The sequence below is a fragment of the Petromyzon marinus genome, chromosome 3, assembly GCF_048934315.1.
Source record: "Petromyzon marinus isolate PM22_M1 ecotype Great Lakes invasive population chromosome 3, UKy_Petmar_22M1.pri1.0, whole genome shotgun sequence".
NCBI lineage: Eukaryota > Metazoa > Chordata > Hyperoartia > Petromyzontiformes > Petromyzontidae > Petromyzon > Petromyzon marinus.
Window position 1 is genome coordinate 2,044,342 of NC_133669.1, and position 53,971 is coordinate 2,098,312.

The 53,971-nt window shown below is 47.3% G+C and overlaps 1 protein-coding gene and 1 non-coding gene across 2 annotated transcripts; both read right to left on the reverse strand.

The window, feature by feature from the left end:
- Nucleotides 1-4,748: 4,748 nt before the first annotated feature.
- On the reverse strand, nt 4,749-47,666 carry IFT172 (intraflagellar transport 172). The gene is made up of 48 exons (XM_032969794.2): nt 47,351-47,666; nt 44,938-45,081; nt 44,238-44,350; nt 43,755-43,794; nt 43,360-43,425; nt 42,594-42,673; nt 42,356-42,443; nt 42,046-42,260; nt 41,583-41,706; nt 40,996-41,091; nt 40,438-40,599; nt 40,115-40,168; nt 39,789-39,892; nt 38,980-39,065; nt 37,527-37,639; nt 36,572-36,739; nt 35,813-35,949; nt 35,233-35,340; nt 34,258-34,342; nt 33,237-33,329; nt 32,874-32,951; nt 32,394-32,642; nt 31,817-31,895; nt 31,400-31,520; nt 30,740-30,884; nt 30,026-30,115; nt 28,834-28,931; nt 27,550-27,685; nt 27,060-27,176; nt 25,797-25,939; nt 25,326-25,419; nt 25,088-25,152; nt 24,495-24,675; nt 23,877-23,986; nt 22,078-22,207; nt 21,108-21,206; nt 20,092-20,201; nt 19,014-19,077; nt 18,481-18,567; nt 17,652-17,768; nt 12,469-12,579; nt 12,046-12,165; nt 11,607-11,702; nt 11,444-11,503; nt 11,002-11,100; nt 9,947-10,100; nt 9,293-9,384; nt 4,749-8,715 (listed from the first exon to the last, which is right to left on the reverse strand). Exons 1-48 carry the CDS (start codon nt 47,387-47,389, stop codon nt 8,626-8,628), a joined length of 5,250 nt encoding a protein of 1,749 aa, XP_032825685.2. The 5' UTR covers nt 47,390-47,666; the 3' UTR covers nt 4,749-8,625.
- A 1,385-nt stretch (nt 47,667-49,051) lies between these two features.
- On the reverse strand, nt 49,052-49,123 carry TRNAA-UGC (transfer RNA alanine (anticodon UGC)). Its single transcript has one exon. It is a non-coding gene; the product is annotated as a tRNA-Ala (tRNA).
- Nucleotides 49,124-53,971: the final 4,848 nt, after the last annotated feature.

Consider the following 53,971-nt stretch of genomic DNA (forward strand, 5'->3'; position numbering starts at 1 on the left):
TGAACGATTTGGGGAAAATATCTAATTTCGATTTTTCTGACAGATACTGCGATTTGCGATGAAATTTTTTTTGTCAAGCTTCAGTTCAATATTCACTGTGTAATCGATTTAAAACACGTGATGGAGCATTACCACGTGATACCATCAAAATATGAACTGCCCTATATATTCTAATGCAAGGATGATAACTTGAAAGATAGGAATTGCTTCCAACATGTATTTATTAAAATGTTTTAATTGAAATAGAACAATCAGATATAGAACAATTGATAAACCATTTCGGGTCTTAATTGATTGATCACGCTTAAGGTGGCTTTCAGACCGCATCCATTATTTTTCGTCTCCCCCCTCCTTTTGATGAGGGAATTCTTCTGGGCTGGATGGTGGTGGGAGTCTGGCTTTAGATAGGCATCCGTGTGGGTGGCTTTCCTGTAGACCGAATGTCCCAACGAGCCATCAGGTCTCTTCTCGATCAAAACATCCAGGAATGGTAGCTTCCCATCCTTTTCCACTTCCATGGTGAATTTGATAGACGGGTGTATGGAATTGATGTGTATTCTTGGCTCTTTCGGTAAAGTCACGTAGAAGGGAAACAATAAAATAATACAAATATAAAACAATACAAATTCTCACGACGTTTCGACTGCAACACGAGCAATCATCATCATCAGGTGTGAAAACCATAGCAAGAAAGTTTGAAAAAAGTGGCTTTTTTAACGTTAGCACCACGGAGAGCGATTTGACAGTTTGTTCAGATGGACGAGTCCATCTATGTTCGGAAAAGAGGAGGGGGGAGACAAAATAATGGATGCAGTCTGAAAGCCACCTTAAGCATGATCAATCAATTAAGACCCGAAATGGTTTATCAAATCCTTCCAATGATTGCTAAGCCAGAATCCATCTTCTCGGTTTAAATTGCCTCTGTGTTTGTATATGTGGATAGCCTCATGAACGAATCTCTCATGGTAGCCAGATGGCTTGCAAAGAACGTCTGTCTTGGAGAAGTCAATGTCATGTGAGCCTACTGAATTATAACAGTCTTCTGCCACGGCCGAGGTGTTGGTCCTACCGTGTTTAGGTCTGCTTTGTATTCCGACTACACAATCCGTAAAGCTATCACTCCAACTATTAAAAAGGACCCTCTTGAGCAGCCTTTCAAAACCATCACTTTACCCTACATTGCGGGGATCACAAAAAAGATCTCCAAAATCTTGAATAAACACAAGATCCAGGTCCGATTCAACAAATTACATAAAATCCGTGATCTGGTTCCGTCTGTAAAATGTGATTCTGGACATACAGTACCCTGGCGTCTACAAACTAAGTTGCCTCTGTGGTAGTAGTTACATTGGAGAAACCAAACGACATGTCTCGGACCGCATTCGTGAACACAAAGCAGACCTGAAACACGGTAGGACCAACACCTCAGCCGTGGCAGATCACTGTTATAATTCAGTAGGCTCACATGACATTGACTTCTCCAAGACAGAGGTTCTTTGCAAGCCATCTGGCTACCATGAGAGATTCGTTCATGAGACTATCCACATATACAAACACAGAGACAATTTCAACCGAGAAGATGGATTCTGGCTTAGCAATCATTGGAAGGATTTGATCAACCATCTCGGGTCTTAATTGATTGATCACGCTTAAGGTGGCTTTCAGACCGCATCCTTTATTTTTCGTCTCCCCCCTCCTCTTTTCCAAACATAGATGGACTCGTCCATCTGAACAAACTGTCAAATCGCTCTCCGTGGTGCTAACGTTAAAAAACCGCCACTTTTTTCAAATTTTCTTGGTGTGGTTTTCACACCTGATGATGATTACTTGTGTTGCAGTCGAAGCGTCGTGATAATTTTTGTTTCATATATTTTTTTATTATTTTATCGTTTCCCTTCTACGTGACTTTACCAAAAGAACCAAGAATATGAATCCCTGCAGTCACGAAAGCTTTAAATCAAAATGGAATTGATGTGGTTGAGAAATTGGTTCAGTGCTGGCAGGCCATGTGGCAAAATGACGAACGTGTCAAATGTAATGCTCCGTGTCAAGCTGACATGATCCCACATGCACACGGCCCAGAGATGACGCCCGAAGCAGTGATTAATCAGATTCTGAAGGAAAAAACACACTTGGGCTATTAGTTATTTTCTGTGAATGCCCTCGTTGTAGCGGTGGCAGTACCTGTTCAGAACGCTGTACAGGTACATAGTGTGCCGACATTGGCTGCGGTTGACTTCAGGGTGAGCAAAATTCTGCTTCAAGTGAACGTGTACACACGAACTTGTTTAGTTTCATAAGTTCATCTGCTGGAGACCAGCAACACATCAATGTGTTGTGGGATTTGTGTTGTTGCTTTCTCAGCCGAGACCATCGACTTGCTAGGCACGGGGACCCAGCTTAATCGCGAGCAGCCCAAACTTTCATTCAAACCCAGAATCTCAGCAGTTGGCTCAGCAATCTGATCCCTTTTCCACCTGGCCACATACACGTCTATGGATTTATTTATGTCATGCCACTCACTGTTCATGGCCTGAACCATATCCATCAAGAAGACAAGACAGACATCTAATTGTATTGTAGTACAATGGAAGAGCAAAATTGGCTTTCGATTTTTTTGCAGATATTTTCAGAAAAGGACATGTATTCATGAGCCACGGATTAGAAATAACATCTTGACTCTCAAGCGCCCTGGCAAGGTTGGCAAAACAAAATGTCCCAGTGTAATCGGGTTATCTGTCTCGTAACAGAGTTGTGGGGCTGGGTTTGGCAAATCTGCCTTCAAGATGAGACCGATGCTGAGCAATGGATGTGAGAAATGTGTGCACATTGTCTTTACACATAAACAACGATTATGAAGTTTAACACGTAGGCTTTCGCGACCAATATCGATAAGAGTGTTCTTTTGGGGTTAAATATATAAATGTCGTACTCAGATTGTAAATGTTGTGGCTTGGCTCTCCAACACAGCGGTGTGGCTGTACTAGTGACGAATTGGCATGTTCTGTTTACGTGACAACCCTTACTAGTTGGCTGTGTCGGGTGGTGGCGGGTTTTAACGACACATTTATATATTTATACGCGATCTAAACCAAAAAAAACTCTATGAACGATTATTGAGTTAAAAATTACGTGAAGGTTTACACTTTAATAAAGTATTAAAGCTTTCGTGACTGCATAAAATTACTCATTGTTTTTTTCGGTAAAGTCACGTATGTATAAATACAATAAAATTATATTAAAACAAAAAAACAATCACGACGTTTCGATCACAACGCAAGCGATCTTCATCAGGTGTCAAGAACAAATCACGGAGGTAAATACAACAAAAAAGATGAGAGACGAGAATTCAACAAACCTGAAAAAACATTATGTGAAGCACATCCAGTCAGGCCAACAACACAGACACTTCCTGGCAGACCACGAATTTCAGAAGAGTGTTAAATTTCGTGTTCAACCTTTGGATTGCACATACCAGCATAGATAGAATGAAAAATACGAGGTACACGTTCAGTAGAAATACATATACAAGTCCACCAAGAGGTAAGGAGGGAGGAAAGAGTAATTTTATGCAGTCACGAAAGCTTTAATACTTTATTATCACACTTCTACGGGGAAGTTACCGTTGTAATTACGTGTAAGATGTGCCCCTTTTTTGAGCTGCCGTTTTGTATTTACAAGAGGTGGTCATTTTTTGAGCTGCCGTTTTGTATGTGTAAGATGTGCGTGTTTGAGCTGCCGCTCTCGCTCTGGCCCCTCCCCCCCCTCCCCCCCCTCCAACCGTATTTCCTATTTAAGCTTCTGTTCATCCCTCCGGCCTCCCCCCCTCTCTCTCTCTCTGCCTCCCTGTCCGTCTTTCCTCCCTCCTTACCTCTTGGTGGACTTGTATATGTATTTCTACTGACCGTGTACCTCGCATTTTTCATTCTATCTATGCTGGTATGTGCAATCCAAAGGTTGAACACGAAATTTAACACTCTTCTGAAATTCGTGGTCCGCCAGGAAGTGTCTGTGTTGTTGGCCTGACTGGATGTGCTTCACATGTTTTTTCAGGTTTGTTGAATTCTCGTCTCTCATCTTTTTGTTGTATTTACCTCCGTGATTTGTTCTTGACACCTGATGAAGATCGCTTGCGTTGTGATCGAAACGTCGTGATTGTTTTTTTGTTTTAATATAATTTGATTGTATTTCTACATAGGTTTACACTTTGTGGAAAACATAATTGTGAGCACATTGATTTTGTCAAGTGTCCAAGAGCCATGCTACAAGATCCTGCAATGAGGTGGCTTGGCAAGTGATATTGTTGCCAGAAAAAAGGGGAAAAACCTATTATCATATTTTGGTACTGGCAAAGGGGGTCTCATGATGTAGCTGCTCATCCCGAGCTCTCATTACTCTGATAGTGCATTGTCTTTGTGCTGTGTTCGCTTTTTGGCGTCCTCTGGTCTAACACCGTTTGAGACGAGGCTCAAAAGAAAGCTGTCTCTGGTGTGGACCAATCAATTTCAAAGACAATGCATGTGTTTTTTTGTTTGCATTCTGACCACAAGTATTGTGGTTAATGCAGACATGATTCCTTGTAAAAGGCTTCAGTTTGGTGTTTTAACTTAACACCTGTTTTGTTGCCAGAAAAAAGGGGAAAAACCTATTATCACGAGATTGTTAATATATTTTTTGGAGGCAGTAGGAGGCTGCGGGGCAGAGGCAAAGGTGGTTGCTGCTTTATTCATGAAATCTCAGCATATCTGTTCCATTGTTGCGGATGGTTTTATTTTAATTATTTTTATGCAGAAACAATGTTTTGCGACAGCTTGGATTACCACATCATTTCCAATTAGTCAAATGCTTTAGAATTCTAAAAAAGCTGGGCATATTGCCATTCGGTAATAATTTATATTTTCCAGAATCGGACCGACAGTATTTGGTCAATAGCAGAGCAGCCTTTCTTAAATTGTAAAGTTAGGGCACAAGGACCCATTGGGGCCCGTGTCCTATTCATGTCAATGAGGGGGGGGGGGGCTCAACATCACGGCTTGACCCATTTCCCAATCATGGAGAGAGCTGAACCGTCGAGGGCCACCAGGATCGGAGTTGAGAAGCACTGCACCAGCGCAATGGGACCATCTCGTGCGGGATTGCGTCACGTGCACCTTATACACCCCACAGTCTCACCGTGCCCCCCCCCCCCGCCCCCCCAATGAGTAGCTTCCAGTGACGCCGGGCATGTTGAGAAAAGTCGCCAGCACTGTTTCAAATTGTTTAATCTCAAACAGTTATAAATATAAAACAAAGTTCTAGATTTGAAGCTTTCGTGACTGCAAGGATCCATACTCTTTGGTTCTATTCGGTAAAGTCACGTAGGTAAAAAATAAAAAAAAATCATGACGTTCCAGCCACAACACAAGCGGCCTTCATCAGGTGAAGGGACCAGACTGTCTCGAGGACAGCGCTGGAGTGAATCACAGCCAAGCTCAGACCGCGACCTTTAAGCTGTGTGAGAGTAATTAAGGTGCCTTGACAAAGGAATTAGCATAAAAATTTGCATTTAATAGGCGGACTTAGCATGTGGACGCTACTTTGCCCCCTCGCCAGCCTGCACAGGTCGACCCCCTCCCTACCTTTCATCATGCTAAGTCCGCCTATTAAATGCAAATTTTTATGCTAATTCATTTGTCAAGGCACCTTAATTACTCTCACACAGCTTAAAGGTCGCGGTCTGAGCTTGGCTGTTTCACTCCAGCGCTGTCCTCGAGACAGTCTGGTCCCTTCACCTGATGAAGGCCGCTTGTGTTGTGGCCGAAACGTCGTGATTTTTGTTTCATTTTTTACCTACGTGACTTTACCGAATAGAACCAGAGTATAAAACAAAGTATGTGTATTCTTGGTTCTTTCGGTAAAGTCACGTAGAAGGGAAACAATAAAATAATAAAAATATAAAACAATAAAATTATCACGACGTTTCGACTGCAACACAAGCAATCATCATCAAGTGTGAAAACCACAGCAAGAAAATTTGAAAAAAGTGGCGTTTTTTTAACATTAGCACCACGGAGAAAGATTTAACAGTTTGTTCAGATGGACGAGTCCATCTATGTTCGGAAAAGAGGGGGGAGACGAAAATAATGGATGCGGTCTGAAAGCCACCTTAAGCGTGAACAATCAATTAAGACCCGAAATGGTTTATCAAATCCTTCCAATGATTGCTAGGCCAGAATCCATCTTCTCGGTTGAAATTGTCTGTGTTTGTATATGTGGATAGCCTCATGAACGAATCTCTCATGGTAGCCAGATGGGTTGCAAAGAACCTCTGTCTTGGAGAAGTCAATGTCATGTGAGCCTACTGAATTATAAGGTGTTGGTCCTACCGTGTTTAGGTCTGCTTTGTGTTCACGAATGCGGTCCGAGACATGTCGTTTGGTTTCTCCAATGTAACTACTACCACAGAGGCAACTTAGTTTGTAGACGCCAGGGTACTGTATGTCCGGAATCACATCTTTTACAGACGGAACCAGATCACGGATTTTATGTCATGTGTTGAATCGGACCTGGATCTTGTGTTTATTCAAGATTTTGGAGATCTTTTTTGTGATCCCCGCAATGTAGGGTAAAGTGATGGTTTTGAAAAGCTCAAGAGGGTCCTTCTTCATGGTTGGAGTGATACCTTTGTGGATTGTGTAGTCGAAGTAACCATTATCCTTAAGAGCTTGGTGTACGTGCTTGAGTTCACTTCCTATGTGTTCCTGGTCGGATATGCATTGGGCTCTATGGTGCAGAGTCTTGATGAGAGAATTCTTCTGTGATGGATGGTGGTGGGAATCCGGTTTCAGATAAGCATCCGTATGTGTAGCTTTCCTGTAGACAGAGTGGCTCATTGAACCATCAGGTCTCTTTTTTTATTAGGACATCCAAAAAAGGTAGCTTGCCATCTTTTTCGACTTCCATGGTAAATCTGATGGCTGGGTGTATGGAATTGATGTGGTCGAAGAATTGGTCTAGAGCAGGCCAGCCATGTGGCCAGATGACAAAAGTGTCATCCACGTACCTCTTCCATAAGGTTGGGCGCAGAGTGGCAGTCTGGATGGCGTCAGTCTCAAATTTCTCCATGAAAATGTTGGCTACAACCGGATATAGGGGGGAGCCCATTGGGGTGCCCTCAGTTTGTTTGTACAAAGTTCTATTCCAAGTGAAGTATGGATTGGTTAAGCAGTGTCTCACCAGGGGGGGTACCTCAGTGTTTAGTCCTTGATGAACCAAGTCTTCAATAATTGCGATGGTGTCAGGTACAGGAACTTTGGTGAATAAAGAAACTCCATCAAAACTGACAAGCAGGTCGTCTGGGGACAGGGAAATACCCGTAATTGCCGATACCAGGTGAGTAGAAGTTTGTACTGCAGAGGTGGTGTTTCCCTTCTACGTGGTGACTTTACCGAAAGAACCAAGAATATGAATCCCTGCAGTCACGAAAGCTTTAAATCGAAAAGTACGTGTACTTCGTAGGATTAAATACTTGACAGCTCGAGACTTGAAACCTGATCAGCAGGTTTCAAGTTTCGAGCTGTAACTCCGTGACTGGAATCTCAGAGCGTCGCCGGCCCCCGTGCCGCGATTCACGCTACGGGGCAGATCGAGTGCAAAATTGGTGGAATGACATCACACGCTCACTTTAATCTACATTTCACATCACCGCACATTTTCCTGCAGCAGACGAACATTCTCATATTCAGTGGTTTAGCTGTGAATGGAATATTTTTTGTAAGAACAGACAGCATGCTTTGGTGAGTTCCCCACATAAATTGCCGTGAGGAAACAACAGGGCTTGAGCCTGTTCACTGTGCAACCCAGGCTCAGTGGCCAAGTTAGCCGAAGACACAGACGGGACGCCGAGCCCATTGCACGGTGTAAGACGGTCGCGGGTTGCTCACATGTCATCTGAAACAGAGCGTCAACCCACACTCTCGTTTGTATCTGGGTGACGATCACATTCTGCTTCCCTTTGTCATTGCTACAGCCACGCGCTACCAGGCAGCTCACAGTGTCTGTGTTGCCATTTCTACACTTTGTACTTATATAATTTATCTATTTATTTATTTATTTTTCGTGACTCGCTTACCTTTTCTCTATTTTGCCCTGTCGTTTTCTTTTTGTACTGTTTGTTGTTTGTAACTTGCTGACTCGCCCCTTGATGAACATCTTGTGAAACAGAGATTCATAGATTTACAGCTTTCGTGACTGCAAGGATTCATCTTCTTTGGTTCTTTCGGTAAGGTCACGTAGAATGAAATAACACAATAAAATTCTCAACTCTTCACCTGAAGACGGCCGCTTGCGTTGTGGCCGAAACGTCGTGAGAATTTTATCGTGTTATTTTATTATTTTATTCTCATTCTACGTGACCTTACCGAAAGAACCAAAGAAGAGATTCATAGCTCATCGGATTCCTCCAGTCTAAATGAAGATTCTGATTCTGACCCAGAGGTCAGGAATTCATTGTACAGATCGCTCGCCGCGGCACCCACACTCGCCCACTGGCACCAGCACATTGGTGTACCAGCGGGCGGGATGGACTACGTGAAGCTGCTGCGGCTGCTGCGGCTGCAGCGTCGAGGTTGACAGGGAGAGGTGGCATCACTGGAAGGAGAAGGACGCACTTGGGGCTCCTCCGCACCACTGGCCCAAGAACTTGATCACGTCCTGGCACTCGGGGCTGTGGCTCGTCTGTGTGGCATGCACAACATGCACATTCATACACATACCCACACGCAGACACGCATATTCATTATCATCACGTTTGTTTACACAGGAAAGCCTCACCGAGTCTCGTGACTCTGTTTAGGAGGGTTCTGCAAAGTTTAGCATTCGGGCGCGATGATTGCGATGTATAATCACAATTTAGTGATTTCAGTGATAAAAACGAAGAAAAAGATCCCCCATATAGCCTGTCACCGAAAGAACCAAGAATATACTGTCACAGACTGTTGGGGCAAGTGCTGTTAGCGAGTAGCACCTATGAAGGCTGGCACGCCACACGAGGGGTAGGTGGCCAGCACCATGCCTGGCCGCCTTTGTCTCCTGAGTGGCAATTATTACACACCATACCAGGTACTCGTTTGAGGCTGAGTCGACCTAGGGGAGGCCCAGGACTGGTTCAAATAATCGTCACTGGTGTTGGCCGTGAGCGGGAATCGAACTGGGGTCGCTGGGTTCGTAGTGCAACGCGCAAACTGCTACACTACCGCGCCCCACAGTAATACACACACGTACGCAGACACACAGCATGAACACAAGGACACACCTTGACCGCCATCAGAAAGCGGTTCCAGTCATCCTTGTTGGCAGTTTTCCCTGGCTGCTTGAAATCCACCTTGTTCCTTAGCACCGGGTATCCTGCAGAGCACAGTACCAACACAGATTGCCCGTATAGCATTTTACCACATCAGTCCATCTCTTCTCCAGACCGTGCCATGCCCATTTAGCCCCCTTCTATCCAGCCAAACAGAAGACGCTTGGTCATGCAGTGGCTGGACATGCGGGCTATATGACCCAGTCAATGCAGCCTCGCCTGCTGGAGGAGCTTACTGATGATGGGACTGTCCACATGTTTCAAGGATCTGTGAGATCATCACCCTGTAAACCAGTCAGGTAAATCCAAGATAGATCATAGGCAGAATAGCCTGAGCATTTCAAACCAGTGCAGATGTTCCTTTCAAGGGCTCCACATATTGCATAGAGAAGGGAGGGCATAACTATGACAAGACACATACAAACACACACACACACGTGCGGGGCCAAAGTAGAGTTAACGGAATTACTCGTGTGAACAGACAAGAACACAAGGGCCCCTTTGGCAGGCACCCCACACGACGGTGGATACACAGGGAGGGGAGTGAACGATGCCAGCAGCGTCACATGAAGGGGACCGAGCAGGTGAGCGTGGCACAGCGGTTACCGGTGATGAGGCAGGGCAGCGCCCGCACGCCGGTTCCGGAGGCCACCAGCGAGGCCTCATAGGTGTGGCGCTCGTCAAAGGGCAACACCTGCTCCACACGCTGGTCCATGGACACGGTGAGCACCCAGTCACGCACCTCCTCGCGCTTCTCTTCCTGCATTAGCAGCACGTGCAGCACAAAGCAGCTTGAGCCACATGAGCAGTGTGGGCAATACATATGGCCATCAAAAAACAAAGACCGTCACTGCATCGCAGGCTTTCAGATGCGCTTCTGCGGCCGTCTAGAATGCTCTTTCTTCCGATATTAGGAAGCCACTGGAGCTACACACTTTTAAAGCATCGTCTAGATTGAAAGCTCATTTATTTAGAACTGCTTTTTGTGTTTAGTTTGCTGTTCTTCCCCCGCACCTCCGATTTGCATGGTTGGCTATGTACGGTGCGAGAAAAGTTAAACATACATGAGTGTGCCATTGATAATAATATTATTTGTTAACACAGGAAAGCCTGAGACTCTAGACTCTTTGTCAGAAGTGTCCTGCTACATTTGGATGTTTCAGAAAATCCCTTTTTAAATAAGAAGCATTTTGCTTTGTGTAATAGGAAACTGGAGTAACTAGGGAAAAAACCCAACCAGGCATACAAGGGAATATAACACTCTCACAACCCCAAGTCATTCATGTAAGAAATGTGCACGCGTGTGAATATGAATTTGGGTATGGGGACCAGTCGTGCAGCGGTTAGCATGCTGCGCTATGAACTCGGCGACCCGAGTTCGATTCTCCCTCATAGTCATCACAAGTGACGATTATTTGAACCAGACATTGGCCTCCCCTAAGTCGACTCAGCCTCAAACGAGTATCTGGTGCAATGTGTAAAGATTGCCACTGGGGAGACGAAGGTGGCCGGGCATGGTGAAAGCCACCCACCCCCTCGTGTGCAATGCAGGCCTTGATCGGTGCTCACTAATAGCCCTTGCCCCAATAGTCTGTTAAGGCTAAATGAGGATCTTTTTCATTATATGTGACACTTCTGCTTGCGTGTAATGCTGGACTCACAGACACGTGTTGTGTTGCTGGTAGAGGCACCTCCAGGGGAATGTCAGTATCTGTGAAATCCGTGTTGTCCAGCATGTCCGAGCTGCCCTCCTCTATCGCCTGTACACGCCACACCGCACACCGTTGGGCTACACCACCCCAAGCCATGCCACAGCACAGCACTTCATGCATACCCCAACACAAAACACACCGGGCCACACCACCAAACAAAAACATCGTACCACGCGGTGCACCACACCATGTACCTATGATTAGCGTGGTGTGACTTCACACTGCACCGTGCATGCAATGTGGTTCGGCATCCTTGGTTAACGCGAAAAAAAAAAAACACCGCTGAAGGGCAAGGTGTTGGCAGATGTCTTTCGTTGACGAAAATGATGGTCACGATTATCATCACCATCATCATGACGACAAGGGCACAGTGGCCGTGGGCCGTACGTACGTCCGAAAGATCCAGGAAGTGGTTCAGGAAGATGAAGGCCATATTCTCCCAGTCATTTTCCTGCAGGAGGAAGAGGGGAGAAGAAGAGGTGTGAGGTGAGAAGGAAAAGGTGGTGAGCGTGGAGAAGACATGAGACTCGGCCATGCTACTGCTGCCTGCTCACCTTTGCAGCCATGCCAGCTTCGTAGAAGGCCTTGTCAGCGGGGATTGCGTCCGTGTGTCGCAGTAGAGAGATGGACAGCTTTGCCGCGATGGCGTTCTGACCGTGGTGATGGCACGGGAGTGCGGCACATGCAGTCATCGGCGGTGTGAGCACACACGCGCGCGCACACACAAATACTCAACTCGGGGACGAATTGAAGGCGATCGCGCCTCGCTCATTAATTAATACATTAATTAATACAGACATCGGTTGTTGAATCGCAGTGATCACTGTCGTACAGCTGTTGTTCGTCGTTGCCACGTATAAATGTATCGATTCAACAATTCAAATCGATCCTTATGCTCACGATACACACATAGGACAGTGTGTGTGAGAACATATTATTTACAATTAATACAAAGCGCGTGCAAATTAAACGCTTGATGACGTGGGAGGTCACCAGTTGCGGTACGGTGAGCGAGGCGGAGCGCGTGGCGTAGTAGTGCGCGATGAGCAGCAGCCTCTCAAAGTCCTCGTGCGCCGGGGAATTCGCCTCGGCTGACCTGGACAGATTCTCACACTAAAGAGACACACGCGTGGCCACCAACACAGCCTCATTGCACACGACCAACGTCGCATCACATAACGGACACAACAAACACGGCCACCAATACATGACACGTGCCGCATACGAATTTGACGCAGCTGACCCGGCGTGCACAACCACGACACACACAGCGACATGACACAACTGGGCCACACGCGCGCGCCGGTCAAACAGCAGCGCGTCGTCGCATCCCACAAGCAGTGCCGTGCAGTACAGCTCAGTAGCAGGTGCGGCATGTCTCATCAAGGTGCCCACCAGCACGTACGCTCTACTTACCAGCGCATGTAGCATGTCCCGCATGGCAGCCCATGTACGGTACGCGTCACCAGTGGCCATGCCAGGATGGCTCAGCAGGTCCGATATGATGCGCTTGTAAATGTTGAAGTTCTGCCGTGGCACATGCACGTGTCGTGATTGGTACGTGGCCGCAATGCCATTTGTATTGCGCCGTCAGAGCAAGACACAGCCGTTTTGAACTGGTACTGGTAAATACACACGCGGCATTTAATAGAACTGCCGCTTTCAGGTTATTCATATGCTCACAATAACTTCAATGGATTGTGAGTGCGTAACATTTGATGATTTACAATTCCTATACGTTGTATGAAATTGGATCATCGAAACCTTGCATCCAGCAAAGGTGCTACACGGTATAAAGAGAAGGGCGAATTCTTTAGTAGAATCGTGTCTCCGAATCAAGGCAAATAATGGAATCGTGCATGGTATTCGGTCTGATTTATTGTTGTATTTCTTTTCTAATTTTGGCGACCCAAGTCAATCTTTTAAGTATACAGCAAACATTTTCCTACGCAGTTGAGCAACAACTCGCATTCGGCAGCAATTTACTGTGTATCTGACAGCGCACGATGGCAGAATGCTGACCCAAGCAGCTATGAAGCACCGACCTAAAGAAAACAAGTATACTAATCTAAAGACAAGCTGTATCCGAAGTCTGCATTTCATGTGGCTTTATCTTTAAGTAAATGTACCACAGCTGTTCGAGTCAATGAGCATGTGAGTGGCAGGTTGGCATTGCTTAATCAGTGAAGGATACAATGTGCATTTTGCAGTATGAGATGGGCCTCATGCTCGTGTTATGCAACATGCGTGCTGTGTGTGCCCTGTCGTTTGGCTGCCAGACCATGATGTGTGTGCGTGCGTGCGCCTACTGGCTGCTAGCACATGGTGCACGTGCGTGCATGCGTGTGTGCGCCTACTGACTGCCTGCCCACATGCAAGGCCCTGTGGCTTTAAAATACCTGTAGGAAACGTTTATAAAAGAATATACCATGCATCTGGCTACATTCCAGCTGAGAACTTGTCAGTGAGCCAAGTGCAATAACCTCCACCTGGCCTCGCATTCCGGTGGTGTCCCTTTCATAGTCAATTTATTCCGTGGATTTTGATGCCAATCTTGCTTTTTTGGCAACAACAAAAAAGATGTGCGGAGTTTAAAATTACGAAATTAAATCATAAACATGTTTGTTATGTACACACCAAAAACACTGCCCTGTTTGTGTGCATATATACGGCGTTATAAATTATTCCCACATTGTTCCTCGGTTAATTGTCACCCAATTCACTCATTCACTCACCGGCCAACTCACTCACGCATTCACCCATGCACTCACTCACTCACCCATGCACTCACCCACGCACTCACCCACGCACTCACTCACTCACTCACCCACTCACTCACCCACGCACTCACCCGCCCACCCGCTCACTCACCCGCCCATCCACTCACCCAACCCACCCTTCTCACCCACTTGCGATTACACCATTGTTTAATTCCCCATAAAGCGGTGCCTATTTTATGATAGTCAACTCCCAATCAGGATTTAGACTCGCAACCTTTCCGACTGCGAGTCTCTTGCTCTACCGCCGAGCCACCTTGCCAGGTGGATACATTCTGACCCAGTCTATTTGCCCTGGCGAACCCTTGTTGTTGTGCTTATCATGAATTATGCAGCCTACATATCACAGGGCTCCACTTGATTAAATCAAGGTTATGAACATTGTCTGCAAACCCTTGGCTGGGAGCATCTGGCAGCTGTAGATATGTTTAACATGTAGGCTTTCGGGACAAAAATCATCCATAACAGGTTTTTTTTAGGTTAGATCGCGTAAATATAAATGTGTTGTTAAACCCGCCACCACCCGACACAGCCAATTAGTAAGGTTTGTCACGTAAACAGAACATGCATACTAGTACAGCACACCGGTGTGTTGGAAAGCAAAGCCACAACATTTACAATCTAGTACGACAATTTCACCAGTAATTGCAACTAGCATCATCAGGCGGACAGCCAAATTTGTGAAGAAATCCTCCTGTTTTGTTCCTTAAATAGAGGGATAGAGGTGATGACGAAGCTGTAGATATGTTAGTGATTGCATCTGGCCTGTGGTTAGTGGGCTGGAGTTGCAATCAGCAGGACATGAGTTAATATCGGTTCTTGTCATACTTTTATTTTTCCAGGTAAAGCCCCCTGGGCTATTAGCTCTTTTTCAGTGGTGACGTGGCCAGACATGATAGCTTATGGAAGTGGCTTATCATCACATGTGGGAATCTATCATTTCAGCAAGATAATCTAACTACATGATTATAAATGTGGAGAGGAAAACCGGAGGATCTGGAGAAAAATCCCCCCCACGACCATCACGGAGAGAACATGCAAACTCAAAATATAAAAGCATCAAGGTCAGGATCAAACCCACGACCTCCTCCATACCAAGTGAGGGAGATAACATTTCCCCACCGCTGTGCCATTGATATAATGAGAACAACATTGTTGGGAGGTCAACAGTTGTCATCTGATAAATAAACTGGTCCCCAAAATGGCAGTACCGGATTAAGCTAGTGCGGGCCCTGTAGCATCTTATCTATAAAAGTATTTTTTGTCTGTCTGTGTGTGTGTGGACACACCCTTGGAACGCATTTAACTCACAAACTGCTAGAGTTACGTTTCAACAAACTACACACGTACGACGCGATAAGCCCCCGACCGATAAATCGCGATTTCTTTTTCGCATCTGTCAAATGGAAAGTAGTTAAATTAACAATGTATAACTATTTATTGTTATATTACTAAGCTGAGCGTGCATCTGCGCATGCGCGAGAACGCTGACCCGTGGTTCACGTAGCAACGCACACGGGATCGGTGGGGGGAGGGGGGAATTCTCATTCACGTAAAAAATGCATAAAAAATACACACAACGCAGAGGTAAATTCTTCACAGTGTGATGTCCTCCCCCCCACCCCAATGTGTGCAGTTACTACTATAGTGTCGGTAGATGCTACTACTATAGTCCGTAGATACAACTACTACTGTACAGCGTGCAGCGGGATGGTGGGGGGGGGGGGGGGTAGCAGCCCAGCCCCAGCCACTTCGGCCAGCTAGGCAATCTAGGCGAGGCCGTAGGCTCTGCACGTGACTAGGCCTCACCACGGCACTCTGTGAAGTTAGTTAGAACTATAGAGTCGATATATACTATTACAGTCGGTATATACGACTATAGAGTAGGTAGATACTACTGTAAAGTGTGTAGTTACTGCTACTGTAGAGCGGGCGGTGGGGGGGGGGTATAGCAACCCAGCCCCAGCCTGCCAAGGTGCCACCTCGGCCACCTGGGCAATCTAAGCAAGGCCGGGGGCTCTCCACGGGACTAGGCCTCACCACGGCACTTTGTATTGTTACTAGATACTATTATAAAGACGATTTATACTATTATAGAGTCGGTAGATACGACTATAGAGTCGGTAGATACTACTGTAGAGTCTGTAGATACTACTGCAAAGTCGGGAGATACTACTATAGAGTTGGTTGATACTACTATAGAGTCGGCAGATACAGCTATTGAGTCAGTAAATACTGCTACAGTCAGTAGATACCTCTACGGTCAGTAGATACTACGATAGAGTCAGTAGATAATACTACAGTCAGTAGATACCACTATCGTGAGTATATACTGCTGCAGAGTCAGTAGACACGACTATAGAGTCAGTCGCTACCGCTAGAGTCAGCTGATACTACTATAGAGTCAGCAGATACTACTATAGAGTCAGTAGATACTGCTATAGAGTCAGCAGATACTACTATTGAGTCAGTAGATACTGCTAAAGAGTTAGTAGTTCCTACTATAGTCAGCAGATACAACACTATAGAGATAGTAGTTACTACTATAGAGTCGGTAGATACGACTATTACGGTCAGTAGATACTACTGTAGAGCCAGATACTACTATAGATTCACGAGATACTACTATAGAGTCACGAGATACTACTCACTCTATTGTATGTAGGATATGTAGGGATATATGCCTACGCGGGGGTAAAACAAATTTTGAGGGGGGGGGGGGGGTCGATAATTTTCGGAAACCTTTTAGATCAACTATTTACCCCCCACTTTCTATAACGTTCTGGACTTCTGCAAGCCTCTTAAAAATTTGTTGACGGACAAATGCACAGACAAACGGCACGCCGGGCTTTCACAATAGCTTAGCATTTGTGTATGTATATAGTTATGATTTTAAGAGACGTTTTGAATTATATTTTTCCCCCGTGCAATGCCGGGTACTTCCCGCTAGTATCTTATAAAGGGGCCCTAAATAAAATAAAAAACACATAAATATTAAATCACAAATTTGTAACTTGCACAGTAAAGTAATTGTATTTTTTCATTTGCTATATAGCCAGATAATACGACAAATCGCTAACCTTAAACACCCAGTCGTTCATAAAAGTTGAAGGCAGTATAGTACTATAGTAATAGAGCAAGTGCAGAATCACTAAACCGGAATTGATAGCTTGAAAGCATTTAGCGCGGGGCCCTTGAAAGTGCGGGGCCCATAGCATATGCTACTTGTGCTACTAGGATAATCCGGCACTGCACCATGGAAATGTGGAATTTCCACCACTGACTCAGGGCCACCATTGGAGATTTGAGTAACCATTCCATGCTCGACAACAAAGAAACATTCATAAAGTGTCGAAATACATTAAAATCTCAAGATGTTGATCCTATCGTTGCGGATTATAATCATTGTTGATGTTGCGACTGTGGAAGTGGCTTGAGTCTAATTGTAATCGTTGATATCAGTCAGTGAAGGTGCTGTAACCGATGCCCCTGCCAGACTCCTCAACCACACATCTAATGAGAACCCCCATCATCGTGGCTGCTGCGGTTTTGTTTGCTGTTGTGGCTGCTGTGATTGTCGTGTGTGTGAAATTGCAGTGGTTGTGGTTTCTGCCAGTGCGGCTGCTGTGGTTGTTGTAATTCGTGGGACTGCAGTCGTAATGGCCATTGTGGTTGCTGGCGCTGCAGCTGTTTTTAGTGATTGCTGGCAAGGTTTGTGGTGAGTGTGGAACAGTGGGTATTGTGGTTGCTGGGAATATAGTTGTTGTGGTTTTTGCGATTGCTCGCGGTCTGAACGCTGTGGGCTCTAGCGATGGGACGTGCCTGTGAGTTGGCGGGTGTCCCGTGCTGGGTGTACAGAGCCAAGGCTTTCTGTGCCTGCCCCTCCTTGATGAGATGCGTTGCATACAGAGCCACGTATTTGTGTAGAACCTTGTAGTTCTGGATAAGCAACAAACACCGACAAAAATCGAGGAAAAATCGATTACAGTAGTAAACAACAAATTTTCTAAGCGACTTTTAATATGGTTATAAATTAAAATTACACAACTTTGCAGCGCAGTGCAGTAAATGTGTCAATCGTGCGCACCCACTTAAGAGAGGAAGATTTATTGACTGAACAAAAAGAATGCTGCATGTTTACTCTTGATCTTAACATTTACATTGTTTACCTGTCATGCTGCCACGTGTATACGCTTGCATATACTCCACCATTAGATTTACCATGTGGTCTGAACATATAGGCCGGTTACATCTTTCTATCCAACGCCAAACTTAATTTATGTATTTAATATGGTGGTGTTGGTTGAAAGGGTTCACGATCACTGCAGCTGGTCTTGACACTTGCTACCATTTAGAATATCTTTCATCATCACCGAGTTTGGTGGTTATTGTTGTGTTGATGTGGTTGAGGGTAATGCAGATAATGGTGATGGTGGCAGTGGTGGTGGATGTGGTAATAATAGCAATGGTGGTGGTAATAACAACGGAGGCGGTGATTACAATGGCGATATTGATGGTACTGATGTTAGTGGTTATAACGATAAAAGTGACAAGGAAGGTAGTAGTTGAGGCGGCAATGAGAGTGGAGGTGGCAATGAGGGTGATTGGAGGTGCTGCTGGTTACGACAACGAATGTGCTTGCTCACAGTACCTGCTTGGCAGCTGTCTCGATGCACTTCTCCCACTGCCCCCGCTCCATGTACATGTCCAGAGCGGCGACAACGTCAACCCCCACGAGCTGTGGGAAGAGTCCGGCCGCAATGAGGGGGGCCGGGGTGTGGGGGGAACAATGGGCAGCACGGCCTCCACGTTCCCACCCCTCGCACGCACCAAGCCGCCCTCCGCACACATTGTCATGGACAGTACTCGCTGTATTTCTCAAAATTTATCATAATTACAATAATAATAATTAGGGGCGTAATTCAAGTGGCCTCTTATTCTCATGATAAATGCATAAAATTGTGTGTTACGACTCGATGTTTCTCTGTTTGTAATGTCGTATGCAATGGAGTTATGTGACCCATATGGCTACATTCACCAGAACGTTAAACAAGCATTGATTGCCGATTCGAAATGCGGCCCTGAGCTTTGACGAGGAATTGAACTACAAGCGGTGTGAACCATTACACCCCAATTCCAAGGTGGGCACACACACACACAACGAGGCAACTCCAACACGCTCACCGAGTCAACCTTCCCTTGATTTTTCAAGTACTCCTTGTATTTCTCATCGACGTACCCCTCAAACCTGTAAACGTAAGACAGGACACTTTAAATATGGAGATCGTTTCACATTAACAGTGGGTGAAAAGCACAGACACAGCCGCCGTCACTATGCATATCAATGTCTGCCCCGCTTGCAGCACTGCTCTCCAGACAAGGCTTTCAGCGAGTGCCCTCTGCAGACGTATATGATAATTGCGTCTTATACCTCCGCACATTCTGGATAGTACTTGGATGCATAGCGGGTGTTGGAGACTTCTGTGATACTACGTTAAAGGGGAAAAATGGCAGTGACGCAAAACCAATGGTAATACTGAACTTCTAGGCTCCCCGCCTTCACCAACCCACACTGACCAACGTGGTGAATCATGGCCAAATAAACCCCACTACTCATATGCCGTGGGGAAGCCCTCATCCAGCGGTGGATTGACAAAGGGCTTTCCATGTATAGATTATACAGATAAACACTAGGTATGTACTGATAAATCAATTCACGAATTAAAAAATATTCTTACGTTGACGATACACGCATCTATCACGCATGTTAGAATCGATGATTTCTGATTTGTATGTGCTGCAATTAATTAATTCACGTGACCCCAGGAGCCATGGTAGGTGCTGCATATTCACCACAATATGAAACCAAATTATGATCCTCTGGGATCATAAATAGTTCATCAATGTGTGAGGTGAGAGAACACATCGTTGAACACCTAATAAATACCACATCCACCACAACGGCTAAATATAATAATAGACTTGTGAATCAAATCGCAAATAATGACAATTCTTCAAACCGCAGAGGAGTGAATCGTTACACCGCTCATTTCACGTAGAATCAGAATCTCTATTTAGACTGGAGGAAACCGATGTAGCGTGCGCTTGTGCGCCAAGCCAGGTAGCAGCTTCATCATTTGCAGAATGCAGCAGTGTCTGTCCTGAGATCGGCATTGAGCTCGGTCAGTGGACAGTCTTCAACCGACTACCGATGGGTTCAAACGGCTGAGTGGGCCAGTCCTGGGCATGAAATCGGTTGCACCTGGGTTCCATTTCCTTGGCCACACGCTTCGCCTTGTTCCATTCCTCGCCGTCGATAAACGTGTCGATGGCCTCTTTGATCATGTCCATGTTCAGGAAGAGTTCCGCTGCCTGAACAAATACAATGGCAATCCACAATACACACGGGAGTAACCGACACGTGAAAAAATATGTTTTTAGGAGGGATGCTGGAAAGTATTCGTTTTTTTCGTTTCTGTGAACTCTTTATTGAACTGATACAAACATTCTGATGTTTGTTCATTGGAATGGCACGGACATTTATTTACTTGATCATTTCGGTCTCCACCCTCATGCATTCACTTGCCCCCATGGGTAAATGAGGCCAGCGCTCCATCAGAGCGAAAGTATTTGTCGACGAAACATTACAACTTGCAAACAGCATCTTGTACACCGGGGTTATTTCAAAACGCTACCCGAGTTGGCCATCCTTCATAGGGCCGAGCAGAAGCAACTGTGAGGGTCCCCGATCCGGGGGCTGTACGCTTGATGGGGCAGCACAGTCCAACCGAACTGTCAGTTGGCCTGGGCTCGTGTGTGGTCTGGTATTTAACGTGCTGGATGGAGGAGGACTTCTGACGTATCTATCGAGTATAATTTACCGGTTTAAATCAAAAGTAATTCTGAATAAGAGGCATTACTTTTTGAGTACCCATAAATCAGCAACGCCTCCATCGTGCACACGGGCTAAAACCGTGTTGGTGAGGAGCCACGGCTGAGAAGCGAACGTACCGTGTTGTTTTTGATTTAAAGCTTTCGTGACTGCAGGGATTCATATTCTTGGTTCTTTCGGTAAAGTCACCACGTAGAAGGGAAACAATAAAATAATAAAAATATAAAACAATAAAATTCTCACAGCAAAAAAAATTATTGCTGTGGTTTTCACACCCGATGATGATTGCTTGTGTTGCAGTCGAAACGTCGTGAGAATTTTATTGTTTTATATTTTTATTATTTTATTGTTTCCCTTCTACGTGACTTTACCGAAAGAATATGTACCGTGTTGTGTTTCTTGATGCCGATGAGCCGCGGTCCCACGGTGCGCACGACCTCCGTGGCTCGCTCAGGACTCAGGAATTTGATGGCCAACTCTGCCGCCTGTTCAACCACACGCGCAGCACGGGAGCAAACCTCAACAATGGGCACACAGGCCATTCGCTTTATTGTCATCTATTTGATAAGAACAACTATGATTGTTTTGTCTGACAGGTTGACATGCTAATCTCTCACAATACAGTCGCAACCTCCATAGATTCGTAGTTGTGGAGGTATATTAGCTCTGCGATCTTACATTTACACGCAAATTCCATCTCTAGCTCCGCCCACTGACCCTTGGGCTACACCCATCTCAAACCTATATAACATCCTGCCTCAGCAGCTGTCCCGCTATATGTTTTCACCTGATGACGACTGCTTGTGTGTTGCGATAGAAACGTCGTGACCTATTATTTTCTATTTACGTGACTTGACCGAAAGACCCAAAGAGTATGTTTTGTCTAGTTGCACTGTCTTATTTGCGGCATCTCGTTTGCATTGTCTATCAAATTTATTTTCTCTTGTTTGTTCAATGAGTCTGAAGGTAATATTTACAAACAATTTTCTCGAGTCTTACACACACACACAATTCCACGCACGTATTGTGAGCAAAAGGAAACATTTTAATCAAGGACTTGTGACATGGCCACGAAGTGTGACGTCACCATGAAGATTTTAAATCCTTCCATTACCCACACCACTGTAGAACAGCACTCTGAAAGGAGTGTCATGAATTAAAATGGGAACCGATTGGCAAAGCACCGGGGTTTTGGTTCAATAAGTCAGCATTATGACTATCACCAGACTTTAAGGCACGATTATAGGTTTAAGGCCATGGATGATGATGATGAGTTGAGTGCTGCTCTATCGAAGGTAGAAGTTGGGGTAAAAGTCCAACGGCAGCGGGCTCGCATCGGACACGTGCGTCACATACCTTCACCCAGCACTTTTCCATGACGAGGCTGTTGCCCGTCGCCTCAACCCTTAGGTAGCTGTCGACGGCGCGCGCGTACTCGCCCGACTGCTCCCACTCGCGAGCTTGCTCCACCTGGCCCTCTCCGCCCCTGCGACGGCCCACACAGACGCACGGCTCTCTCAAACCCGCAGAGGGGCTGGCGGGCCGCACGGACGACGAACCGCAGGCCGCGGGGGGGGGACGTTAAACTGGGGAGTCGTCATCGTCATCGCCCATGGCCAGGTCACCCGAAGGGCATCTGATCTTGTCATATCTCGGAAGCTAAGTAGAGTTGGGCCTGGATAGTGTTTGGATGGGTGACTACCGTGCACATGCAGGTTATTGGCTGTGGAGCTATGTGGTGGGCAGCAGAGGGCAACCGAGTAAAATACATTGTTGTCCTGTGCTTCTATGCTCCCACTTGCAGGCTACCTTCATCAACCTGCACTGACCAGCGAGGTAATATATGGTCAAATAACCCCCATCACCTGCATGGTGTGGGGAAGCCCTCATCCAGCAGTGGACTGACCAGCATCACTGTCAATATATTACTGCCTATGCATTTAAATATGAGAAACGAATGGCAAGTTTTGTCCAGTCAATGACAGCAGAGTTTATGGGACCTCCTTTGCCAGTATCAAAATTTTGGAATAGGTTTTCCCCTTTCTGGCAATATTATTATTTATTGTTTCCCTTCGACGTGACTTTACCGAAAGAACCAAGAATATGAATCCCTGCAGTCACGAAAGCTTTAAATCAAAATAAAACAGGTGTTAAGATGTTAAAACACCAAACTGAAACCTTTTGCAAGGAATATTTTGATACTGGCAAAGGAGGTCCCATGATGTAGCTGCTCAACCTGAGCTCTCAATGTCCTGATAGTGGCATTGTCTTTGTGCTGTTCGCCTTTTGGCGTCCTCTGGTCTAACACTGTTTGAGGCTAGGCTCTAAAGAAAGCTGTCTCTGGTGTGGACCAATCAGTTTAAAAGACAATGCATATACTGTCAGAGCATGTTTTTTGTTTGTATTTTCACCACAAGTATATGTGATTAATGCAGACATGATTCCTTGCAAAAGGTTTAAGTTTGGTGTTTTAACATCTTAACACAACTGTTTCATTGCCAGAAAGGGGAAAACCTATCCTTATACAGCAGAGTTTGTTGAAAAATTGTGTTTGATGAACAACGATTGACAGGGCACAACCTCGGACAGTCGAGTAACCTCTGTAATCTGATTGGAAGCTGCCATCTCAGAGGGAGCAGCATTCAGATTAGTTTTTGTTAACAATAGGAATCCTCCTATATTCTTAGCTCTTTCGGTAAAGTCAGGTTGAAGGGAAACAATAAAATAATAAAATATATATAAAACAATAAAAATTCTCACGACGTTTCGACCATAACACAAACGGTCATGAGGGCAACCGAGTTCTTTCGGTAAAGTCACGTAGAAGGGAAACAATGACCGTTTGTGTTATGATCGAAACGTCGTGAGAATTTTTATTGTTTTATATATATTTTATTATTTTATTGTTTCCCTTCAACGTGACTTTACCGAAAGAGCTAAGAATATGAATAACTGCAGTCACGAAAGCTTTAAATCAAAATAGGAATCCTACCGCCACTCCTGCTGGTGACAATTGCACTACATTGCCCGGGCTTGTCACGGCCCTTCAGGTAAGGCCTTTTTTGCAGTGGGGCAGGCATCTGCTTGCAGAGCTCTGTGTAGGGGCGGTAGTTCGGGGAGAGAGATTGAGGGCCCTGGGCGGTGCAAGGCCTCACCGCGCGCCCTTGCCGGCCGCCTGGCTCTCGTACTCGTCCTGCAGCTGGCTCAGCTTGCCCGGAAGGTATTCCTTGCAGATGCGGATAGCGTCGCTCCACATCTGTGCCTCCTGTGCACACGGTATGCGGAGTCAGAGCGGAAGGCCTATCATGATAAAAAAACAATGCCTCTTCATTTGTATTGTAACTTCAAAAGTGATATTAAATTGCGGACTCTGTAGTTGTTGGTGAAGTAGAATTAACCAAGGCCATTCCTTCAGATAAGGATTTTAGAAGGCGATTAGATATGCAACTGTGGAGAGGGTATCCAAATAATAATGCATTTTATTAACCCAGGAAACCTACACATACAAGAGGAATACACAAACATTGAAAGGTTGGTGTAGATGGGCTCACAAACAAATTCATTCTCTGTACTTCCTTCTTCTGGCCACCTCACAGCCCATTTGCTTTTGGAGTTTCACAAGTCTGTGTGACCCACTGACCCTTGCCTCCAAGGCGCTGGATGACAGGCATGTGGCATGTTGCCTTGCTGGACTTGTTAAAGAGTGCCACACGGCGGTGCAAGATGCATACCGCCCAAACCCCCGACTAAGCACCCTCCTTGCCCGACGGCACCTTGTAGTGCTTGAGGGCGAGCTCGGGTCTCTGGGCGCGCAGCAGGAAGGCCTCGGCTCGCTGGAAGTCGCGCTGCTCAAAGGCGGCACGCGCTTGCGCCACTAAGACGTCGGACACGCTCGTGGGGTCGTGCGCTTCAGCCACGGCTTGAGCCGAGTCCCAGTCCTGGCTGTGGACATACCTGGAGATCCGTGAGCATAGTTCAACGATGGTTCACACACGGCATCGGCCACTCGGGCCAACGCTTATGGAAGGAGCGGTATTAGACCTTGACACAGGAGCAGCGTTGCAATGCACACTGATACATGAAGCCTGCAGAGCACTGTGATTATTGACAGAGCCAGACCCATACTTGTCCAGTGACCTAGCCAGTCCAGACCAAACGTCACAACCTATCCAGCCCAAACACAGCCTCGTGTTCATTAACTCGACCAGTCCCACTCCCGACATAGCCAGTGCCAGTCCAGTCTAATGACAGAACCGGTCTCATCAATTTTGATTGGCTATTGATCCTATCAATCATACCCCTATCCAGTATCTACAGACACAGCCAGTCCCACTGCTCTGATACAGATCAAACCTCCATCGCTTACATGAGAATGGCCTCCTTGGGCTTGCCAGCCTTGATGAATTCCACCTCCGCCTCCTTGTACTTGCCCTGCAGAGGCACGCCATACGGTGAGTGAGGCCTCCGCATCCTTCCATTCACTCCCATTAAAGTCAAGAATACACAAAAAAAACATTAATCAAGACGTATGCACTTTCTCCAGCACACAGTGGCAGCTTTGATCCGAGAGCGTCACGTGGCAGCGCTCGCGGTGGAGGGAATACCTCGTCCTCCAGAAAGATGGCGTGCTTGAGATGAATATCGGCCATCTTGCTTTTCATGGCTCCCCGCGCAAGGTCAAAGGCAAACTCGAAGGCACTGTGACGAGCACAAAACAGCGAGAGTCTAATCCAGCGACTCCATCTCGCAGGTCATGCGCAGGCACCAATGCAGATGCAACGCCCCCTGCGTCCAGAAGCCAGTATGGCTGCAACCGATTTAACCGATTTACGTAGCAAACTATAACCCACAAAAGAAGGCAGTGTGACTTAAACGTCTTAGTCAAAGCAGCTGCGTTAAACCGACATCTATCTTGTGGTGGGCAATGCGGCACCTCCAGATTCGCGCGGTTGGCTACGTATGGTGCGAACCAAGTTCAACATACACGCACATGCACGCAAACGCTCTGTTAACCAACACCGCGTGGCGCCCTGCGTGCTGTGCGCTAGTGGAGGCAGCGCGGGGGCGGTTGGCACCAGTTGTCGGCGGCGTAGTCGATGGCCGTCTCGAGCAGCCCGAACTTGGTGAGGAGCTTGATGGCAGACTCGCCGCCCAGACTCTTGGCCCAGAGGTACGCCACCTGCTTGTGAGCCGTGGGGCCTCCGTGTGACTTGGCCACCTGCGCCACAGCAACAGCGACCAACTTCCACGGCGGTTTGGGAAGAAGCACCTTGCCTCATTCATGGGTAACCCGCATGGGGTGACTGAAAATAACATGGCTCGAGAGACCAGCAAGTGGCGCTACAACAAAGGGTGAGTTGTTCTGTTGGAATCATATTGTGTTTTCCGCAAATTAGATGCAAGAGAAAATCCACAGAAATGTAGACTTTTTTTGGGAAGATCCAGAACAGCTTGGACAAAATGCGTACAGAGTTTTACGCATATTTCAACAGTTAAAGAATCACTTGCAGCAAAAGCCATTTCTAGTGATGGTGAAACGCCGTCTGCAGTGAATAAGTGATTTTAGGAGAGAAATACATTTCTAAAAGGTGGGGATGTCAGTGTAAAATATCAATGAAACTTTAAGGGAACAATGTGAATGACCATAATTTCACCAAGGTCACTCTGCTTGATGCCAGGCTTCAGACGATTCTACTGCCCCTTGTACACCCACTATTGTGTTAAGGTGAAAAGGTTGACTGAAAGTATCTGGAAATCTCTTGTGTGACCATTTACAGACCCACAGGGTCACAAAAGTTCTGCGACAATTATTTATCTTTAGGCGTGATGTTGACAACACACTGTGGAATGAAATTACAAGATTAAAATGGGAAAGATGAAGACCAGGGGTCGGCAACCTGCGACTCCACAGCCACATGTGGCTCTTCACAGAATGGAAGAACGTAATCAACCAGGTAGGGTGTTGACTGTTATGTTAGCCGACTCTCTGTGTTGTATAGCATTATCTTTCGAAGTTTACTAGGTTTGTATTCTCTTTCATTTGTACATGATGATGATGATTGCTTGTGTTGCAATCGAAACGTTGTACGCTATTATTTAAATTATTTTTCTTTCTACATGACTTTACTGAAAGAACGTATTCACGTGCATTGCGGCTCTTGAAATGTTTCGTTTTGTGCCAAATAAAAAAAAAATGGCTCTTTTTGTTATTTTGGTTGCCGACCTCTGGTCTAAGATGTAAAGAAGATTGAGACGCAAAAGAGGACAGAGAGCCGAGAGAGGCTGCACGAGTCTCTAGACCGAGCAAGGCAGGGACACAGCACATGGGGGGAACGCACCCTGTAGGCCTCCTCCCAAATGTCGGCACTGCGGTACATGTTGACGGCCGCCTTCCACTCCTTGCCCTCCAGGTAGTGGTACTCAGCCTCCCGCAGCTGTGCATTGGCCTCCAGCTCCTGTGCGGCACGGGCGTGCGGAGAGAGTGGACGCAGAGCAACGGAATAATGTGATCGGTAGGATGACTGGACGCGCATACGCGAATGCGTGCGTGTGTTGAGTGCCTGCAGAGGAACACCTCAGCCTTAAGTGGGAACCCGAGGCCATATTCCCCCATCTCGGTGAAACCCCTGAAAGGCATAATTTTTTGAGATTTTCCCAAATGTTGTGTGATAGTGACACAGTCCTGCATTTAGAATTAACTTTTTTTTTTACAAAAATTTACATCATTCGAAAAATGTGAATCGGTGTTCATAGGTGTTTGCTAAAAGTGCGTGCTCCAAGCAGTCCGTGCGACTGAACAGAGGAATTATTTCGTCTGCCGTGCCACACCTTGGCCAGGTGGAGGTGCGTGTCGGCCAGCAGGTCCTCGTGATACTTAGCCACCAGTCGCACCATGTCATCGAAGCGCTTCAGCTTCTTGTACATGGTGATGGCGAGGTCGGGCTCGCCCACCGTCACGTACAACCTGCCGTGGGCACGGCGTCGGGGAGGAGGGGGCCGGCACACACACAGTGAACGCCGGGGCGGGTGCACCGACGATAGACGAAATCAAAATTCTTCACTCTGAATAATTCCAAAGGAACTAGTTGAGAATCTGTTGCTCAGCAATGGAAAATAAGAGACGGCTGTCAAGTTCATCCTCTTCTCACAATCCTGTACCTAGAGGACTAATAGTAATCCGCTTTTTTACTAAATAAAATGCCAAGATAACATGTATTGTGAGGTTTTTTTTTATATTCTCTAGGTTTAAATAATATATATTGGCGAAAGAATTACACTAAGAAACACTAATTGAAAAGTTTGAGCAATTTTAAATTAAGCATGTCAGTCTTCTGTAGTATCCATAATGAAGGTTTTTTTTGGGTTATATCACGTAAAAACAGATGTGTCCTTAACCCACTACCACCCAACACAGCTAATGAGTAAGGTTTGTCACATAAACCAAACATGCCAATTAGTTACTACTTTAGCACATCTGTGTGTTGGAGAGTAAACCCTGAACATTTACAATTTGAGTATGACGTTTTCGCTGGTGATTACCACCAGCTTCATCAGGCTATTTTCCATAATTGTGGGAAGTTCACACTGGACAGACCTTTATCAGTGTGTGCAAATTCCAAATGTCCTGTTGAAGCTGGTTGCAATCACCAGCGAAACGTTATAGTACTCAAATTGTAAATTTTGTGGGTTTACTCTACAACACACCGGTGTGCTGAAGTAGTCACTAATTCAGTTTAACACGTAGGCTTTCACGACTCATATTATCCATAATGGAGCTTTTTTTGGGTTAGATCGTGTGAGCCAATCAGGTTCGAAGACATAAGAGACAACATCACGTTTATCTCTCTATTTAAGAACGAAACAGGATTTCTCCACAAATCTGGCTTTCGCCTGATGATGCTAGTTGTAATTACTGGCGAAACGTCGTAAATGTTGTGGGTTTACACTCCTACACAGGTGTGCTGAACTAGTAATGAATTGGCATGTTTTGTTTACGTGACAAACCTTACTAATTGGCTGTGTCGGGGGGTGGCGGGCTCAATGGCATTTATATTTAAGTGATCTAACCCTATAAAAACCTCAATTTTAGTGACTAATTGGCTGGAGCCTCACCTCTCAGCCTCCTTGTACTTGCCCTCCTTCTCCAGCTCGTGCGCCTGGTTGATGTAGAGCGTGCCCACCTCCTCCTGCCTCATGCACCGTTTCGCCAGCTGGGCAGCGTGCACGAGCGTTGGGAGGTTCATGGTGTCAGACGGTTCAGAGGTCGGGGGTTAATGTAAATAAGAGTTGAGGGAAGAGGTCGTGCGTGCAAATTTCTTGGGTTTTGAGTGATGGGATCAGCGTTTGATTTGCAAAACAATATTAAACAATCATCACCATGTTACACGAAAAGGTAATTGGAAGAAAACAAATCACACGTACTCATTAAACAATGGCCAGATGGCACTGTTGCAGTCACCTCGACTTATAATTATCATCATCATTGTCAATCCATCCGAGGTCAATTAAATGAGAACCAATCTGCAGGAAGAGACCAGTGGCCATTCTACGGAGAGACCGTCGCCCACCATAGAGAGTGGAATTCTAGATTGAAAGCAAATTTTCGAAATTAAAAACTAATTTCTTTATAACTGCTTTTGTGTTTAGTTTGTTGTCATTCCTCCGCACCTCCGATTAGTACGGTTGGCTACGTACTGTGCGAAATAAGTTCAACATACATACATACAATTGCTTCCATTACTTCAGGACTGGCGAGGGAGAGAAGTGCGTCCTGTGTCACGCTCTCCATGGATTCGGTGACTGTGACACACAGTGCCCATGATACGCGGCGACTGTGACACACGGTGACTGTGACACACGGTGACTGTGACACACGGTGCCCGTGACATACAGTGCCCGTGATACGCGGTGACTGTGACATGCGGCGACTGTGACATGCGGTGACTATGATACACGGTGCCTGTGACACGCAGTGCCTGTGACATGCTGCGACTGTGACACGCGGTGCCCGTGACACGCGGTGCCCGTGACACGCAGTGCCCGTGACACGCGGTGCCCGTGACACAGTGCCCGTGACACACGGCAGGTGTGACGCGTGGTGCCTGTGACATGCGGCGCCTGTAACATGCGGCCCCCATTACACGCGGTGACCGTGACACACAGTGCCTGTAACACACAGTGCCTGTGACACACGGCAGGTGTGACACGCGACGACTGTTACATGCTGCGACTGCGACACGCGGCGCCTGTGACACGCGGTGGCCAAGACACGTGGTGACCGTGGAGATAATTGGGTCCACCTCACCCTGTGCGCATTCTCCCACTGTCCGGCCTGCGTGTACATGTCGATGGCGTCCTTCACCCTGTCCGCCTTCACGTAGAACTGCTCGGCCAACTGCAAGAGTGAGAAGATAGCGGCGGCAGCAGCAGCAACAGCAGAAGCAGCAGCAGCAGTTGGGCACCATCAGCATGGACCTTTGACCTTGACTGGACAAGCACTTATTTTTTTTGTCTGGCGCCTCTTGCTCTCATATTATGCTTGCACTGTGTTTTCGATTCGCGTGCATTTCGTTTGCAACCATTAAATACCTCATTTGTTAGTCGTTCAATATTCCTTAAGGGCCCTGATGGACTCGTTCAATGCAAAATGTTGTATTTGGTTGTTGTTGCTGCTGTGCTCTCGCAGCACCATGGATCTCCCATATAAAATAGCTAAACTAGATAAACGGGACCTCATGGGTAACAAATGGAATGAACTGAAACTTATTCTTGCATCTTTAAAGTCTATGTGCAGATGAGTTAGGCGTCTCTCCAGCGGTGATGTTTACACATCTCACCAGGTACTCATTTTGAGGCTGAGTCAATCGAGGGAAGGCCCAGCACCGGTCCAGATAATCGTCACTGGTGGTGGCGAGAGGGAATAGAATTCGGGTCGCCGGGTTCGTAGTGCAGCGCGCTGACCGCTACTACACACTATCGCTGCCCACGCATGCACAGACACAAACACGCAAGCAATCACCTCGTAGTCCTGCACGGAGGCGTAGTGCTGGGCGATGCGGACGTAGTACTTGCCGGCCGTGCGTTCGTCCTGCATCTCCAGGATGCTCGCCGCCTTCTTCCACTGCCGCGAGCCCATGGCCGCCTCCAGCGCCTTAGCCGAGCACCTGGCGCGAGGGCAGCCGAGACACGTGAGATGAGGTCGACTCAGTCTCCAATGAGTACCTAGTGCGGTGTGAAGTAAATATCGCCGCAAGGGAGACAAAGGCGGCTGGGCGTGGCGTTGGCCACCCACCCCTCTCGTGTGCCGTGGCGGCTTTCATAGGGGGCTTGCTAACAGCACTTGCCCCAACAGTCTGTTCTGGACTATGGGAGGAATTTTTGTCTTTGTAGAAAGAATGAGCGACGTGACAAGGGAGCCGTGTTTTGGTAGTGAGAACACGTGACAGGTTTTGCTGTTTGGTACCCGTGCACCGAGTGCATGGGTTGCCTGGGTCGAGTTGGGATAACAGTAAGGTGCGGAGTAGTTGAGAGCAGTGGGATAATTTATAAGGAGGGGTCGAAATATATCATGTATCATATTGCTTCACCAACACGCACTGACCAGCGTAGTAAAGTATTGTCGAATGACGACCTGCAAGGTGCAGAGGTTTGTGAAGGTGATGATGATGATGGCAATCACCCCGCCTCAATGTAGTGGTTGATGGCTGCGTCCAGCTGCTTCTGTGCCACCAGGTGGTCGCCCCACGCCTCCTCCAGCTTCACCACTTCGGCCGGGTATGCGGAGCGCGCCAACTCCACCGCTGAGACAGCCACCGTCACCAGCACCATCATCATCACCAACAACAACACGCGTCATCATCACAGCCACCATCACCACCATCAGCCTCCTCCACCCCCCCTCCAATGGATTACTCACAACACACTACAGTGTTACCATCTGACAACCATCGAGGTGGGGTTGTTTTGCCAGGCACCACCACCATCATCACCGCCACCAGGCCACCAACAACAACACAACCACGATCATAAAATATTCTTCTGTGTACTAGTGGATACATAGCACAAGCCATTATCATAACAAACACTTGTTACGCACCTTTGCGAAAAGAGCAGCCCTTTTTGTAACAATCCAGAGCACGCTTGTAGTTCTTGGTCTTCTCAAATAAGTCACCGGCCTGCATGCAAGACATACGCATCAGTGCAGCGTTGTAGAAAACACCACTACCAAGTAGGGGTGTAACAACTCACCCCCAGCCCGGTGAGAGCGCGGCGAGAGTGCGGTGCGACTGGTGTGAGTATCGTGAGCGTGGCTCGGTATGTGTGTGTGCCGTGGTGTGAGTATAGTGAGCGTGGCTCGGTATGTGTGTGTGCCGTGGTGTGAGTATCGTGAGCGTGGCTCGGCATGTGTGTGCCGTGGTGTGAGTATCGTGAGCGTGGCTCCGTATGTGTGTGTGCCGTGGTGTGAGTATCGTGAGCGTGGCTCGGTGTGTGTGTGTGCCGTGGTGCGAGTATCGTGAGCGTGGCTCGGTATGGTGTGTGTGCCGTGGTGTGAGTATCGTGAGCGTGGCTCGGTATGTGTGTGTGCCGTGGTGTGCCGTGGTGTGCCGTGGTGTGCCGTGAGGGTGCGGCGAGCACGGCGTGGCGCGAGTGCAGAGCCAGGCAGTACACCCCACCCTCTCGTGCAGCTCCGCGCGGACGAGCGCGCTGGCGACGCGCGCCACCAGCTCCTCGTTGCCCAGCAGCTCGGGGCGCGAGGAAGCGACGCGCGCCGCCGCGGCCGGGAGTCCGGCCTGCAGGTAGAGCCCCACGGCGCCCACGGCGTCGCCCTCGCTCTCCCGCACCTCGGCCGCGCGTCCGTCCTGCCCGCTCACAGTGAGCCACTTCACGTAGCTCCGCCGCAGGCTCTCCAGCTCTGGGTGACCCTGGGGGGGTGGTGAGGGATAAAGGGATGAGCGGTGAGGGGCCAAGGGGTGTGTAATAAGGGGGTGTGTTAGTGAGGGGTGCAGGTTGTGAGGGATGGAGAAGAGGTGTTTGTAGCGAGGGGTGAGAGGTGAGAGGTTAGCCACCGCTAACGTATGTTGGCAGGTAACTTGGTTTGTAGCTCAATATGCTAAGTACTACGCTACCGCTCCACACGTATATAACCAACCCACCTTAGCCTCAGCGACAGCGATGCACTCATCCCACATGTGAAGGTTCTGGTACATCTGCATAGCCTCCTCGATTGCATTCTGTCGTCAACAGAGCACAGAAAATCCATGAGGCAGGACACATCACAAGCAGGAATGATGGCCGGTGGTTGAGACATCCAAAGTAGAGATCATGTCCGAGAGGATATTGACTGCAGAGAGATGGAGCAATTAAATCAGCTCATGTGCAGGAGCTATGCAGATTATTTCACTGTCTGCTGGTGAGGGATGGCGACGGCTCAGGAGGACCTTCATCCAGCAGTGGATAGATCATGGCTGACGATGATGCGCAGGGAGGTGGCATGCGGTCCAGGCTCCAGGACTCACCTGCTCGAGGAAGATGCTCTCGGCCAGCTTGTACTGCTTGTCGAGCATGGCAAGCCGGGCTCGCACACGGTAGCTGTCGGTCCCATCACCGCCCTGCACATGCCAGTCATCCACTCAGCACAATGAGAGGCCTTTCCGTTACCCACGACCAGCGCACCAACCGTTACAATGACAGTCACAATCATGTCAACCACGACAACTTCACCTACACCCTAAACTAAACAATGTTTTTTATTTTACCAGATAAGGCCCACTAAGCTAAATAGCTCTTTTTCAGAAGCGACCTGGCAATAACAAATGATAGCTCAACGAAGTGGCTTATCATGTGGGAATTTCTAGCAGCTGAATACTCTAAACGCATGTTTCTAAATTTGGAGGTAAAGACCGGAGGACTTAGAGAAAAATCCACATGACCACCGGGAGAAAACGCAAACCTCAAATATACAGCAGCAGGCGTCAGGGTCGGGATCGAACCCACGAACTCCTGTATACCAGGCGAGGTAGTTAACATAACATCACCGTGGCACCCATAATCGCATCTAGCCACAATCATGTAAACCACAACCGCATCAAACACGACAACACCGAGCCACGACCAAGGAAATCACAAGCGTGACGACTATTTAGCATTTTACAATGACGGGCTTTTCCTTTCCCCTTGTGTGTGCAAGGTGGTGTATTAGGCATGTAACAATTGGCCCCGCTTCGCTGCGATGCGATGAATTGTCACAATGCAGGGTCACAATTTAATCGTGTCAAATTTTTTTCTATCATTTGTTCTGTCTTTGTTGTACAGTTGTGTCCGCTCCATTATCCCGAATGTAATGTTAGCCCATCGCTTGCATATCATTTTCATGAATCGTCACACAAGCACAGTTTAATGTGTTCATCGTCAGCGCAATAATTGATTTAAATCGATTAACTGACGTATCGTCACATGCCTATTAAGTTTACAACGGCACCAGTGGCGTTTGAATAAATCGCAGCTCAGAACCTCGTTGCCAGACGAAGTAGCACTCACAAACTCCTGGGCATCCAAGTCAGCGATCCGATTGGTTTCGCGGAGGAACTGCACCTTGGCCATGTCTCCCAGCGCGGCAAAGCACCTGGAGCAGAAGCAGAGACCCAGGGACTCAAACCCCCAACTCGCGTGCCGGTGTGTGTGGCCGCTGAACGCGATGAGCCACTCCGCTCGTGTGTACCGTGTGTCGTGATGTAGCAAGGACCACTTTGTGAGTGGAGGTTAGGGGACTCCAGCGTGGTGGTATGATGGAATGTCTGAAAGTCACACGGTTGTGACTTAAAAATTATATTTCTAATTAACAAAACATCAACCATTACAGATATCCATAATAGAGTTATTTTGGGCTAGATCGCGTAAATATATAAATGTGTCGTTAAAACCCACCACCCGACACAGCCAACTAGTAAGGGGTTGTCACGTAAACAGAACGTGCCAATTCGTCACTAGTACAGCACTACACCGGTGTGTTGGAGAGCCAAGCCACAACATTTATAATCAGAATACGACGTTTCGCCAGTAATTGCAACCAGCTTCATCAAGCGACAGCCAGATTTGTGGAGAAGTCTTACTGTAACGTTCCTTATATAGAGGCGTAGATGTGGTGACCACGCTTCTGTGCTCTTGCGCCACGTGGGGGGGGGGGATTACTGAGGCAACGTACCTTATGAATTATGCGAGCCCTTTGAACTTGTCCTTCCTGTCTATTGTGTGTATTAAATAGCCCTTACTAGTTGGCTGTGTCGGGTGGTGGCGAGTTTAAACGACAGATTTATATATTTACGCGATCTAACCCAAAAAACTTCTTATGGATGATATTGGTCGCGAAAGCCTACGCGTTAAACTCATTACAGATAGGCCGAGTAGTATTCTTCAAAAGAAAAGCTGTGTGTTGTTTGAATTGTCTCCCTGTAAGCTGTGTGGCTATGGGCTCACTAAGCTACAGAGGTCAGGTTAACATCCCTTGCCCCCCACCTCTCAGCAATGTGAAGCTGTCGAGCTTCCAGAGCCAGGCGGCCAAGTGTTCTCCACATGGCCTCCGCCTCCGGTCCCATCTCGAGTGTCTCCAGGAATGCCACAGCCCTACCGTCACGCAGACACAACCATGATACAACCACAATCGCAGCCACGTCAAATACCACCACGCAGACGCAACCATAATACAAGCACACACAACCACAGTGAATACCACCACTACAAAGACAGAGATCCCCCGTATAGCTTTAACAGACTATTGATTCAAGTGCTGTTAGTGAGCACCTATGAAGGGCCGCACGTCACACGAGGGGGTGGGTGGTCAGCACCACGCCCGGCCGCCTTTGTCTCCCGAGTGGCGATGTTTACACACTGCACCAGGTACACTTCAACAACCACACAGTCATAACTATCACAATAACCACAACCACACACAGCCAAAACCCTGTCAACCACAACCATGACAACAGCACCAACATGACAACACACAGCGACTACCATGTCAAATCCCGACTGCATCACAACTGCACCACACCCACGCAGCCACGCCACACCGGAGCGCTGTCAGGGCACGCCGCACCGGTCGTGATCGCCGTCGTCGATGGCGGTGCCGAACTCGACGAGCCCCTCATCGAGTGCGTAGGCCGCGGTGCCCACGCCCTCGCTCACGACCACCTCCGTCTTGCCGTTGTTCTTCTCCACGTCCACGATGTCTCCCTGGCGCGAGGAGGAGGGCGCAGGCACGCAGAAACACGACGGCCGTCACGTCGCTTCTGACCAGCACGCATTGGGGTCACCAGGGCCGTGTCCAACGTAGCGCTTTGCAATGAGGGCTGGATTTTCCGTGACTCCTTGTGCGTACAAGGTAGTGTGCTAGGCATGTAATGATGCAACCCCCCCCCCCCCCCCAAACAGCGATTCGATTAATAGATTCTGCAGAATTATGGAGGAAAAATGTAACTTTGGAGCAAGAGAAAGGTGTTAAAGTTATATTTGAATGGAGGGACAGCTGGTGAGGAGACCACAGCAGAGAGGGGAAAAGTCTTCCAAGAGACATTGTCACAGGCAGAGGATAGCTTGTCTTGAACCTGTCCTGTGCATTCCCTAGATTGACTCAGACTTACACGAGTACATTCTTCTGCGAGTGAACATCAGCATCCGGTGACAAAGCCAACCGGCCGCAGTGCTGATCACATCATCCCCTTGTGTGCTACGCCAGCCTTAATCGGCGCTGACTAAACAGCATTTGCTCCGACCAACTATACAAATGCACGTGGGATGTTTGCCTTTATCTGTACATGTTTACGTTTGTGTGCGTGCGCGTGCCAAGGAGCCACACCTTGATGGGAAACATGGTGACACGCTCAGGGGCGTCGATGTTGTACCACACGCACAGGTTACCGCGGTTCTGCGCCACCACCACGTCGCTGGCCGGTACCCACTGCACGTAGGCACAGTAGCTGAGCAGAGTCGTGTGGACCCCACTGTCCACGTCGTACAGGTGCAGCTGTGAACGAGGACGCAGCATCCGCGGGAGCACGTTTACATCCCCGAGGCGACCACGTGTACCCTGATGTGATCTCCGCACCTCCGATTAGCACGGCTGGCTATGTACGGCTTGACATCCGTACACGCATCTCGCGTACCCTTGTGCAGTCCATTATGTTGCCACGCGCACCGTGGTGTCATGACCTTCGCCTACAACCTCGTTCTGAGATTGTGGTCCTCGCGCCAAATGCTCAACGGATCACTCACTCTCCACCCACACACGCACTGCCGGAATATATTCATCGTCGTTTTCACGCCAATGCAGTGATGTTACTAGTGCACCACGGAGGTGCGTGTGACAGTAACTTTGAAGACTTTTATCTAATTACCAAACCGTTGAATTTGTGTCAAACATCTGAGTACTTACAGCATGGAGTCTGCTTCTACAAGAACAGTTTTTTTTAGTGATGCTTTGCTATAAAAAGAGAATGGACAAACATCCCATTGCAGCACCCAACTGTAAGAGTTTTGAAAAAAATAATTAAATGACATTTGTATTTATTTCTCTATAGGCAAGCAAAGATACGCGCACTTCTGACGTGTGAGTACGATTCTCAGCTTTTATTATTACGCTTATGTTACCCAGGGAAGACTGAATCTCATGTCTGGGGGTGGTGCTGCTGCTGCGCGCAATTACATTTGAGTAAATTGGAGGTATATTTTCAGCACTGGGATATTTTCGGCCAGTACGATTTATGACGTATGAAGAGTGAAAGTCTACCCCCTAGCGTTCGTATCCAGCTCACCCGCAGCTTCTTGTCGCGGAAGAGCAGCTTGCGGCCAGTCTCGCTGAGCTCCAGCCAGTCGACCTTAGTGTCGTGACTCAGACTGCCCAGAGCACACCCTGACACCAGGTCGACTGCACACGTACCGTGCGCGCACATACACAGAATTAATTGCACGTATGTATGCTGAACTTCTTTTGCACCGTACGTAGCCAACCATGCTAATCGGAGGTGCGGGGGAAGGACAACAAATTAAACACAAACCAAACCTAAAGAAATTAGTTTTCAATCCAGATTTAAAAGTACATAGCTCCAGTGGTTTCCTCATATCGGAAGAGCGTTCCAGACATCAGAATCAGAATATTTTTGGTTCTTTCGGTAAAGTCACGTAGATAGAAAATAAAAAAAAATATTTTCAATTTATTTTAATTTTATTATTTTTATTTTCTATCTACGTGACTTTACCGAAAGAACCAAGAATATTCATTCCTGCAGTCACAAAAGTTTTAAGTCAAAATTTAAATCAGAATCAGAATATTTATTTACACTGGAGGAATACAATGAGCTATAAAGGTATTTTTTACAGATGTCCAGTATAAATATATATAGTTAAGTACAGTACAAAGACAAAAAAAGATCCCCTGTATAGCCTTAACAGACTGTAGGGGCAAGTGTTGTTAGCGAGCACCTATGAAGGCCGGAACGGTACACGAGGGGGTGGGTGGCCACCACCACGCCCGACCGCCTTTGTCTCCCCAGTGGCAATGTTACACACCGCACCAGGTACTCATATTAGGCTGAGTCGACCTAGGGGAGGCCCGGGACCGGTTCAGATAATCGTCACTGGTGTTGGCCGTGAGCAGGAATCGAACCCGGGTCGCCAGGTTCATAGCGCAGCGCGCTAACCGCTACACTACCGCTCCCCACAAAGTACAGTACATACACAGTTACGTAGACATTTACACACACACATAACAGAGGAATGAAAAATAATTAGCAGTTTTTTTAACAGGAAAGGTCTCAAATTTTTATTTAAAGCTTTTGTGACTGCAGGGATTCATATTATTGGTTCTTTCGGTAAAGTCACGTAGAAGGGAAACAATAAAATAAAATTTTTAAATTATTTTATTGTTTCCCTTCTACAATAAAATAATTAAATAATGCTTTTATTCTTTTATTGTTTACCTTCTACGTGACTTTACCGAAAGAACCAAGAATAGGAAAGGTCTCGTTGTTTCTGCCAAATGGCCTTCTTTGGAAAATATTGAGGTTTACAGAAATAAATTTAGATCAGATACACGTGTCAATCGACACCCTGGACACATTTGCAAATGAGATGTTCCATCTCAAGGGATTTTCAGAAAAGAAAAATACAAGACATTTGTAAACACACACATATATATGTACACACACAATAATGCACACACACACGTTAAAAACGTAAAATAACAAAGATGAATATGAAAGGTCTCACCTATGGCGATGGTTTTCAAGTCAACGAGGTACGCCAGCTTCTTATTGTTCTCCACCCCTCGCTGCTTCCGCTCGTTCAAACGCACGCTGTTGAGGCACAGCAACAAGCCAGTCCCGATCGCACCACATGCTGGGCCTCTTGACATTGTCCTACCATCTGGATTTCAATATTTTACTTCCTCGCCAGCCTCTGAGTGCCACCCCAATGTCTGTCTCATTAACCCCTTTCCCATTCCGATGATGTACACATACGTACATGTACATCATCGGAATGGAATTGGAATAAAAACTTAAATAAAACTTTATTGGTATCTAGGCTCCCACAAGGCCATGCGGGAGAGCACGTGGCACAGTTTGGCGCCAGCTATCATAAAGTATGGTCGTGTCGCTACAGTTATCTGCGTTGAGTACAATGTCTTTAAAAACAATGGCGCTATGCCTCTCTAAATAAAGTTAACGCTAAACCGCTTGCACGTTCCGAGATTCAGCAGTGAACAGGACCCCACCCTGCAACTTGCAGTCATCTCAGAACAGAAAAGGGTTAACTTGCCATCCTCCAGCCTGTACACGTCGTCATCACACCCATCACAACCTCTTTTTCCTGATTACATCTACAATTATTTCTTGTCACGTCCCATTCCAAACTTTCAAATTAATTATCCTATCCTGCCATGTAATTCCTAGCATCCTCCACATGCACCTATGAAAAAGGACGGAATCTCCTTTTCCATGATGATGTTGGTGAGATGGATGGCAAAAGGGAACAACAGTGATGATGTTCGCGACAAAGAGATGGATGCGAGGCCTCACCTAATGAGGTGTGGGTTCATAAACTCTGTTCGTACGGAGCCCAGGACTTCATTGCTTCCATACTCCACAAGGGTCAGCTCACCGGCATTAAACACCATACACACCTGCATTCACCACACACAGATCTACGGTTAACACCATACACACCTGCATTGACCACACACACAGCTACCATTAACACCATACACACCTGCATTGACCACACACGCGCATCTAAATTTGAACATCAAACACACTTGCAATGAACACCATAAGTATGTACACTGAACAACATGACCATAAAATTATGCATAATGCATTACACTACGGGCCTCTCTTTTACTTACATTTTCATTTTCAAAGAAAAACTTTTCATTTCCACCAGAGCCCTGCCACGCAATCTAGGAATGAAAAAGAAAGCACCAGGAACAAAATCACATGCCGTCTCAGCCGATTGTGGGCAATGCAAAATTATTACAGCATTTGTTTAATCGCCACAATAATGGAACATTTAAGTCCATCGACGAACGAGCAATCCGGATCGACGTCCTCTGGTAGCATTTACTTAAAAAAGATGGGCACGAATGAGACCCCGAGACTTAGGGAGGAGATTCCGTTCGCCACCGTCCCAATGTTTGATCTTCCACCCCAAAGCCAGCAGCCCACGCACCTCGCTGAGGCGGTTCGTGGAGAGGTCGCCCAGCAGCAAAGTGTCAGACGTGTGCGCCACCAGGTAGCGATCCTTTCCCATAATCTTCACTTCCTCCACCTCGTAGCCCAGGTGAGACTTGAGGACGGCGCGTGTGCCTGTGGACAGGTTCTTGACGATCACCTGGTGTCGGTACATACAAACTCGCTGTTACAGACCGTCACTGCACGCACTATTAGACCATTGAGCAGCTCGCAATCATCACAATACACAATTGTGTTTTGTTCCTAAGAATACAAACATATGGCTCTTATATTGGAGGTACAGATGAGTAGTCACATGTAGATATTGTGACGGCAAGATGTTGTGACATCCCCCCACATATGCCTGCGAGCACACCGCTAGATTATCACATGGTCCACTGGACATATAGATGAAGAACTCTACTGTAAACCACAATTGGTTGAGAAATTATCATTTTATTCCATGCGCTCTGCTAATAATTATTATTATTATCAGAGCGCATGGGGTAAAATTATTATAATCAATTTACGGGAAGGCCTGAAGAGCACCTCTTACCTGGCTCAGACCGACGTACGTCATCTCAAATTTGTTCTTGTAGATGGAGCGTCGCAGGCAGCAGTCAAAGAGCTCCACTCCCCCACACAGCGTGCCCTGCCCAGGAAAAGATGGCTATGAGGATGCCGTCACACAAAAGATGAAGAGTGTGCGGCACAACAGAGCTCCATTCTGCTGCTGGTGCTGACATGTACACATTGTAAACATAACGTTAATTGTTTTCGAGTCTGTCAACCTACTGACCTTCTGGGCTAATGGAATCCAGCAGAATTTGTTTAAGCAAAAAAACTCTGGACCGGTTTCAACCTTGTTGGTCTCATGAGCGCATGGGAGGTGATTAGCAAGGGCACTCCATCTTAACAATTAGGCCCTGTTCGGCTAAAAAGAAACATATTTATAAAACTAATTGTGTAACTTTGTAGATCATTTTGGGGGCACTGAAACACCATCATCATCAGCAACGCTCAGTCCACTGCTGCATGAAGGTCTCCCCGAGGCTGTGTAATATACGCTGTGATATGAATCCCCTGTGCAGGTTTCCCCCCCTCTGCTTGCACCGCGCGGCATCGTGCGTGAGCAACGCGTACCGCGCACAAACGGGAGCCATCTTTCTTCCAGGCGAGTGCCGTCACCGTGTACATGTTCTGGATCTCCTTGGGCTTGGCCTCGTCCCACGCTGAGCGCCGCGGGCTCCAGTTGTACACGCGCAGTCTGCGACGACAACGGCGTGCACACACACTCTGGGTGATGGACTCGCTCACATTTTTTCATCCTCGCAGCAGCGGCTTTTGACTAGCCATCAAACAAAGATGGTCACTGCACCGCGCGCTTTCAGATGCGCCTCTGCGGCCGTCTGGAACGCTGTTCCTTCAAATATTAGGAAGCCACTAGAGCTGTGCACTTTTAAATCTACATTTAAAACTCGTTTCTGCAGAACTGATTTTGTGTTTCATTTGTTGTCCTTCCGCCGCAACTCAAGATTCGCATGGCTGGCCACGTACGGTGTGAAAGAGGTTCAACATACATACGTACAATGAGTTGAGAGCTCACCGGTCATAGCTGCCAATGACCACGGACTGGGTGCTGGGACTGGCGGCCGCCACCGTGAGCTCTCGCTCCGTGGGGTCGCGGCTGTAGTCGAACGTCTGCAGCGTCTGGCCCTCTCGCCCATACGCTACCACACGCCGGTCACAGCCCCCCGCCAGCGGGCCACTTGCGCCCCACGCCAGCGCATACGGGGGGCAGCTGTGCGTCACAATCTTGCCCTGTGCGCCACGGCGATACGTGTCACCTCAAATTCCGCTCACGTACGTTAAACACGTGGGGAGTGGGGGGGGTGGGAGGGGTTTGTAACACAGACCTGGGACTCTCCGGAGCCCTCATCGTCAAAGAAGTAACGCACGATGGTGCCGTCAGCATGCCCAGACAGGATTCCTTTACCTGACGAGCTGAAAAAGAAATCACAATCACTTATATGGCCTGTTGCAACCAATGAGATTCACACTACTGTTTAAATTTACGCTTTTATTCAGATTTACACTTCCGTTATATTATAACGCATGCGAGCAGTGGCACCGACTTCATTACATGTTGCTTACTTTGCGGTCAGAGACACGACGTAGGAATCTGCTCCGTAGATGGTGGAGGATTTGTTTGTCTTCACATTGGCCAGGCGCACCTGTGAGCAATGAAATGCACGAATCACCGCGCGGAACTCCCAAGTTGCATGTTAAAGTGTCGGAGTGTAAAGGGACAGTTGAGAATATGCTGTACATGACTACATAATCTTATCTTAGAAAGTGAAATCAATAAAACATTTACGCACACACGTCAAAGGGATAGGAAGGCATTGTGATATACAAACATTTTGTGCACACAAATTATACATTGTCGCGAACATGCATATTTATTATGACTTCAAAAGGCAACTCCATTGATATGTTAGAGAAGATTCCCCAATGAGTGGAAGAAATGTTATACAAAATATTGTATATCTTATTGGTTCTTTCGGTAAAGTCACGTACGTGACGTACGTGACGTACGTGACTTTACCGAAAGAACCAAGAAGATGAATCCCTGCAGTCACGAAAGCTTTAAATCGAAAAATATTGTATAATTTTGCAAAAGGGAACCATCATATGATCTAATATGTAATCAAGTACGGTTTAGTTGACAATAAGTAGATTAAGTGGATAAAGTGAGTGCATCATTAATATCATTGTGCAGCGATCTGTGGGGAAACTATACAAGAATAAAAGTGGATTATTCAGTGCTGCTAAAAACCACGTCAGTGTTAGGGGCAGGACGTCTCCCTGTGCATTACTGTCGACAAAGTGAACCCAATGCATGACCGGCAGCCTTTACCTTTCCTTCAGCGAGGCCAAACACAATGGCATGTTCCATGGGCCATATGAGAGCAGTGACAGCGCTCTGCAATCAAAACATTCCGCAACCATCAGCCAATGCCCTGCATGCAGCGGTGACCAAGTGGGTAGCGTACTGTTACTATGAAACAGGTGAGCCTGGGTTTTATTTCCAGCCACGGTTAAAATCAGCAGCGAGTGATATCCAAACCAGTGCTGGGCCCTCCCCGCCTTCACCAACCCACACTGACCCAGCTTTGTGAAAAACGGTCAAAAAACACCATGACAAACACTGTGTGGGGAGGTCCTCATTTAGTAGAGAATTGACAAAGAGGTGCAAATTGTCCAATAGGAGAGCAAAAGACATGACGTTGAGCAAAGCACACGAGGACTTACGGTTTGAACGAATTTGTTGCAAATCACTTTCTTATCTCCCCTGCAAAAACGCAAAGATCAGATATTTTGGAATTAAGCAATGTAAGATCACACTGGTTCACTGAACAAAAGAACATTCAGTATTGAATAATGAATCAGTTTTGTGGCACGGTAGCAGGGCATTTAGCTCACAATGGCAATGCTGAGGTCAAATCCCGGTCAGGTTTCAACTGAACCCATAATCATTTTCAGTATGATAAAACGAGGACAACAGTGGTTTTGCTATAGATTGACTGGAAGCCGTCAAAGTAATGTGGAATTTTACCACTGTTGCAGGACAATAGATAGAGTACCAACCCATGCTCATTTGTGCAGATACTTTGACTTTGCTCAAATACTAATTTCTTGGTAAAGGATCTCTTGGGGACCCAAACTAACCAAAGTAAAGCATGCCATGTGCGAGGTTCTAACGTTGTGCGTATAACACCAGGTGACAGCCCTCACCACTCCTCTCCGATCTTGTAAACAAAGATGATGTTGTCCGTCTGCCCAACGGCAATTTTTGTGGAATCCGGAGAGAACGCCATTCCTTTCACCATGTAACTTTTCTTGCCGTACTTTATTTCAAATAAACACATACACAGTAAGACAAAGTAACAAAAATATTACAATGGAGACTCGTGGCAGTGTGGTACAGCGGTAACAGGCTATCTGGCTCAGCGGTAATGCGAGCGGCTCACAATTGGGAGGTTTAGAGTTAAAATACCGGCCAGGGGTTGATTCAGCCCACCATCCCACTGGGCTCAATAAATGCAGCACCACTTTGTGGTGAATCGGAAGGTTGCGAGTTAAAATACTGGTCGGTGGTCGACTCAGCAATCTCAGCAGGTCGATCAAATAAGAACCGTACTACTTTGCGGTTGTGCCATATGAATCGACTCGCTCCCACCTGAGGAATGTGTAAATTTCACCACTTGCTCAGGACTATAAACAGGCGGAAAAGCAACTTCTCAGTGATTGTTTCACTTGAGAATATCTATGTGACTCGGCAGTGTCATGGGCGACACTGGGGGTTGGGGGGCCGCTCGCTCTCTGTGGTTCCGCGGGGGTGGGCTACACTAGGGGTGGGGGGGGGGGACACTTTGTGGGTGGAGGGGCGACACTGGGGGTTGGGGGGCCGCTCGCTCTCTGTGGTTCCGCGTGCCTTGGCGTCGGTGGGTTTTGTAGAGAACTTGTCGCGCCGCTCTCCGCTCTCGTCGTACAGCAGCACCACGCGGTCCACCGTGCACACCGCCAGCTTGCCGTTGTTGGGCGCCCACGCCATGCACGTCACCTTGGCCGCACCGTTCTGGCAGCAGCAGCGGCATCACCACCACCGGAGCAGCGTGGTCATTCGCCGTGGATGCACTCGCGTATGCGCTGGGCACGTGCTCAGGGTGATGTTATTATCTTACACAGAGTACACAGAGCAATGTACTGCACTCACCTACACATATACAGCACAATCTATCCATTGAAACATATTGGACCTACTCACAAACAGAACGATGTTCTTCTTTCGTATGGATGATGTAGATGCAGAGCAAGAACTACAATTTCACATTCACAGAACGATGAACCTACTAAACACATGCATGGCAGCAGTATATGATGTACAGAGCAATGTGTATTTCACACACACACACTACTTTGCACAGTACTAAGATGTAAAGTCTCCTTGGCCCGGATGTAATGAAGTACGCACACGGCGCCCTGTAGCAAAGCTCATTCGTGCTACTTCAGTGGGCAGGTGAGGGGACAACGAATGTCAACAGAGGGGAGTTTGAAATCCCGGGGGAGGCTGAGTCCATATAACTGGGCCCTGTGGTGCATGATTCTTTAAACTATACATTAAAATTAAGTTTTATTTTTATTCTACCAGGTAAGGCCCACTGTGCTATATCGCTCGTTTTTAGAAGCAACCTGGCCACAAATGATAGCTCAACTAATTGGCTTCGGGGCCGTCCATAAATGACGTCACGCACCTCGTGGGGGGGGGTCAGACATTTGTGACGATGTGTGACGATGGGGGGGGGGTTGAGAAATGTGACGTCACATAAAAATGCGCAACTTTAAATAAATATAGACAACACGTTCTACTTGATTAAATATACTTTTTAATGTTTTCTCCTACACCATCAGAGTGCAGCGCCACATTAAATACGCACTACAATGACAATAGTTTAATGCGATATGAACAGGGGCGGAGCCAGAATTTTGACTTTGGGGGGGCTGACTTCAATATTCTGAGATATCCAGTGTTTATGTTTTCCAATGGGCGCCACAAATGTATAAAACAAATTTTATTGGATTTGAAGGCGGAGTTTATTAATAGATCGGAGCCGCTGATGTGGCTAATAAGTTCGATAAGTTCGAAAGGCTGCCGCTCAAGCAGCCTGCAGGGCAGCACGAGGTGGCAGCACGAGGTGGTAGCCTGCAGGGCAGCACACAAAGTGGCAGCCTGCAGGGCAGCACAAGGTGGCAGCCTGCAGGGCAGCACACGAGGTGACAGCCTGCAGGGCAGCACGAGGTGACAGTCTGCAGGGCAGCACACGAGGTGGCAGCCTGCAGGGCAGCACACAAGGTGGCAGCCGGCAGGGCAGCACGAGGTGACAGCCTGCAGGGCAGCACAAGGTGGCAGTCTGCAGGGCAGCACACAAGGTGGCAGCCTGCAGGGCAGCACGAGGTGGCAGCCTGCAGGGCAGTACAAGGTGGCAGCCTGCAGGACAGCACACAAGGTGGCAGCCTGCAGGGCAGTACAAGGTGGCAGCCTGCAGGGCAGCACAAGGTGGCAGCACACAAGGTGGCAGCCTGCAGGGCAGCACACGAGGTGGCAGCCTGCAGGGCAGCACGAGGTGGCAGGCTGCAGCATTTTGCAGCAGCCGAATATCCGGTTATCCCGATTACCGACTTTCACAAAATTTCAGGGGGGGCTAAGCCCGCGGGGCTAAGCCCCCCCCCCCTAGCCCCCCCTGTGGCTCCGCCCCTGGATATGAAGCATGTTTAATGTTTTTGGGGGGAGCAGAGCTTTGTGACGTCATATTTGAGGGGGGGTCTGACTTTTTGTGACGCCGTGTGACGAGGGGGGGGGGGGCAAAAATCGGACAAAATCGAGTGACGTCATTTATGGACGGCCCCTAAAATATCACGTGGAAATGTATAGCAGCCAAATACTCGAAACGCGTGATGCTGATGCTAAATGTGGAGGGGAAACCCGGAGGATCCGGACAAGAATACACGCGACCACGGGGAGAGGGACACGCAACCTGCAAATATACACCAGGCGTCAGGGTTGGGATCGAACCCATGAGCTGCTGTATACCAGGCGAGGTAGTTAACATCTCGCGACCGTGGTTCTCTTGAGGAAGATGCCTGGGAAGGGTCCTTGAGTAACCGGATCTCCCTGGGAGTGCCTGGATGTGGTTCTCTGCAGGGTCCCTGGTGAGGGATCCGTGGCGATGATTCCTGGGGCACAGTCCTTGGGAACACATGTCCCTGGCGCGCATAGACCGGGTCCGTGGAGAATGATCCCTCAAGCAAGGAGGGCCCCGGGGGACGAGGCTGAGCCCCCTTCTCACCTGGGGCGTCAGCAGCGTCTTGAGATGCCGGAGCTGCATGGCCGCTCCTGGGTGAATCTGGGGAGTCGAAAGTCGTCACGCTCCTCCTCGCCACTGTCGCCTGGAAACTCTCCACCGTCTCTTGTCCACTCCTTCTGGAGCCTCTCTCGGCCCTCCTCTATCTCTTCCTTCACTCTGCAACAGCAGTGGCAGCAGCAGCGGCGGCGGCGACTCCTGGGCCGAGGCTTCGTCTCCCGGTGACGTCACGACGCGTGCTCAGCGACGCGTTACCCTGGCGACTGGTGACGTGATGACTGACCCCTCCTTTCCCGCCAACATTCACCCTCTCTCGGTCACGTGACGCCCCCCTCACCACGCCCCCTTCTCACGGTCAAGTGACCCCCCCTTCCCTCACCACTTTACTTCTCTTTTGGTCACGTGACTCACCCCCCCCCTCTCAGTCACGTGATCCCCCTCTCCCTCCCCACCAACATTCCCCCCCCCTCCCATCACATTCCCCCTCTCTGGTTCACGTGACGCCCCCACCACCACACCCCCTTTTCTCGGTCACGTGACACTCTCCCACCACCACATTACCCCTCTATCCGTCACGTGATGCCACCCCCTCCCACCACATTACCCACCACACACCCCCTCTCGGTCACGTGACGCCGCGCCACCACATACCCCCCCTCTCACGGTCACCTGACCCCCCCCCCACCAAGCTTACCCCCCTCTCCACGTGTCTTTGAGCTGCCAGTACCGGCCGGCGTTCATCAGAGGGCGGTGGTGAGGCAATGTCTGTGAGCCATCCGGCTCTTGAATCGGGTGCAACCGCAACAAACAAAAACACGAACAAGAAAACATTAAAGTGACTATGTGACTGTGCAAACAGAAAATCCATGAAAAAAAACAGCAAAATATTCCTGAAATAGCACCGTACACCAACGCTGTGTGCAAAAATCCCAGTGGGATGTAAGTCAAACAACAACAACAACCACAAGACAACTAAAATTAAGGCCATCAGTCTAACTCCGTGCTACAACAAAACAGACACGTCCAAACCAAAAAAACTTTTCGACATCACCAAAATAAAGCCATAAAAGCAATGTAACATCTTCTTTGGTTCTTTCGGTAAAGTCACGTAGAATGAGAATATTATTGTGTTATTTTATTTTATCAATTTATTATTTTATTCTCATTCTACGTGACTTTACCGAAAGAACCAAAGAAGATGAATCATTGCAGTCACGAAAGCTTTAAATAGCAATGTAACAGTTGATCACAGGGACTGTGACCGAATTTTCACAATAAACGACATAAACAACATTAGGTAACACCAAACTCTAGAGCCATAGCTGGCTGCATGAGTCACTCCACAACGATGTTCCATCCACGAGAAGACGGGGGATGCATTTGAAGGCCGAGAGGAGTCGTTCAACTCGGAGATGGAGGCGTCAGCTCGTGTGCCACGTGCGTCGTTTCGTGGTAGAAATCGTGACTGCATATAACTAGCCATGGTTCACCATGGCTGGTTGTATGCACTGCATATGCACAGCACCTACTTTGCCATCCTGTAAAGAGACTCTTTATTACCTCAAAATATGTAATATGCATATATTTTTTTACGCAGTTCAATTCATTGTAAAACGATGTTACATGGAGAGGTGATGGGACTTTTTTTATTTTACGTGCATTGAAAAATAAAATAAAAGTTACCCGTGGAGATGCCGGGGATTGAACCCGGGGCCTCATACATGCAAAGCATGCGCTCTACCACTGAGCTACATCCCCGCTCGAGTCAAAGCCGCGCCTAGTGACTCTTAACTCTACTACACTCACGCCTCGCTTCTATTTATTTAAAGCTTTCGTGACTGCAGGGGTTCATTTTCTTGGTTCTTTCGGTAAAGTCACGTAGAAGGGAAGACAATAAAATAATAAAAATATAAAACAATATTTATATTTGTATTATTTTATTATTTCCCTTCTTTTAGTAAGGTTTGTAACGTAAAGAAAACGTGCCAGCTAGTTACTGCTCCAGCACATCGGTTGTGTTGGAGTAGTAAATCCACATTTAAAATGAGTCGTGACGTTTCGCCGGCGAGTACAACACTCATCTTCATCAGGCGATTTGCCAAGATTGTGAAGAAGTCGGCTTTAAGAGACTTTTAACATTCATAATAAACAGGCTGTTTGGGTAAAGTGCCGTTAGCGAGTAGCTAACTCGTGAACGTCGGAAGGTTATGTTATGTTGAACTTAATTCGCACCGCGCGTAGCAAACTTTGCTCTGACGAGGGGGTGGCGAACACCACGCCCGGCCGCCTTTGTCTCCCCAGGGGGCGATGTTTCCCACACACCGCACCAGGGTGCTCCGTTTGAGGCCGAGTGGACCTGGGGGAGTCCCAGGAGAATCATCTTTGCCGTACCCCCCTAGCAAACACGCTGGCCGCGTTGTGCTAACGTCTCTGCGTGGTGGTGGTGGTGGGAGCCTCTGGACCAACGTGGGCCGGGGTTGTTTGTAGTTTAATATCGCGATTAGATATTGACTTAAAGCCTTGCACTTATAGTTTAATATCGCGATTAGATATTGACTTAAAGCCTTCCACTGAAACTGGTTGATGGCGTTTTTGCAACGAGAGGATTGGTACAAACTCAAGTCTTAACTGGCTGTGATGTTCGTATCCTGACACCTGTTAGTTTCCCCCCGTGGCCTCGGCTCTCCGATTTCACATTAACAGGTTGAATCTCTCGCGTTAACACGCTAATATCTCACGTTAACACGCTAATATCTCACGTTAACACGCCAATCTCACATCAACACGCTAATCTCTCACGTTAACACGCTAGTCTCTCACATTAACACGCTATCTCACATTAACACGCTAATCTATCACGTTAACACGCTAATCTATCACGTTAACACGCTAATATCTCACGTTAACACGCTAATCTCACATTAACACGCTAATCTCTCACATTAACACGCTAGTCTCTCACATTAACACGCTAATCTCTCACATTAACACGTCAATCTCACATTAACACGCTAAGCTCTCACATTAACATGCTAATCTCTCACATTGACACGTCAATCTCACATTAACACGCTAATCTCTCACGTTAACACGCTAGTCTCTCACATTAACACGTCAATCTCACGTTAACACGCTAATCTCTCACATTAACACGCTAGTCTCATTAACACGGTAATCTCTCACATTAACACGGTAATCTCTCACATTAACACGTCAATCTCACGTTAACACGGTAATCTCTCACATTAACACGCTAATCTCTCACATTAACACGTCAATCTCACGTTAACACGCTAATCTCTCACATTAACACGCTAGTCTCATATTAACACGCTAATCTCTCACATTAGCATGCTAATCTCTCACATTAACATGCTAATCTCACGGTAACATGTTAATCTCTCACATTAACATGCTAATCTCTTACATTAACACGTCAATCTCACATTAACACGCTAATCTATCGCGTTAACACGCTAATATCTCACGTTAACACGCTAATCTCTCACATTAACGTACAAATTCCTTCTCTAGCACCGCCCACTTACCCTTGCGTTGAGCCCACCAAAACCCCATGGAAACTCTTGTTGTTGTTGAAGCTCTTTCTCCTATGTCAGCAGTTCTCCTGCTGTATCTGTTACACCTGATGACGGTCGCTGGTGTTGCGATCGAAACGTCGTGATCTATGATTTGTCTACCCACGTGACTACATCGACATAACCAGAGTATTAACATGCTAATTTATCACATTAACATTACTAGCCCCGCCCACTTCGTTTACGACCCGAGGACTACAACCGATAAATCGATCTGCATTCAGCAGCATTCCCTCTCGTTCCTCCTGATGAAGGTCGCTTGTGTTGTGATCGAAACGGCGTGGTTCTATTTTATATGTATTATTGAGATGACACGTGCATATGTATAAAGCACTCGCTTTGCAAATCCCTCCCATAGACTCTAGTCCCAAATAAATAAAAACGTCCCCGCATGTAGACGGCTCATTGGCCGATAACGCACTCACATATGGAGAGGATCGCAGAGCTGGGTGGATTTGGGGGAAAGAGGGACGGAGATTTGGCGTCAGCTGCTCACCGCGTTGTTACTGCTGCTGTTGCTTCCTTATTACAACCTTGCTCAATTCAAAGAACACGTGAACGCGTATTCAATGCAGTATAACTCTGTTAGCGCTGTTTGTTGCCCACCGTTCGACGTGCTGGGTCATTTGCTCAGTAACTGCAGCTACTGCCGGCAGGATTTACGTGCAGTGCGAATGTAGTTTCGCGTTTCACACCGATGGGCTCATCAAACCCGACTAAGGTAGCTCTGAGATGACCCGAACCTGTGCAGTGTATTAGGTGGGGTCCATGCTAAGCACCCCCCCCCCCAAAGCCAGCCGAAGGCCACCGTCTGTATGCCTCGGTCAACGAGGAGCTGTAGACCGGAGGGGGGTTAACAAATCGGACCGTACCCACACCGTATGGAGCGAACATTCTCACCACGTGCCATTTCCACACCACTATTTTGAGTCGTAAGGGATTTGTTGTTGTTGCTGCGTGGATCGATCTCCCGGTTGTTAAAATAAAGGTTCTTATTCTGAAGGGAAGCGACCGGTTACAAAGCAGGCACGTTTATTCACGTGGAAATTTTAGGAATTATCCGTCCGATGGGAGGAGGGGTCTCCGACGCATTTTTTAATTAACGCATTCTGACCCAGAACTCAATTGTTGACCTGGTAAATTTAAAGTTATTTGGCGATGCTGCTGCGTTGGCAGTGGTAAGAGTACACCAACAAAAAAAATATATACATTCGTCAACAAAAGACTGGTCTGGAAACGAAAAACACTGTATGCTACTTAACTGGCAATAAAAACATTAATATATGCCCTGCGGAGGCATACTTTTAAAAAAACACAAGCGAGGGGGCAGGTACTGTGTTAATATTGCAATTCGCAGCGAGTCTGCTCGACAAGCTCATAATTAAACACGTTGTTCCCTCACGTGGTCATTTGCAGGGGCAATTTACAACAACAAAAAAACAGTACAAGTTTCCATACTCTTTGGTTCTATTCGGTAAAGTCACGTAGGTCAAAAAATAAAATAACAAAAATCACGACGTTTCGGCCACAACACAAGTGGCCTTCATCAGGTGAAGGGACCGGACTGTCCATAGGACAGCGTTGGAGGCCACTTGTGTTGTGGCCGAAACGTCGAGATTTTTGTTATTTTATTTTTTACCTACGTGACTTTTACCGAATAGAACCAAAGAGTATATGGATCCTTGCAGTCACGAAAGCTTCAAATCTCGAACAGTACAAGTTTGCCCGCTACATCACTCACAATAGGACGGTAATGCACCGTCAATTACGGACATTGGCTTTCCAATGTTGTTTTCATTTTCTGTTGTTGCTCAAGTTGTTTATTCTAGCGAAAAAAGTTTCGTGTGAAAAGGGAGATTGAACAACGGATCAAGGGGCAAGTTGCCAAGCAAGTCCATTCAGGGAGCCTACATTTTGTTAACAAGCAAGCCCATTCAGGGAGCCTACATTTTGTTAATAAGCGCCTTGAACTTCGTGCGGTGCAAGGGACTGTGGGCATAGGAAACTCGCACAAGAAACGGGCTACGAAGCGCAACTTTTACATGCATAAAGACACGATTTTTTTAAGTTACGTCAAATCTCACCCCAAAAAAAATCTAGACCTGGGCTTTGGTTATGGGAGCCGTTCACCAGGCTCCATAGCGATTGGTTTAAGGGAGTTTTATATGCCTAGCGAAGACAATGTTCTCGGGCACAAGCTAAAACACTATATTTACAGGGCATACAAAACATATGCCGCAAACGTGGCTCACGAGGTCAGTTCAAGCACCTTCGAAAGTAATTACATGACTCTTTCGGTAAAGTCACGTAGAATGAGAATAAAACAATTTAAGACAATAAAATTCAGTGAGTGAGCATTTTATTGTCTTAATTTGTTTTGTTTTATTCTCATTCTACGTGACTTTACCGAAAGAACCAAGAAGATGCATCCTTGCAGTCACGAAAGCTTTAAATCGAAATTTAATTACATGACATCATATTCCCGGGCTGTTCTCCCCAAACCATGGCGGTGCACTGCTTGTTACGAAAGTTTAGAATTGGAAATGTTTGCATTACGATATTACCGCTTATTGCACAACTGGAATATAACAAAAGACGCATCAGACTGCTGTACGCGGTTACCAAGAACCTTGCAATCAGACTTACAAACTGTAACATTCATTCCAAGACTCGTTATTAACCTGGGAAACTCTCCAGTGGGAGTTGTAATGTGTGCGACTATAGTCATTGGTGTGGAGGCAAGGTTGGTGGATCACATAGTGAGGTTCCCAATTTAGCATAAATGGTCACATTGGCAGCACAGCAACTAATTGACCTTCCTGTATGGATTTTGAGTACACATTGGGTTTTCTCCAGGTTCTCAAATTGGAAACAGGCGTTCCTGCAGTGGGCATTATTGACCATGGGCAGATTATCCTGCACAGTATCACCAAACACGCCACATCCCCTGGATGGAGGCTAGCACACACGCACACACGTTCTCACTGCCAAATTATGTCCGAATGCTTGC

Excerpts from the sequence above, each read along its gene's own strand:
- IFT172 (XM_032969794.2), bottom strand. The coding sequence starts at position 47,389 with ATGCAGCTCCGGCATCTCAAGACGCTGCTGACGCCCCAG. Across the intron at positions 35,341-35,812 it reads GACGACGGCGATCACGACCG|GGCTGTGGCATTCCTGGAGA; the intron begins GTGCGGCGTGCC and ends GCGTGACGGTAG. Across the intron at positions 22,208-23,876 it reads GCGGCCGGCAAGGGCGCGCG|GGGCGGAGAGGGCCAGGTGG; the intron begins GTGAGGCCTTGC and ends GGGCCGTCGCAG.